The 58,514-nt window shown below is 49.7% G+C and overlaps 1 protein-coding gene and 1 long non-coding RNA gene across 2 annotated transcripts; one reads left to right on the forward strand and one right to left on the reverse strand.

The window, feature by feature from the left end:
* Nucleotides 1–16,032: 16,032 nt before the first annotated feature.
* Nucleotides 16,033–57,570, reverse strand: FAM167A (family with sequence similarity 167 member A). Its single transcript, XM_001497918.5, has 4 exons — nt 57,004–57,570; nt 50,628–50,727; nt 37,410–38,177; nt 16,033–19,210 (listed from the first exon to the last, which is right to left on the reverse strand). The coding sequence occupies exons 3-4, from the start codon at nt 37,755–37,757 to the stop codon at nt 18,947–18,949; spliced, it is 612 nt and encodes a 203-aa protein (XP_001497968.1). The 5' UTR covers nt 37,758–38,177; nt 50,628–50,727; nt 57,004–57,570; the 3' UTR covers nt 16,033–18,946.
* Nucleotides 29,188–36,752, forward strand: LOC138923270 (uncharacterized). Its single transcript, XR_011436668.1, has 4 exons — nt 29,188–29,981; nt 31,025–31,311; nt 32,756–32,803; nt 33,254–36,752. It is a non-coding gene; the product is annotated as an uncharacterized lncRNA (long non-coding RNA).
* Nucleotides 57,571–58,514: the final 944 nt, after the last annotated feature.

The following is a 58,514-nucleotide window of genomic DNA, read 5'->3' on the forward strand; positions in this document are numbered from 1 at the left end:
TACATTCAAACTTTGAATCCATTTTGAATTAATTTTTGTGTATGGTGAAAGATAATGGTCTACTTTCATTCTTTTGCATGTGGCTGTCCAGTTTTCCCAACACGATTTATTGAAGAGACTTTTCTTTCTCCATTGTATGTTCTTGGCTCCCATGTTGAATATTAGCTGTCCATAAATGTGTGGGTTTATTTCTGGGCTCTCGATTCTGTTCCCTTGCTCTGTGTGTCTATTTTTGTGCCAGTACCATGCTGTTTTGGTTACTATGGCTTTGCAGCATGTTTTGAAAACAGGGGTGTGATACCTCCAGCTTTGTTCTTTTTTCTCAGGATTGCTGTGGCTATTTGGGGTCTTTTTTTGTTCCATATAAATTTTAGGATTCTTTGTTGTATTTCTGTGAAAAATGTGCTTGGGACTTTGATAGGGATTGCATTGAATCTATAGGTTTCTTTAGGAAGTATGGACATTTTAATTATGTTAATTATTCCAATCTAAGAGCATGGAATATTTTTCCATTTCTTTTGTCCACTTCGATTTCTTTCAACAATGCTTTATAGTTTTCAGTGTATAGGTCTTTCACCTCTTTGGTTAAATTTATTCCTAGGTATTTTATTCTTTTTGTTGTAATTGTCAATGGGATTGTATTTTTTTTGAGATTTTTTTAAAATTGAGGTTATTATAGTTTACAACATTGTGAAATTTCAGTCATACATTACTATTTGTCAGTCATCTTATAGGTGCACCCCTTCACCTTTTGTGCCCACCTCCTGCCCCTCGCCCCCCTGGTAACCGCTAAATAGTTCTCTTTGTCCCTTTGTTTGCTTATCTTCTGCATATGAGTGGATTTTAGGATTTTTTGTTCTATTTCTGTGAAGAATGTCATTGGGATTCTGATTGGGATTGCATTGAGTCTGTAGATTGCTTTAGGTACTATGGACATTTTAACTATGTTTATTCTTTCAATCCACGTGCATGGAATGTCTTTCCATTTCTTTATGCCGTCATCAATTTCTTTCAGAAAAATCTTGTAGTTTTCGTTTTATAGGTCTTTCACTTCCTTGATTAAATTTATTCCAAGATATTTTATTCTTTCTGATGCAATTATGAATGGGATTGTGTTCTTGAGTTCTCTTTCTGTTACTTCGTTATTAGAGTATGGGAATGCAATTGATTTATGTAAGTTGATTTTGTACCCTGAAACTTTGCTGTAATTGTTGATTATTTCTAGTAGCTTTTCAATGGATTTTTTAAGGATTTTCTATATATAAAATCATGTCATCTGCAAACAGAGAGAGTTTCACTTCTTCGTTGCTTATTTGGATTCCTTTTATTTCTTTTTCTTGCCTAGTTGCTCTGGCTAAGACCTCTAGTACTATGTTGAATAAAAGTGGTGAGAGTGGGCATCCTTGTCTTGTTCCTGTTTTCAGAAGGATGGCTTTCAGTGTATCCCCTTTGAGTATGATGTTGGCTGTGGGGTTGTCATATACGGTCTTTATTATGTGGAGGTAGTTTCCTTCTATATCCATTTTATTGAGCATTTTTATCTTAAATGGATGTTGGATCTTGTTGAAGGCTTTCTCTGCATCTATTGAGATGATGAGGTGGTTTTCGTTCTTCATTTTGTTAATGTGGTGTATCACATTGATTGACTTGTGGATGTTGAACCTTCCCTGTGTTGCTGGTATAAATCCCACTTCATCATGGTGTATGATCTTTTTAGTGTATTGCTGTGTTCGGTTAGCCAATATTTTGTTGAGGATTTTTGCATCTATGTTCATCAGCGACATTGGCCTGTAATTTTCCTTCTTTGTGTTGTCCTTGTCTGGCTTGGGATCAGGGTGATGTTGGCCTCATAGAATGAGTTAAGAAGTGTTCCATCTTCCTCAATTTTCTGGAATAGTTTGAGAAGGATAGGTATTAAATCTTCTTTGAATGTTTGGTAGAATTCTCCAGAGAATATGTCTGGGCCTGGAATTTTATTTTTGGGCAGGTTTTTGATTACTCTTTCAATCTCTTTACTTGTGATCTATTCAGATTCTTTATTTCTTCTTAAGTTTTGGAGGGTTGTAAAAGTCTAAGAATTTATCCATTTCTTCTAGGTTGTCCAGTTTGTTGGCATATAGTTTTTCATAGTATTCTCTAATAATCTTTTGTATTTCTGTGGTATCTGTTGTAATTTATCCTCTTTCATTTCTAATTTTATTTGAATCTTCTGTCTTTTTTTGTTAGTGAGCCTGGCTAAGGGTTTGTCAATTTTATTTATTTTCTCAAAGAACCGGCTCTTTGTTTTATTGATCCATTCCACTGTCTTTTTTCTTTCAATTTCATTTATTTCTGCTCTAATTTTTATTATTTCTCTCCTTCTACTGACTTTGGGCTTTGTTTGTTCTTTTTCTAATTCTTTTAGGTGTAGTTTGAGATTGCTTATGTGGGATTTTTCTTATTTGTTGAGGTAAGCCTGTATTGTAATGAATTTCCTTCTTAGGACTGCTTTTGCTGTATTCCAAATGAGTTTGTTTGGTGTGTGTTCATTTTTATTTGTCTCCAGATAATATTTGATTTCTCCTTTGATTTCTTCAATGATCAATTGGTCATTCAGTAGCATGTTGTTTAATCTCCACATCTTTGCCCCTTTCCCAGCTTTTTTCTTCTAATTGATTTCTAGTTTCATAGCATTATGGTCAGAAAAGATGCTTGATATTATTTAAATCCTCTTAAATTTATTGAGACTTGCTTCGTTTCCCAACATATGGTCTATCCTTGAGACTGTTCCATGCGCACTTGAGAAGAATGTGTAACCTGCTGTTTTTGGATGGAGTGTTATGTATATATCTGTTAAGTCCATCTGGTCTAGTTTTTCATTTAATTCTACAATTTCCCTGTTGACTTTCTGTCTGGATGATCTATCCATTGGTGTAAGTGTGGTGTTGAGGTCCCTACTATTATCGTATTGTTGTTGATATCTCCTTTTAGGTTTGTTAATCGTTGCTTCATGTACTTTGGTGCTCCTGTGTGGGGTGCATATATGTTTATAAGTGTTATGTCTTCTTGGTGGAGTGTCCCTTTTATCATTATATAATGCCCCCCTTTGTCTCTCTTTACCTGTTTTGTCTTGAAGTCTACTTTGTCTGATACAAGGATGGCGACATCTGCTTTCTTTTGTTTTTCTTTTCTTCTTTTCTATGCCATTAGCTTGGAGTATCGTCTGCCATCCCTTCACTCTGCATCTGTCTTTGGGTCTGTCTGAGTCTTTGTCTTTGGGGCTGAGATGTGTTTCCTGGAGGTAGCATATTGTTGGGTCTTATTTTTCAATCCATCCAGCCACTCTGTCTTTTGATTGGAGAATTCAATCCATTTACTTTTAGAGTGATTATTGATATGTGAGGGCCTAATGCTGCCATTTTATCCCTTGTTTTCCAGTTCTCCTGCATTTTCTTTGTTTCTCGTCCCATGTATTTCAGACTACCAATTCAGTCAGGTAGTTTTCTATGCTGGTTTTCTTAGTTTTCTCCTTATTTATAATTTTTGTCTCTGTTCTAATTATTTGTTTAGTGGTTACCTGTGGTTTGTATTAAAAAATCTCATAGGTAAGATAACTCATTTTCTGATAGCCTCTTATTTCCTTAGACTAAGCCAGTTCCATCCCTTTCCTCTTCCCCTTCTACATTGTTATTGTCACATCTTATTTCATCTTGTGTTGTGAGTTTGTGATTAAAATGACAAGATTATGTTTATTTTTGGTGTTTCCTTCCCTTTATCTTTAATGTTATAATTAAGCATTTGCTAACCTGTTCTGATTGAGAGCTGCAATTTTCTGATTTTGTCTATCTACTTATCTCCTTGCTCAGAGTTTTGTAACCCCTTTCCTTTCTTTTTTTTCTCAGGTATGAAGGCCTTCCTGAGGATTTCTTGTTGGGGAGGGGGGAATCTTGTGGTGATGAACTCCCTTAACTTTTGTTTATCTGGGAAAGTTTGTATTTCTCCATCATACCTGAAGGATATTTTCACTGGATAGCGTATGCTTGGCTGAAAGTTTTTCTTTCAGGATTTTGAATATATCATTCCACTCTCTCCTAGCCTGTAAGGTTTCTGCTGAGAAATCTGTTGACAGCCTGATAGGAGTTCCTTTGTAGGTTATTTTCTTCTGCCCTGCTGCCCTTAATATTTTTCTTTGTCGTTTACTTTTGCCAGTTTTACTACTATATGCCTTGGAGTTGGTCTTTTTACATTGATAAAGTTTGGAGATCTATTGGCTTCTGTCACATGGATTTCCAGCTCTGTCCCCAGGTTTGGGAAGTTCTCAGCTATTATTTCTTTGAACAAGCTTTCTGCTCCATTCTCCTTCTCTTCTCTCTCTTGGATACCTATAATCCTTATGTTGCATTTCCTAATTGAGTCAGATATTTCTTGGAGAGTTTCTTCATTTCTTTTTAGTCTTAGTTCTCTCTCCTCCTCTCTCTGAATCATTTCTATATTCCTGTCCTCCAGACTGCTGATTCTCTCCTCCATGATATCAGCCCTACTGTTTGGGAGTCCAGAATTTTCTTTATCTCATCCATAGTGTTTTTCATCTCCAACATTTCTGATTGGCCCTTCTTTATTGTTTCAAGCTCTTTTGTGACGTAGCTCCTGAGCTCGTTGAGTTGTCTACCTGTATTCTCTTTTAACTCGTTGAGTTTTTTAATGATAGCTATTTTGAATTCTTTGTCATTTAGGTTATAGATTTCTGTGTCTTCAGGATCGATTTCTGGGTACTTGTCATTTTCCTTCTGTTCTGGAGATTTAATATATTTTTTCATATTGCTTGATGGCATGGATTTGTTCCTCCACATAGAGATAGGATTTGGTTACAGCTTCCACTTGCTGCCACTGAGGGGAGGGGGCAGGAGCTGTGTAATCTGTGCCCAGCAGGAGCCCCATCAGCTGTTCCTGACCAAGCCTGGGCCACTCCTTGGGATCGTAGTGGCCCTGTGGGGTCTCCCGCCAACTGTGGGAACAATCACATGGGGGCTCTGAGTTACTGCCACTTGCTCCCACTGACTCACCTATTTGCCTTGCTCCCAAACTGAGGATGAAAGGTGTTCAGTATTTTGCCATTAAACTTGATGTTAGTTCTAGGTTTTTCATAGATCTCTTTATCAAGGTGGAGAAGTCTTGTCTTCTATTCTTATTTTGCCAAGAGTTTTTAAAATCAATGAGGATAGAATCTTTTCAAATATTTTTTTCTACATCTATGGAGATAATCTTTTTTTTCCATTTATTCTGTTATGGTGACCTACATTAATTGATTTTTTAATTTTAACCAACCTTGAATAGCTGGGATAAATCTTACTTTCTATGTATTGCTAAGTAGAATTTGCTAGTATTTTTTCCCTGAGAGATATTAATCTGTACTTTTATTTCTTTTTTATAATGTCTTTATCAGGTTTTGGTATGATAGGAATGAAGACTTCATAAAATGAGAGGGAAAGTGCCCCCTCCTTTATTTTTTTATTATTATTATTATTTTTTTTGAGGAAGCTTAGCCCTGAGCTAACATCTGCTGCCAATCCTCCTTTTTTTGCTGAGGAAGACTGGCCCTGAACTAACATCCATGCCCATATTCCTTCACTTTATATGTGGGATGACTGCGACAGTATGGCTTGCCAAAGTCCACATCTGGGATCCAAACTGGTGAACCCCAGGCTGCCAAAGTGGATCATGCAAACTTAACTGCTGTGCCACCAGGCCAGCCCCATGTATGTCCCCTCCTTTATTTTCTGAAAGAGTTTGCATTGGATTGGTATTCTTTTTCTCCCTAAATATTTCATAGAACTCAACAGTGAGACCAGTTGGGCCTGCAGCTTTGTTTGTGGGATGGCTTTTAATTAAGAATTCAATTTCTATAGTAGTTATGGAGTTACTTAGATTTTCTATTTTTACTGTAGTCAGTTTTGATGATCTGTGTGTTTCAGGGAGTTTTTTCGCTTCATCTGCATTGTCAAATTTAGGTATAAAATTTTTCATAACATTCCTTTATCATTGTTTCTATAGGATCTGTGTGCTGTTCCTCTTCACTCCTGCTATTGGTAATATGTGTGTATTCTCTTCTCTCTCTTTACTTTTTCAGGCCATCTAGAGGTTTATCAATTTTGTTGATTGATGCAATTAACCTAGTTTCAGTGTCGTTGGTATTCTCTATTGTTTTCCTGTTTCTATTTAATCGATTTTTGTGCTAATATTTATTGTTTTCTTCCCTCTGCTACTTCAGGTTTAATTTGCACTTTTTTCTAAGTTCTTAAGGTAGAAGGATTATAAAATTTCATTTAAACTTTTCTTTCATTCTAATATAGATATTCAAAGTAAATTTCCCTCTAAGCATTGCATTAACTGGAATATCATAAATCTGATATTCTGATCACGTATCCATTTCAATTGGCTTAAAACATTTTCTAATTTCCTTTCTTATTTCTTCTTTGGCTCATGGGTTATTCAGCAGTATGTTGCTTAATTTCCAATTGTTTGGGGATTTTTCAGGGACTCAGTCTAGAGAAGGGAGCCTCTCATGCCTCTGGCTCCCCTCTAGGACTTGGGGTGCTCAGGACTTTTCCTTTCCTCTGCTATCACTTATGTTTTCTAAGCCTGAGTTTTTTCTGAGATCCAGGTGTGATGTCTTCGTACCAAGGACACTTTGGGGTTGGCCATGCCCAGAAGGGCCCAGTCTTGATTTGCAGGTGACTTGCCTGATTCATGGACAATTGGAAGGAGCACCAGCAAAGGGCGCCACCTACTCAGGCCGTGGAAAGTGGCTGTCCAACCCCAGAATGCCCACGGCCGGCTCAGCTTAATTGCAACTGTGGAACAGTGCTGTTCTTCCGCGGGATGCAAGGAGTCACTTTCTGTAAACACTTGAGGTAGATGAGACTCTTAAAATAATTATGGAGCTACTCATTTTCCTCATATTTATTGAGGACCCTGACTGTTCTGGTTATTGAGTTAGGTCCTAGCAGTTTAAAGATGAAATTCACAAGCTAATTGTGGAGCTGGGACAAACGCAGGAAAAGAGGACCAGATGCTCAAAAGGGCAGAGACAAAATTATATATATAAATGTATACATATACACACAGCCACACATATATATACACATTTTTAAAAATCATTGACCTAAACAGTAGGTCAGAAATATTCTGATGTTATGGGTTATTGTATAGTTTGGATGCTTAATATGTTCACACTTAACAATTTAAATTTTGGTGACAAACTTCAAGTTGGAATTTGGGCTGGTCCAGAAATAGAGAATCACACATCCAACTCCTGGGGTGATAGAGGTTGTTGGGATGGTTTTGGTTGTTCATTCTTTCCTTTCAATCATTTTTCCATTCAGGTTTTAAGAAAAAATTACAGGTATAAATTGCATTGTTTCTTGAACTCAAGCTAAGATTAAGCTCAAGAAAGCCCTCCCACCTTTTTTTCTTCTTTTCCCCACAAACTCTATTAGTAATAATCTCATGTGCTTTGCTGCCGTGCTAATTGACATCTGAATATGCTGCCAGGAAAAGTTAAGGCCAAGATATACTGGTTGTTGGAAAGGTGGGTGGCCCTCTGGAGAGAGGGGAGCAGCTCAGAGAGGCATCTTCTCGGGGCTAGCCCCGTGGCCGAGTGGTTAAGTTCGCGCGCTCCGCTGCAGGTGGCCCAGTGTTTCGTTGGTTCGAATCCTCGGTGCAGTCATGGCACTGCTCATCAAACCACGCTGAGGCAGCGTCCCACATGCCACAACTAGAAGGACCCACAACGAAGACTATACAGCTATGTACCAGGGGGCTTTGGGGAGAAAAAAAATAAAAAAAGAGAGGCATCTTCTCTTAAAGGTAAAAAAAAAAAAAAAAAATGCAAGCAAGACCATAAGAACAAAATGAATTGAAACACATCCAGTTGAGGACAATTAGTCATGAGGACGCTTATATTACAAGGAACAGGAAGCATTTTGTAAATATCATCCTTTTGTTTCTGACTCATGGGAGGAAATTCAGAGACAGAGATGGACAGCGAGACTTTGAAGAGGTAAATTGAATTACCTGAGTCACTGTCCTAGAAAGTTGTCCCTCTGGAAGAGAAAGCGAGATTTTAGCTGAAAGCTGAGAAAGATCGCTAGAGCTCTGAAGCTGAGTGAAGCCACGAGGGGTACATCTGGAGCAGTCCAGACGTTCTGACACAAGAGAGCAAGTGATAGAAAGATGGAAGTTTCTCGATTTGCAGTTGTAATGAGAAAATAGTGACATTAATTAGGAATTGTAGCTTTTCAAAATGTAAAGGAAAGCACCAGATTAAACAATAAAATTAAAAACTTAGCACACTATTTTCAGGATAATGGTCATTTTATTTTCTTTATAAAAGATTGCTTTCCAGAACTGAGATAAAACATGCATTTGTTTAGTTGGCATGAATGAAACCAAAGTGTTGTGTATCTTCAGTTTTTAGTCATCTTGCTTTCCTAGAGATGGCACAGTGCTTGGCACATACTAAATATTAAAAAGCATTTGTAGGTCGTAACTACATTGTGACAGAATAGTCCAACTAGAGATTTTCAGTTTTGAGTGGTGGAAGTAGCATCTGAACTTTCAATTTTCCAGCAAACATGGAAAGTGATGACAATCACAAACTCCAGGAAATCCAGCAAATATCAAGGTGTAAATTATTGGTGTTGCTGAACTTTTTGACAGAAACCCATATGTGAAGAGATTCCCCTGTTTCTCCAGCAAGGGGCGCTTTAGGATTTCCCTTACACACTGGGTCTGAATTATAAATCTGACAAAACCATTTGTTTACCCTCCCAGGGGAAGAACTTCACGGATTCCTGTTCTCAGACCTCCTCCTCTGTGTGATTCCGGCGAGGAGAAGGCGCAGGTGGAAGGGCTGCAGTGAAGACAGGGTGTTGGGAAGAGCTGGCACGAAGAGTTAAGAGACCCGGGGCATACCCAGCTCTGCACCAACTGGGCAGTGACCCTGGCCAGCCACTCCAGCTCCTGGACCTGCTGCTTTGTCTGTTTTAGGAAAAAATCGTGCTCCAATTGGTAAAGCCCTCTGACTGACAGCATATGATATGTCCCACATGGGCAGCTCCTTTAATATTTTATGTGATGTAATTCTGAGCCCCATTTCATCGTGGCAAGTCTATTCCTCTCCTCTCCCTTCTTCCGTGAGACTCATCACTCCCCAGGGCTGCTCCTTGCGCTCTGCTTTGCCCCTTGAAGTGGAGGCTGTCACCTCCTCTGGGGTCTGGGCTCCCAGGGTCACAGTCCCTGTAATGAAATTCACGCATGTCTCGATTGCAGTCTGTGATCGCATGTCTCTGCACAGTCTGTGATCGCATCCAGCCTCCCCCTGAAGGAGTCAGGCGGCCAGCACCACGAGTGCTTCAGAGATGCTGCAATAGCTTTGAATCTGTGAAGGAGTCCAGATCCCGTCCTTCTGCAAGCCTTCTTGGCCCTGACGCAATTTGTCCACCCCTCCTTAGCAATTGGGCCATGTAGGGGGCAAGGCGATGACAGTCTGCCGAGGCCAACAGTCCTGGCTCACTCTCTCCCAGAGGATCGGTTGCTGACTTGACCTTCATCTCCTTCCCTGAAAGGGACCACTCAGGCGGTTTTTCTCAGGGACACTCACTGTCTCCGCTGCTAGAAATAGAAGTGGCTGGAAACTTTGAACAGGAACTTGCTTTCAGAAAATCCAGTTCCTCCTCCCCTGCAACATTTTTCTGATGTTCCATTCAGCCTTGTCTTTCCTTAAAGATAGCAGAGCTTGGAGGCAACTTCAGGCTGGGGGGGAACAGGAGCAGGGGACAGGAGATGACGTTTTGTGTCCCTTTGTCTCCTGCAAGAAGCAGGCAATGGGGACCTCCTCCCTCCCTGCATCCAGCCTCCAGACTCTCCGGGGTTTCCATGTGCCCCTCCCTCTGTGGGCTGAGCTCTGGTCATTTGGCAGGCCCCCCTGAGGTGGCCTGCCACAGGCGGGTGGAAGGGATGGGTGGGCACAAGATCAGCAGGCTTTCCTCAAGCTAGGGTGTGGGCTCAGATGGGCTGTGGGGTGACCAGCAGGTCTCCTGCCTCCTGGGCCTTGGACCCGTTCCTGCTCTCTGAGTCTCGGACTCAGAAACTATGATTTCTGGGCCCTGTTTTAAGGATCGACCAGGGCATTATAAAAAAAGTGGGGGCTGCAGCGCAGGAAGGCGAGTCTATTTCATGTTCTCCAACTTGGTGCAAACTCACACTTGAACACTCCTCCCCCCTTTTGCTTTTTCTTGTGTCGTCTTTCTTTCTTAGGCTCCTCCCCTTTTCTTTCTCCCTTCCTCCCTCTCCCTCTCCTACCTTCTGTTTTCTGCTCCATGGTCGAGGGGAGCAGAGCCCAGGGCAGACTGGCCGGAATGTTGTGCCTTTAACCGAAAGACTAAAGTGCAGCGACCGACCTCTGGTGGCCACAGAGGGGCAGGAGGACATTTGACACAGGACGTGCCTGTGTGACCTCTCGGGAGAAAGAAGCACCCATCTCGCGGTCCGTCTGGCCCCTCCTGGGGTCTGGCAGCAGGGGTCCCTTCCATGTCTCTGCAGGCAAAGGCCAGGTCTCCCACTTGTTCGATGTTGCACTCCATCTGTAAAAAGGTTTACACGTGACTCCCACACACAGATTTATACTTCATGTAATCTATTACTGAACGAATACATTATGCACATTTAAAGTGTATTAAAAGTAGAGGAGACAAGATTAGAGATAAATGGAAGTTCTCATCTTTTCTTCTCAGGCCCTACTGCGTCAACGTGGGCACTCCCAGGTGCCTGGACCACACCTGGAGTCTGCTGGCCCAGGTATCCGTGGGGCTACAGGCCGATGGGGTTTTGCAGGCCCCCCTAGTGAGGAGGGGAAGAGTGGTGGGTGGTCATTAGTATCTCCTCTGCTCGTGGGTACAGGGTAAGCCCTCACGCCTGGAGATTCAGTTTGGCCATGTAAGAAATGAGAGCAGAAGAGACGTGAGCACTGCTAGTGGATGCTCCAAGAGGCAGGGTGGAAGAAGAGGGGGACAAAGAGGAAAAGCAAGTGTCTCAGTTGGCCTGGGCTGCCATATAAAGTCCCACGGACTGAGTGGCTTAAACAGGCATTATATTCTCACAGCTCTGGAGGCTGGAGGTCTGAGATCAACGTGGCAGTGGGGTGATTTCTGGGCCCCTCTCCTTGTCTTGCAAATGGCCGTCTTCTCCCTGTGTCTTCAGGTGGTCTCTGTGTGTGTGTGTGTCCTAATATCTGCCTATAAGGACACCAGTCAGATTGATTAGGGTCCACCCCAATGACCTCATTTTACCTTAATCACCTCTTCAAGGCCTTATCTCCAAATATAGTCACATTCTGAGGTACGGAGGGCTGGGCTTCAATATTTGAATGTTGAGGGGACACAATTCAGTCCGTGACAGCATGTGAAGCTGTTATCTCCAGGCAGCAGTGGCAGGCAGAGGTGCAGACGGAAGACCTCTTGAGAATTGCCCACTTAGGTGCTGCCGGCAGCCCCAGAGGGTGCCTGCTGAGCTTGCTGAAATCCAGCGCAGTTTCAGGATGAGCTCTGTGAATCTCTCTTCTAGCAGCCACTTCCCTGGCTCCTCCAATGGTTGTATAGGCCCCTAATTCCCTGTATCCGCTCTTTCCCCTCTTGGAATGCAGAGAACTGCTTCCGCTTTCCCACCAAACCCTGCCTGGTGCAGCTGCGACAGGGGAGGGAGCATCTGTCCTCCCCCAGCCTTGTGCTACCCCAAATGCAGCACCCTTCCAGGTGAGGCCGACAGTGCAGGGGGTAGGAGCCCCCGCTTCCGTGGCTGGGCCGGCCACCTGGGGAGCTGAGTCTCCTGGAGGGAGACAGGAGGTTGGCTTGTGGTTTCTAACTCAGATTTCCCGTGGGACTCTAGACGTTCTTTGGCAAGTCGTCCTTTCTTAGTCCCTCGGTCGTCCCTCCGTGGAGAAGGGGGCAGGAAGAAGAGCGATCAAGTTTAACAAACTGGTTTAGGAAATACAGTACGGTCCTGCAAATCGGAACCAGCCTCACCAGGTTCTTTTCCAGGGAGTTTCCACGCGCTCCTGGCCCGCCCCTGCCGGTCGGGGAAATGTCTCCAGTGAGCTTATCTCCCGGCAGTGAGTGGTGGATGACTGCTTTCCAGAGCCCTCCAACGTCTGAGGCTTCTCTTCCTGAATCGATTTCCTTTGGAGACCGCCTCGCTGTCTCCATCACTGTTTGCTTTGAGCCTGTGAACAGGGTATTTAAAAATAGCCAAGTCTGAGCGGTTCCCATCAGATAGGGTTCGCGGTTATGCTAGGACTGTTTGTGCCGGCCGGGCCGCCTTCGGCCGCACTGTCATCTTTCTCCTCCGCTCCCCCCACCACAGCCTTCTTCCCCCACCATCGAGACCGCAGACTTTGGGGAGCTGACAGAACGAATCAGGAAGGGGGAGATGCTTCTGCTCTTGCTGAGAAGCCAAAGGGAATCTAGTCAACTGAGTTCAAACCCCTTTCTAAATAAGATAGATAAGATCTGCGGGAGGCCCTGGAGACCACAGTTGTGACTGACGTCACCAGTCCATGAGGCACACACTTGGCTGGGGCCACTAGGCAGTGAATGTAGCATCAGGCTGTGTCTCTGAACAAAGAACCTGCACTGACTTCAAAATGTCACTTCCACTCCCCCCAAACTCTGATCATCGCCTTCTACTTACTCTCTCTTCCTCTGGACTCTCACCCAGCAGTTCCCAGATGGCACTAACTCTAGCCACAGACCCCCCCCCCCCACTCTAACACTGCTGTCACCCCCAACCCCATTTCCCTATGTCCTCTCTTCCCTCGTTACTCCACTTGGATTCCTTGGTCCAACACTATGATTGCTCCTTTGCAAAACACTTTGACTTTTGCCTTCCCCATCCTCCAGCGACCCTGCCTGGCACATGCCCTCTCCACTCTCTGCCTGGCCTGTGTCTGCACTGGGACAGCCAACCATTGCTGGGGAAAAAAGACACTCAATCGCATTCACCAGATTCGCTTCACATGTATGCCCACAAGCTTCAAATGGGCAACCGACACCGTCAGAAGATTCGACTACCCTTTGCTAATAAATTAACATGCCCATTCTCTGAGATAATTATTTCAAAACTTCTTTCTTCTCAAACCTCCAATATTCCACCCCCACCAAGTCACTCTCCTATTTCATAGAAAAAACAGGAAGCATCCACTTGGACTCTCCTCCTCTTCCCACCAGAGATTGCCCTAACTCACGCATCTTCAGCCAAACCCCTGCCTTCCCTCTTGCTTCGGTGGAAGAAGGGTCCTTGCTCCTTGCCCAGCCCAACCTCTCCACTTACAGTTTGGCTCCGGTGCCCTCTCTCCTTCTCCAGAACTTCACTGGAATCACGCTCTTCTCTCTCCTGCACTGTCAAATTCTCCCTCTCTAACAGATCACTCCCATTGGCATATCTTAGATGCCAATACCTTTATTGTATATTTTTATTATTAACATTATTACTATAAATGCTACTTTATTATACATTTATTTTATTACATGTTGTTTCAAGAAAACAAAAAATCATTTTCTCGACTTTGTGTCTTTGTCCAGCTCCTATTTCTCTGCTCCCTTTATGGCAAGCTGACCTGAAAGAGTGGTCTCTCTTTGCCACCTGCATTTCTTCACCTTCCATTTTCCTCTTGACCCACACAACTGGCCTTCTGTCCTCACCTCTGGACTGAAATGGCTATTACAGTGAAAGGAATGACCGAATGAGCTCCACCGTGCTGAAGCCCATTATCTCCCTGTCTGTTTCCTCCTCGATTTCTCAGCAGCATTTGATACTGACGACTCTCTTTTCTTAAGACTCCCCGACACTCCTCATCTGGTTTCCCTTCTGCTTTCCTAGCTGTTCTTTCTCAGTCTCCTCTAACGGTTCCTCCTTCTCTATCAAACCTCCAGATGTTGGAGCATCCTTCTCTTCTATGTCTACACCCTACTCCGAGAGGAGTTTATCCAAGTACTGTGCTTTTAATATCATCCAAACACCCAAATATATGTCTCCAACATCGGCCCTTCCCTGGAGTCCAGGTCCTTTTATCCAAGCACCTACTCACCCCTACTTGGATGTCTAATAGACGTTTAAATGTAACATGGCTAAGACAGAACTGCTCATGCTGCCCCTCTGCCCCTAATCATGCTCCCCTCAAACTCTCTCCATCTCAGTAAATGGTCCCCTCTCCATCCTGCTGCTGGCCAGAAGCCCATCCTTAATTCTTCCATTTCCTTCCCACCCTACATCCAACCTATCAGTGTGTCCTGTTGGCTTGACCTCCAAAGTACATCCCAAAGTAAATCCCAAATCAGACTATTTGTTGCCCCCTCCACAGTTGCTATCCACATCCACATCACTCCCATGTCCACTGTAATGGCCTCCTAATTCCTCTTGTGGACTCCACCCACTCTCGCCCCACTCCCCTGTACTTTCTACATAGGTCTTGCTAACATTTAAATCAGATCCTATATCATTCCCCTGGTCAAAAAGCTCAAGACACTTTGTGCACAACCTAAATAAAACCCAGACTCCCTACTCTGACCCACGAGGCTGACATGATTGGCCCGTCTCTGCAGCTCCCCTCCCACCGCATCCCTGCCCTCCTGCTGCCCTGCAGATCATGCTCCTTCCTGCCTCAGAATCTGGGGCCTCGGTTATCTATCCGGAACACACTTTCTCCTGATTGCATGGCTGCAGTTTCAGCTGAAATAGCACCTTCTCAGAGGAGCCTTCCCTGACCGGGGGTAAAAGCAGCCCCTCCCACACACGAGGCTGTTGTCACATTTTATATTCTCTGTGGCACTTAAAATTATTTGTTTGGAGGCCAAATTAGAGCAGTTTCCCTTTGGGCTAAAAAAGTGTCTGTGTGGTCCCATCTGCAGGGGTGGGAAGGCCCCGTGCTTCCTCAGTCCCTCTGAACCACACGGCCTATGGCGATGGCGGGTTTCCACGTGCCCACTTCACCTCTCACCTCATAACACAGACTCCATGTGGCCAGTTTACACCATGGGCTCTTCGCAGGAAACAGATCCTCGTCACTCATCCTCTGGGCGTAGGCAGGTGATATAACCTCAAGGGACTGCCAGAGAGCCCCTCTTCATCCGTTCTTCCACAAGATGGGATTTCTAACATGTGTTTTGATCCTCCGAATGGGCCTCTCCTGATAACACTGATAGAAGTGCTCAAAACAATGCCTTCCCTTGCCCGCTTTGTCCTCTTGAAGATTTCTGGAAGTGTCTGGAACCACCGTGTCAGTCTCCCGGGGTAGATTCCTGGGCCCCATGTCACAGCTACACACCCAGTCCCTGAGGTGGAGCCCAGGGGTTTTCCTGGGCACATGCACTTGCAATGGGCGCCCAGGTGATTCTCACGCAGACTGGATGCTGAGGCTGAAAAAGTTTAAGGCACTAGCTCTGCTCAGAGCGTGGTAGTGCTAAGCGCCATCCTTCCACGAGGGAATTGTGACGTGACAGACATGTCCTGTGGGTCCACTGTCCAGGCGTTGCTTGAGGTGGGCCCAGATATCCTGAATCCAGTCAGAGCCACCTTTGGAAGGGGCTGTTGTAGGAGAGAATGGATTTACAGGAATAATGGCTGTGTCTCTTCACTCCGCATCTTGACCTCACTTAGCCCACGCTGGGAAGCTCCTGATGGCAGCCACCACCAAGCAGCCCTCCTTGGAGGAAGCCTCGATAAAGGAGGAAGCGTGACTAGAGTGAGTCCATGCCTTCCTCCCACACCTCCATTCGAGGGTTGATTGCTCAAGTCTTTCTTTCCTTTTCTTTCTGTCTTTCTCCCTCCCTCCCTTCCTCCTTTCCTTCCATCCTCTTCTCTCTTCCTCTCCTCCCACCCTCCTCCCCTCCTCCCACCCTCCTCCCCTCCTTCCCTCTCTCTTTCTTTCCATTAAGTGCTTGGCCCTGTGTGAGCTGTCACAAGAACAAGGTAAAAGGAAATAAACTTCTCTTTATATAGATATCTTCTTTTGAAACATTTTTATTTCACTTTTTCTAACAGCAATATAGAAACAAATAATCATAAAAAATAAAATTATAAACTGTTTATCGATTATGTAATAGCACTTGGTATTGCTACAGGGAGGAGGCGAGGGGTTGGTCAGGCCGTGTGAAGCCTGCCCAGCTCTCCGGGCCTCTGTGATCACTGCCGAGCCCACGAAGGCATCAGACGTTACGCGGCAGCAGTGTCAATGGAGACTTCACGCTTTACACCCAGGGAACCTTGGGGATGGCAGAGAGAGGGGTAGATAATGAGCAAAACTGGAAACAGTATTGTATACATGTGGTAAGCCAGAAGGTTGCCCTGGGGAGCTGGCAAGGAGGGTTAGGTTGCAGCCAACTCACAGACATCTCTTGACCCACACAAAGCAGGGACTTCACAAAGCTGAATCGACTTGGTTAGTTGTTTGTGTTCACTGTGGAGACAAGGGAGCTAACAGACACTAGACGACGAGTAAGAAAACACAGCTCTCTCTCCCCTCCTATGCTCTTCTTGGATCCCCTCCTCTTTCTCCTCCTTCCTTATCCCCAAATAAAATTCTCTTAGGATGGACTAAGCAAAATAGCTGAGACATCTAACCTGCCCAAAAAGGTGTGTCTTGACCTCACTTTCCTTTCAGAACACAGAGAAAGGAAGGAAGCATTAGGTTAACTGAACAACTAAATCGCCCAGTTGACTCCAATTCAATTGGGTTGACGAAATTCAACTAAATCATTCAGCTTTAGGTGAATCCAACTTTTTCAGTTACTGTAATAATTTCTAGAAAAGAAAAAAATCAGTTTGGCATCTCTGTCAGAATATGGAGTGAGCTTTCCTGTGAGGGTTTGAGTATGTGTACGCATGTGTCTCTATAGAGTGAGTGGTGAGCGTGCGTAGTAGGGCAGCCTGATATCCCACAGCCTCGAGGACTCGTCTGGAAGGAGCCTCAGCAGGACTTGGCGGCGCTGTACCTAATCCCTGAGGAGGGACGTCACCGGGTAGAGAAAAGCTCCCTCCTTTCCTGCCTGTGGGGGAACAGGCCTGAGGGGCCTGGCCTTCCATGGAGCTCTTCTCTGTGGAAGAGTCCTGTGGGCCTCAGACTTCTGTCACTGGTCAGAGTCGGGCTGAAAACAAATCTTGGCTATGTGGTTATACTTCCTTTGAAGGAAGCATAAACCCCTGGCTCTTTGAAATCACAAGGGAGAGACCAGTTCTTTTCTGTCTGACGAGGGACCATTCATTTGCATCCTCCCACTTCCGGCCCACAAAAGAAAAGCAACGTTTCCCAAGGTGGGTCATGGTGTGAATGTGAGTGTGCGTGGGCCCCACTGAGGTTACACAGGAAGATGAACCATGAAAGGCAGAGCAGCAGGATGCCTTCCTTGCCCCACAGGCTTGTGATTGGCAATACACATGCTGTGGGCCCGCTGGCCAGGCATTGCTCTGAGTTTGGCCCCAATATTCTGAATTGCAAAGTGGGAGGTGTGCACAAGGGCTGAATGAAGTGGAGAGAAGAGGGGTTGGCAGTTTGTGGATTTGGCAAAAGAGTAGGACCATCTTTGGGGTTCAAGTTCACTGATACATGATCTGTCTAGGTATTATTAGTAATGATTCCACACATCAATCTTCTACAGCTACTAAAGAGCTGTGTAACCTGAGGGAAGTCATTCTCCTTCCCTGGCTTCACTTTACTCCTTTATGAATGGGAGGCTTGAGTAGATGACGTCAAAGGTCAAACTCCCCAGCTGGCGGGGGATCCTCCTCCACATAGCCTTCTACCAGTTTAACCTCCCTAAGCTGTGGAGGCCTCAGTCCTCACCTTGCTGATGTCACACTTGTCATTAGGAAGAAACTTTTAAAACCAAATCCTGAACCTTTGTACTTGACCTACCCAACTGGTTCACCATTCGGACAAAAATCAAAGTTATTAACAAGTTAGCAACAGGTTAGTAACAGTCTGACTCAATTAAAATTAGTCTTTGAAGTCAGGCACAGAATCTCAGAGGAGGCTCAGGGCCAGCATCTTGGCTCCCTGGAGTCTTTCTGGGGAGGGCAAGAAGTTGATGTAGGTGACACAGTTGGAGTCCACCAGGAGGCCTCTGCTGGCCCCCTGGGGGCATTCTGTCATGGGAAACTCACTGACGACCTGCCTCGTTCAGTCGCCCATGGTCTCCTAGGCACTCCCCGGGGTTTTGGGGTGGCGGCAGAGGGGCTCTTTGGAGACTGGACTGGTGCATGTGGCCAGGGCAGGCAACAGAGCGCATCTGTGCTTGCTCCACCCACGCTACACTGGTGTGTCCTGGCACATGCCAGAAACCATTTACACAGCACCTGTAGTGCCAAGGTAAAGACTGATGGCAGCCCGGACCTCCCACTCAGCGGGGCACTGCCTGCCGGCTGTGGGGCCTGTATCCCTAAGCTGCACTTTGTTATTCCTTTTCTGGTGGGTCCCTGTCAGACATATCTAATCACCTCCTCCTGGGGGCTCAGTGCCCTTAAGGAAGCCTTCTGCAAAAATCACAGCTTTTGGGGGGGCCCCGTGGGATCCCAGTTCATAGCACCAGTGACTCCGGGAAACAGGAATGTGGATCACTGAGGGGAGGACCGATGTGTTGTGCTGGGAACACAGGCCTCACCGAACATCTGGGTGGAGTGGCCCTTCTGCAGAACGCTTTGGGGATTAAGCAAGAGCCAGTCATGGGGGCGTCGAGCTCCACAGCTGGGGCCCCTGAGAGAGCACCTGCTGACGGGTCCTGGGGGCCCACGGTTCACATTGCAGGGAAGCCCTGCCTCTGGGGAGACCCACTTGGGATAACTTGGCCTCAACACCCTTCCCATGCCCCCTCCCCGCCTCCCAAACCCTCTGTTCTGGCTCCTCTGCCCCTTCTAGGGCTTCTCAGCAGAGAGAGAACCTCCGGGAGTTGATGTTCATCTTGGTGACTCCAATGAGCTTGAGTGGCGTGGAGAGACTGAAGGAGGAGGCAAGTGGGGAGTCGCAGAAGAGGTCAGATAGCTCGTCCCGCTCCTCCAGCTCGTAGGTGGCGTCATTGAGCATCCTCCTGTGGAGGTCGCACGTCTGCTCGATCTTCAGCTTGTTGATGTCACTGCGCAGGCGCATGAGCTGTCTGGCCAGCTGCTGGTCCTGCAGCCGCATCTCCGTCTGGAAGGGAGGAGGAGGAGGCATCAGCACCAAGCTGGGTGAGGGGGGCTGCAGCTCCATACTCCCTGATAAGCACAGACCTGTTAATAGGAGACCTAACTAATGGCTTGCCTCATCGATTGACCCACCTGGAGATATTAGCAGGTTCCCAGCTCAAAGAGGTGAAAAGAAACACAGTGAGGTGACAAATGAGGACGTACTTGCCAAACTATACTTTGTGCTAGGCTGGACACCGTCTAAATCCTCTGGAAGAGGTGCAGTCAGTCCTGGCTCTCAGGTATTTCCAGCTCAGTCTCATTGTGCACAGATGGAGTAAGAGTATAAAGAATGCATGGGAATGACAAATACCAAACTCAGATACCAAATACCAAACAAATACCAAACCTCTGTGCAGGAAGGAAGAAATGTGATTGGGGAAGGGGTTTGGGTTGCCACACAAAATACCGCAGACAAGGTGGCTTAAATAAGGGATATTTTTCACAGTTCTGGAGGTTAGGAAGTCCAAGATCAAGGCCGATTCAGTTCCCTCTTTCTGACTTGCAGACAGCCACCTTTTCACTGTGTCCTCATAGGATAGAGAGAGAAAGCTCTGGTCTCTCTCTCTTTTTAAAAGGACACTAATCGCATCATGGGTGCCCAACCCTCATGACCTCAAAATCTAATCCCCTCCCAAAGACCCCACTTCCAAATACCATCATATTGGGGGTTAGGGTTTCACAAACATTCAGTCCATATTAACACGCAACAGTCAATCTCTGCTACAACTCTGTGAAGTAACATTACCATCATCCACAATTTATAGATGAAGAGATGGAGACACAGCAAAGCAAGTCACTGTGTCAAGTCACAAAGCTAATGCATGGCAGAGCCGGGATTAGGAACCCAGAAAATGAGACTCCAGAACCCAAACTATTGACAACTAAGTTCTTCTTCCTCTTTGGGTAGAGTTGGAATGTGGGGTATGGAGCTAGTTCTGTGCTCAGGGACCTACTAGAAGGTTCATGATACTTTTAGTGCCTCAATGTTTCCTGTTGAAGAAGGGATGTGGTAATAATGCCTCACCTGGTCTAACATTTACAGTTTCCAAAATCCATCTGCATGTTAACCTTGTCAGACCTGCACAGCTCGCCCTGAGTTACCAGCAGGGCAGTTTGGTTGAATGTTTTACAAGCTGGAAGAGTTTCAACGAGTTGCTGTGGCAGACATGGGCTTCAGAGCTCACGGAATCTCTTCAGGCTCCTAATGCAGAGCATTTTCCAATAACAATGCTTCGTCACTAAGACAGGACACCAGCTGGCCCTACCAGACAGGAGATCCAACTTCTCCTTGCCATTTACTCTGCCGATGCTTGCAAGTGGTCATTGTTTTAGTATTTTTGTGTCTTCATGCTCAGCTGTGTCATTCACCTGGTGCTTGGAGCCAAACTGATTTAGAAAAAGTCAACCATGAGATCCCAGAGGGCCCCTCCATGTGGTTATGAAAATTAATGCAAATGTTCTCACTGCCCGCTCCCCTCCCCCCATTCAGGTATGGAATGGAGTGCATTGCAGGGTGGAGAAATAAGCAACTTCACTAGGAAGCATTTCGTTGTTCTTTTTTTCCTCTCTTATTTTTTATGTGCTTCTACAGATGTCTTTTATCCCAATTTTACAAATGAGAAAAATCATGATAGAAAGTCTTGCTTGGGGATGAGCAAAGTATTTAAGGGAAAAATTGGGATGAAAATTCACAGCCTCGAGTTCATTAGTTTGCTTCTCAACTCTTGGACATAATGTTACTTTATTGACAATCAGAAATTCTATTGATTGAGAATAGCACCAAATTAATGATGGCAGGCTAGCCACAGGGCAGTTAGTCATTCATTCATTTATTTGGAGCCCCTGGTCATGCCTGGAACTGAGCTGGGTGCTGCCAAAGCCATTTTAAAGGAGATAAGGGTCAAATTTGTCTGAAAGGCAATGCAGCTCACACCCACGGCTTTATTTAATATGGTTTTCTGGGAGTTTTGCTCAAACTACCTCCCTTTGGAGTATTCTGTAATTTGAAGATAGATCTCTTTGAAAGCTAGTCACCCTATGGTTTAGATTTGAACTTTGGCCTCAGGAATTGGATCTCAGGTCTCAAGAAAGTCCTTTAAAGTTGGCGAATTGCAGGTTTGAGAAGATGTCTGGGAGTATCTGTGAGATGCAGCCTACAGTGGGTACTTGGTGTGGAGAGGGGGCTATTTTTCTATGGCCAATAGACCCACTCAAATGTCAGAGAACAATTTAGGCTTTGATGGCCGTCAGAGCCAGCTGGAAGGGGTGAGAGTGAGGCCCATGTCCAGTTTCCTTTGACTGGACACAGGCTACCTCGGTGGAGCCACCTCTCACACTGCTTGTTGGATGCATTCAACTCTGCAAAAGAAGTAAAACCACATTTTCCATAGGGATGGCGATGCTGGTCATTCTACTTGTTCCTGCCCCAAAGGAACATGAGCAGGGGGCTGGGACCCCGCTGCTTCCTCAGAAGGCCTTGGCTCTGAGGGCATCTCATAGTGTGAGCATCCTGCCTTAGGACTCCCTAGGAATATATATTTTGTTCCGAGCCCTGAATCAACTACTTCATCTGACGCTCAAAGAAAACAGTGTTTGTTACAGTGCTACAAGGAAAACCAGCGGTGTTGGCTCTATTCGCACCTACTCTGTGGGCCACACAGGGATTTCCAAGGGTGACTTTACACCTTAAACCTTAATTTGAGTCCTTGCTTAATAGGTAACTCTGCTATAATTAAGTCAAATCCATATAGGAACGAGTTCTCACAGCCTCCAAAGAAACCTGAGCAAAATGCGCAGGGCTAAGAGGCTTTTTTTTCACAGATTTTTTTTTCAGTTGTGGTAAAACACATTTAACCTAAAATTTGCCATCTTAACCATTTGGAAGTGCACAGTTGAATGGCATTAAACGCAATCACACTGTTGCGCAACCGTCACCACCATCCATCCCCCGAACTTAGGCATCTTCCCAAACTGAAATGCTGTCCCCATTGAACACCAGCTCCCTGTTCCCTCCTCCCCGAGCCCCCGGCCACCTCCAGTCTACTCCACCTCTATGACTCTGACTACTCTAGATACCTCATCGAAGTGGAATCATACAATATTTGTCTTTTTGTGCCTGGTTTATGTCACTTTGCACAATGTCCTCAAGGTTCATACAGCTAAGAGGCTTTTTATAAGTGGAACATTTTCGGGAAGTTTGAATGAAGGTCTGTCTTTGCTGAGCGTGTTTAGAGTAAGTCAGAAAAACACGGTTCCCGCAGAGGGCTGTGATGCGGTTAGGAGAGGAGAGTCCCGCTTGGACAGGGAGTTCCTCCTTCCTTCTTCTCTTTTTTCTGCCACGAGGACACTGGGGCAGAGACGATAACACACTCCTGTCATCTGGCACACCCTTCAGATGCACTTTACATGCAATGTTTCACTGCATCTTCCACAACTCTAGATGATATGTATCTTGATCTGTTTTATGGATGAGGAAACTGACCCAGAGAAGTTAAAGAACTACCCAGGATCAGCCAGCTTGTGCTGGGGGCACTTGGGTCACACCTGGGGTCTGACAGCCCAGAGCTGGTGGCTTCTCCATGGCTCCTATCTACCCGGAAGTGGGGTGGGTCCCCGAGGCAGCAGAAGTGGGAAAGCCACTGCTTTGGAGTTAGAATGTGAGTTCAAGCCGAACGCCACTCCTTGCTAGGCGTGCAGCTTTGGGCAAGTCACTCACACTCCTAGAACTGCTGTCTCTTCTTCCACAGAAAAGGCCTATTCTAAGGACTGTGAGAAGCAAATTAGATAATAAGTAATATGCCATACAAGCTGAACAATGCTGGTCAAATAAAGGGAAGAAGTTCACCATTTACGTTCTTTCTCTTCAAGCCAGGGTTCTGAGTGGGGAAACTGGCCAGGTCCTCCCACTTTTAAGCTTCTATTAAAGAGACAGGGACGCTGGCCCTAAAACCTGGCCCAGGGACTCAGCTATCAACAGGAGTTTAATGCTCCCCCTGGCAAAGGCTCAAATGTAGGACGTGCGGATTCCCAATCCTCCCTCCCAGGGTGGCCTGTTGCCCTTGTGGGATAAAAGCGTTTGCAGGTTCTCAGAGGTGCGGCCTGTAATTCCGGCAATCCTGTAATTAGGGCAGAGTGTTTGGTGAAGGGGGAGACTCAGCATTGTAGGGAAGGGCGTGTTCCCACGGGGTGAGGAGCACACGAAGGGGGTAGCAGACATCAGGGCCTCATTGCAGTAGCTGTGCTTGTGGTCTGTGCTTGGCTGTAGTTTGTTTCTTTGAGTTTGGTTGAATCAGACAAGAACGCCTCTTAGGAGAGTCCGGTTGTTTCTTAAGGTAGAAGGTGAATCCCCAAGGGCGGGATTAAGTAATTCAAGGAAGTAATTAAACTGCTCTGCAGGAGGAGGAGGTTTCCTCAGCTTTGCTTGGCAAGATGGGGGGTGGTGAGGACCCTGGGGGAGAGGACACAGGAGGCTCCGGGGGGAAGGGCAAGGGAGGAAACCCGGGAGGATGGAGAGCCGAGGAAATTCAGAGGACAGAAACAGTTACTATGACTGTGTCAGGGGTTTGCTGTGGGGTCTCTTTAGCCGGCTCTCCTGGGGCACTAGAGATCTCCTGGGGAGCCGGAAAAGGGGCTGACTCCTCCCTCTGGGCAGAGTGGAATAAAAACAAGGCTGCAGTAAAATGATGTGGAGGACAGTATGGTGGTTCCTCAAAAAATTAAACACAGAATTACGATATGATCTAGCAATCCCATTTGTGGGCCTATATCCACAAGAATTGTAGTCAGGGACCTGAACAGATACTTGCACACCCCTGTTCATAGCAGCCGTATTCACAACAGCCAAAAGGTGGAAGCAACCCCAGCGTCCGCTGATGGATGAATAAACAATGTGGTATATCCACACAATGCAATATTATTATAGCCTTAAAAAGGAAGGAAATTCTGACACATCCTACAACATGGATGAACCTTGAGTGCATTATGCTAAGTGAAATAAGCCAGTCTCAAAAGGACAAATACTGTATGATTCCATGTATTTGAGGCTCCTGGAGGGGTCGACTCATAGAGACAGAAAGTAGAATGGTGGTTGCCAGGGGCAGGGGGAGGGGGAGAGGGGAGTGAGTGTGGGGACAGAGTTTCAGTTTGGGAAGATGAGAAAGTTCTGGAGATGGATGGCAGTGATGGTTGCACAATAACGTGAATGTACTTAATGAATTATACACTTCAAAATGGCTAAAATGGTAAATTTTATCATATGTGTATTTTACCACAATTTAAAAACAACAACAAAAGCTGCAAATTTGGGGTGATCACCCAAACCTGGTTTGCCCAGGACCTTCCTGGTTTTACCCCTCAAAGTCCCACATCCTGGAAAGCTCTTCAGTCCCAGGCAAACAGGGATGGTTGGTCACCCTACTGCAGCAAGTGTGGCTGCAGGCATTGGCGACTGGGGACCCATCCTAGACCATCAGGGATCTGTGTGATACGTTCTTTACTTGAGTAGCACTGGGAACTGACTAGATCCTGAAGGAGGCGGAGTGGTCTGGGAGGCTGAAGGCATCTCCAAGGAGGGTTAGAGGAACAGCGGCCACAGAAGGAGGGGCTCAGACCGACTGCCAAGGAGAGCGAGCACTGTGTCCTTTGCCACAACCCCTGCAGCATTTGGGAGAAGCAGCATTCCTGTGGAAACCTGGAGAACTTGATTTCCTTCCTCAGCATCCTTTGTCCTCATGCTCTGTGTTCACCTGCTCCGTCCGAGATACCGAATGATCTCTTGGCTTTCCAGGGCGGCAAATGCCTTTCTTCCTAGCTGCCAATGGGATCTGCTGGAATACTTTCTGGAGTCTGATATCTACGGGTCAAAAATGTCCTGAAGATTTTAGGAGTTAAAAAAAAATGAAGGACATATAAATATGAGACCATCAGGAGCACAAGGAGCAGCTCTTCCACAGGTGCCACCTCTACCCGCTGCAGCCTCTGCCTCCGAGGCTGAGCGCAGACGCATGGGCTGTCACACAGACCCTTCTCTTCCCACCAAAGTCTTCCCCAGAGCCCAATTCCTGATCTGCTTTGCTTCTATTCTCTAGCTCTTCGTTCTCTGGAGAATTCTGCCTGTGAAAGTGTTCATTCTCTTAGTTGGGAGAAACAAGACAGTGACAGTGGCTTGAGACATGACCCTGTGAAAATCTGAAAGCATACGTGCCGCAGAGATTTCCGAATGTGTCTTTAAAGCTTGCCGAAGAGAAATCCCAGTGCCCAGGGACCAACCAGAGGGGAACGAAGGAGCAGAATTGGAGAGTGTCCTCATCAGCACAGATCAGGGCAGACAGAAAAAATCCCAAGGTGATCAAGGACATTTTGTCTCGTCTCTATTTCTGAGGCTCGTCTCGAAGCTAGCCCAGCCCAACAACTACAATTACCTCTGACTGACGTTGGAGAGAGACCGGGTACCCAATCCAGGCCATTTTCTCAGCCGTGCGTGAAGGGACAGAAGACGGTCCGTTCTCTGTGAGACTTAATCCTTGGACCTTGGAAATAGTTTTTGTAACATGTCACATGATTTATTCAACTGAACTGAAAGGTCCAGCTTATTGTTTTAATCAGTGTCGTATAGGAACATAACACTGATTAGAAGCCTGGATAAAATACTATTCATTATTTGATCTTGGGTTTGGCCTCTGAGAGAGAGCCAGAAAAATGCTGATAGGAAAGAAAGCGAGCGGTGTCATTGAAATGTGCTGCTGGATGGTAACTTTAGATTCTGGGAAAAATATTTTTAAAAAATCTTTTCAAACACCCCTAAAACCAAACTGTGTTTGTGAATTGATTTCCAGGAAAAGCTGTCGACTCAGATGAGGCTGGAACATGTTTCTTGGAGGTCTCTACTGTGGAGGCAGCAGGTCAGTGTGTCTGGAAAGCAGAGGCCACATTCATGGCTGTCATGTGCTCTGCAGCCTCTAGCCTTGGGCCAGTGCAGGTGCCAGGCTGGTTCAGGGTTCTCTTGGATGCCCCCAGCCCGGCGTGTGGGTGGGTGAGAGGGCACCATGGCTTCCATCCCCTGGGCAGGAGATGATTTGTCTGTCTGGCTGGGCTCCTCCAAGGGGCTCTTATGGTCTCCTTGGAGCCCCCATCTGCTGGGAGGGAAAATCAGAGTAGAGCCCCAGAGCTAGGGCAGAGAGGAGGAGGCACTTCAGGCCCCACCAGGGACCATCCGTCTTCTACAGCAAGCGTCAAGTTCTACATATATGAAACAGTCTTTGATTTTCAAACTTGGAAGGTCCTAGGCCCAACTGCCATCTTCACTGGGAAGGCTGGCCTTTGGGAAGGACCAGCTGGTGCATTCTGAAGGGCCCCCAGATCTGTCCTCAGAGGCTCTGGGTTCTAACCTGCTGGGGTCTGAATGTTTGTGTCCCCCTGCAAATTCATATTTTGAAATCCTAACCCCTAATATGATGGTATTAGGAAGTGGGCCTTCCGGAGGTGATTAGGTCATGAGGGAGGAGCCCTTGTGATGGGATTTGTGCTCTTATAAGAGAGACCCCAGAGAGCTCCTTTGTCCCTTCCACCATGTGAGGACATAGTGAGAAATCTGTGACCTGGAAGAGGGCCCTCTCCTGGCCATGCCCGTACCAAGTCTTCTAGCCTCCAGACTGTAAGAATTAAATGTCTATAGTTTAGGCCACCTAGGCTGTGGTACTTTGTTGTCGTAGCCTGGACAGACTAAGATGCAGTTCCAGTTCAGCCCCTGAAGAGATGAGTGCCTCTGGGCACTTTGTGGAAGGGGAGGCTGATCACCCCCCACACCTCATAAACTGCATCCCAGATGTGAGTGGGGCTTGGAAACTGTACACTCAGGAAAGGGAGAAAGGAATTCTGTGCCCGAAACCAAGAGCAGAAGAGACAGGCCTGGAAAGACAGGCCTGGATTAGCATGCCCAAAGTCACCTCTCACCCCACAGCTTGGCCTCCTGGCCAGCCTCCTCCCTGTCTCCCTTCCCACTCTACACCTGGTCCCACATGCAAGAGGCCGATGGGCAGGTCTCTCCCCTTCTTCAAACCTTTCAAAGGCACAACAGGAAACTCTTGGCTCCTGCTCTCCCCACCCTTGCTCTCCCATTCTGAGCCTCTCGCCCCCATGGCAGCCACATTGGGTCTTTGTCCCCTCCCCTAGAACCACTCTTCCCACCCCATCATTCTTCAGGCTCAGCTTAGCCTTTGCCCCCGATCCCTGCAGGTTGGGTGACACCCCCACCAAGAGTGTCTCCTTGCACAGCACCTACACACGGCGTTGTGCTTGTTTCATCATCTGTCTCCCCACCACTGTGGAGAGGCAGCGAGTAGAATGAGCAAAGCATCAGGTAGTGGGTTCAAAGTCCCTCTCTACCCCCCACTGGTGGGGTGACTGGGCAAGTTGCTCAAGCTGTCTGAGCCTCAATTTCCTCATTTGTGAAATGGGCATAGTAATAATACCTGGTCTGGGAACTAAATAAATAAAACATATCTAAGACACTTGGTACCATACATGGGGTTCCATATATTTTAGTTCTACTTTTTCCTTCTTTATAATCAGAACCACAGAGCTAAGCATTCAATTTTTGTTATTACTTCCCATGTGACATTCCCATCTCTTCTAGATTATATGAGTTCTTCCGTGCGGAGGCCCTGATTCTTCCTGACTCCCCAACAGTGCCCGGAGTAGAGCTAGTCACCAACCCAAGCTTTGCAAACACTTCCTGGATGCTTACTGACACCTGACACCTGTGTCGCTCTTCACTCTTTACCAAGCACTGCCAGTGGGGTTGGTAGAGCAGTGTTAGCATCTCCATCATCAAGTGTCTGGTCCAGCATCACAGAGCTAGTAACGCCAAAGCACCTGAGGATTTGAAATGGAGGCAGGGGACCCTCCCAAGCATAGATGTCTTTAGCTTGGACATGATGAGGTCCAGGCCCACCAGGGTGGGGCCAGGGCCTTCCCTAACTTCCCTGCCACTGCCCTGGACAGAAAGTGGGGGCCTTGTTGGGCCAACAGCCAGTCCTGGGACTGTGCCGCTCATGCCAGGCTACTGGAGTGGGGCCCATCGCATGGCTATTACCACTGGGCCCCCAGCAAGATGGCAAGGAAGTCTGGCTCCTTCACCTCTCCACCCTGCTGGGTGTCTCTGGGCAAAAGAGACCATCTGCCTGCTCTGCTGTGAGCTCCTTGCATTGCCTTCTGAACTTCCACGTGCAGGAAGTACTGACCATCCCAGGCTTCACTGTACTTCCTTAAGTGATTGCCTTGAGATCAGTTGGCCAGGGCAGTTGTTAAATGTGAACAAAAGGTGCTGAGGTGCCCTGGCATCCTTAGAGAGCCCTCAGAAGACCCCTGGAGCACCAATGTTGGGAATTCTAGACTTTTCTTGGGTTCTGGGCTTCCCAGCCCAGAAACTGATGGAGTGGGAGTTTCACATCTGATGCTGAGGGAGCCCAGAACAAGCCAGTAACATTAGCTGACCAAGAGTGAGGAAGAGCTGCTGGTGGGATGAGTCCTCCGCGGACGTGGGTCTTGCATGAGTAATTAAGGCTCCTGTGCACCTGTAGTTTCTATATATAGATTCCCACCTGTGCTTCCAAAAGGAGGTGAAGCAAATCTATTCTCTGCCCCACCTTCCAGGATTGATTGAGGCCGTTTTGCTCTCTAAAGTCATTTCACACTCCATTACCCTGGAACCTGCCTCCTCAGGAAGAACAGATGGTTTGGGCTTCAGCTACAGGAGGGGCCTCACAGCAGCCTACAGTCCTGTGGTGAACTAAGAACCCTTCTCAGCGGAGTATTTGTTGTGCCTGTGGAGTGTCTGTGACTCCGGTCCCCGCTCACATTCCAGAGTTAGGGGATGAGTCAGAGATAGGCTCTCTCCCCACACACACACCCTGGGTGCTCAAGAAGCTCTCTGGAACTGTTGAGTACCGTGAAATGTGGCCAGCACAGACCGTGGGGCTGCTGACATGGGTGTGAGATGAGAAAGGGTGTGGGATGGAGAGGGCTGGGCTGGAGCCTGTGAATAGCAGTCTGATGGACACTCGTGGAATCTCTCCACACATCTCCTTCTCTCACTGAAAAGTAATGGTTGATCATTGCTTTGGTTCCTTCCTGCTCTAGCATTTGATGATTTCATTCAAAATTCTAACTAGCACTATTAGAATTAGCAGCATTAGAAAGAGGAGCTTTTGTCCTCCTCAGTCACAGTCCCTGCCCTGGGTGGGAGCTGTGTGGGAAGCAGAGAAGTCAGGCTTCTTCACCCACCTGCGACCATCCTTCTCCCCTGCCTCTTGAGCTGCCTGTGGGCTCCAACCTGGCCTGGTGGTTGAGAACCATGGCTCCCGAGTGCCAGGCCCTTGGTGCAGACCATCCCCACATGGCCAACAGCTTAACCACCTTGAATGAGCTTCTCTCTGACCTTTCCCTGGCTTTTGGCTACTCATTGGCTGTGTCTGGCTAAGGCCTGCGCCGAGGGACACGACCAACAGCCAGTGGGCAGTACCTGGATTTTCAGCCCCTGGCAGCAGCCTGGGGACAGGGGGTGGGTCCAGGAGCTTATAAAATAACACATCCCCCAGAAAGGCATTGTCTAGCACAGAGGCGCGCCTGGGGCTTGAACAGTCCCTTCTGAACCTATGTGCCACCACACCTGGCCTTTGTATTAGAATAATGAGCATCCTTCTCAGAGACAGGGGAGTTCTTGGAAAGAGTGCAAGGTGAGTAAATTATTCTTTGGAGAATAACACACCAAAGTTCCAGGAAGTGAGAGAGTGTGTTGAATGAGCATAAAACTTCATGAACTACAAAGTGCATTCATGCTCATCAGATAGCGAGAGCAACTGGCTGTCAGCAGCCGTTCAAAGCAAGGGTTCTACAGTTGGGGAGATCTTGGTTCAAATCCCAGTTCTGCTGGTTCCTCTTGGGCAGGTTACTTGACCTCCATTTTCTCATCTGTAAAATGGGGATGGTAATAGTGCCGAGCCTAAAAGAACACTGAGAGTATGAAATGAAGTGATGCATGCAATCATGCATAATCTAGTACCTGATTGTTCCAGGGACTCAGCAAGTGCTCCCTGCCTTCTGCTCCTGCCCTCCTCATCCTCCCTTTATGACATCCTGCCAGAAAGGTATTTATTATCCCCACTTTAGAGCTACAAAAACCAGGACTATGGTTAATTGGTTTTCCTAAAGTCACGCAGTTAGGATGAGGTAGAACTTGATTGGAAGTCTAGTCTAGTTACGCATCTTATGCTTTTCCCACTCCAGCTGTGACCAAAGTTAATGGGCCCATTGCGTTAGAATCATTGGCAGGCACTTGTCAAATTCCTGACACCACCCCAGATTTAAGGAATCTGAATTTCCACAGAGGGCCCAGGAGGGATCTGTATTTTTAACAAATGCCCTAGGCGCCTCGTTCAATAGTCACTACACACGAGAGCGTGGAGTGTAGCTCTTATAACTGGGAGGTACCCATCAGAGGAATTGGGTTTTAACTATTACAGGAGAAATGTGAAAGGGAAGTAAGGAGAAGCCTACTGTTAATCCCGCTTAAAGATAGGGATTTGGTTGCTGAGGAAGTGAGGAATTTGTGTTTCTTCTCTGGTTAATTTCATTGTCTACCGTGCCTGGCACATGCGACCACTCACCATGGCACATCGGACCTCAGCTCCCCAAAGCATTTTGGAACTATATTTATTGTACCTCTGGTATAGCTCTCCTCATGCCATGTCACTGTGTTTACGTCTGTTTCCTCTACAAGGGACTCTCCATAAAGACAAGAACACTGCCCCATTCACCTTGGCTGAACGCTGGTTGTATTGAATGAACAGAGGGTTGGATCAAAGGACCCCGGCCTGTCTCCCACAGCCCCAGGTCTGCCTGGTGCTGTTACTCTGGTCAAGTATGGCTGTCAGGCCTCATCTCCTTCCCTCTCCTTCTCCTTTGCACTGCAAGACAGCCAAGAAAAGAAAGGGTCAAGAACGCCTGATCTGGAGTTGGCTTCGTCTCCTTGGTCAACAGGCTCCACCTCATCAGCCCTCACTCCAGGTGGGGAATTTCTGGGGATGTCAGGCTTCATTTTTCTTATCTTATTCTAGAAGATTCCAAGCCTTTTTTTTTTGTTGTTAAATCTGCGGACCATTAGGTGAGGAACGTGTAGCAATTACATTGGCAAGACAGAGAGGAGCTTGGTTCTTTTCTTTCTTTTGTCTTGCATAATCTGTTTTCTTCCTAATCACATATATTCCTATTTTAGAAATTTCAGAAACTACCGAAAAGTCCAAAGAGTAATATTAGCACCCAGAAATAAAGATCACTGACACTTTGGAGTATTTCCTTTGCTGGTACCTTTGCTTATAAATTCTTCAGCAACCACTAAAGGGCCAGTATCTGACCAGATTAATAGAAGAGAGTCTGCCCCCTGCAGGTGGCTGGTGGGGACAGGCTGAAGGCCCCCAGGTACACGGAGATGACAGCTCGGGCAAAGGGACACCTGGACTAGAAACTCTTGCGATTCAAACTCCAGCTCAGCCAGCACCAACCGGGGCACTCTGAGCAAGTTACCATCCTCATCATGGAACAGGCATGGCTGTCCCAGTCACTGCTAAAGAGTTGTTACGAGGCATGGCCGAAAACTCTCTGTAACTCTTCACACATGTCCGTTCTGAAATCAGGGTTTTAAACTCAAGCTTTCCGACAACTCATGGCCCCGCTGACTTGAACATTTTAGGTGAGTATGCATACGTAGTACAAAGGCTAGAGATCTGGATCCAGAGTCAGGAGATGCGGGTCAATGTCTTGGTTTAGCCACATCCTTGCATGTGAACTTGGGCAAGTCACTCAACCTCTCTGACCCTCAGGCTCATTATCTTTCTGAGCCTCTATCTTCTCATCTGTAAAATGAGAACAGCAAATACCTCCAAGCCTTCTCATAGGCTCCTGTATTTAAAAGTGCTTTGGGGACCATAAACTGCTCCCTAGATGGGAGGTAGTGACATGGCGATCGCCTTCACATTTCTCACCTCCATCCCCATCAGAAGATGCTCAGTGATTTGCACTATCATTCAGCCATACCATTCAGCAGAAATAGATAACATTGGCCTCAGAGGGCTGTGCCTGGACACACTAGTTATGTGCTTGCCAAGCAGGCAGCCCAGGGCAGGAGGGTTAACCGGGAGAGGCTGAAGTCAAGCTGCTGGCCACAGAGGGGCCAGCTGGGTCCAGGTCCTCAGGCCTCCTGCCGCGGAAGGCCCTAGCATTATTAAAACTTGTCAGGTTTCTTTTCTCTTTTTCTAACAACCATAAACACTTTTAGAGGGCTCTGTCTGCAGGGATCAAACACCCGTGTGAGGCTAAAAGAAAATTACCTGTTGACGCCAAAGGATTCTCGCCACAAAGACAACCCTCAGGAAGCTGGAATGTTTCGTTTTGTTTCTAGTTTTGGCACCACACAGGCCAAGTAAAAGATTTCTCCCTTTCCTTTATCTTTCAGGTTGGCAAGGGGAACACTCCAGCAGGACTGAATGGAGAAGACAGAAGGGTGCATCCTTCTTCCCTTGTGCTGTGAGCTCTGGGACCTAGCGTGGTCACAGCGCTTGCAAAATGTTCTGAATTCCAGACTCAGCTAGACGGCTGAGTCCCACAGCTTCAGGGTCGTGCTTCTGCTAGCTCACCCCTTCCTGAAGCAACGCCCCCACCCACCCCAGGCCACTCGGCCACCTAATGAGGCCGCCCCAAAGGTGGAAAGCTGGAGGCTGTGACCTCCTGGCCACATGAGCAGCCTGGAGCAAGCAGAGAGGCACAAGGGCCACTAACCCGGCTCTGAGTCGGTCCTGAGAACAGCCAGGCTGGACCTCTGCCTGGAGGAGTCAGGTGGCCAGAAGCTGCCTAGCACAGAGGCAGCAGTCCTGCCTGCCACAGCCAGATGGCGACACAGAGTAAGGCCAACAGGGTTAGAGGATCTCCGCCTTTTCTGTATTTCCCAACGCAGGTGTAAGACGGAGAACCCAGTCTCCTGGGAAGCCCCTGGAGGTGACAGGAGGGATCGTCATCTTTCCTGCAGTGAAAGCTGAGAGGCAGAGAGGAGGCCTGCTGGAGCTGTTAGGACCCTTTCTTGCCTTGGATTCAGGGGGTCACTCTCGGCCTTCAAGCTTGCCTCCTAGGAGGCAGGTGGTGGACTAGTCATCCTTCCAGACCCCACATCGCCTGCCTCTCAAAGGGCCAACATTGGCAGCAAATGCCTTGCTGGTGGCATGAACGGCTCCTGAGACAGTCTTGCGATGGTCAGGGAACGGCTCAGGGCCTGCCCTCTGCTGGGCACAAACCCACGACTGAGCCCAAACTTCTACCAAATGGGAGACTTTGGCATTGTATAGGGAACATGGCCACAGGACTGACTGAATTGCAGATTGTTAATGTTTCCTTGGCCACATCAAGAGAAAAGACGAATTTGCCCATGAGCCTGACAAATCAGCAGAGAGAGCCTGCCCAGGTATAGAGAAATCTTGATTCGGGGCTTAAAATAAAACAAAGGTTACCTAAAACCTCTTTCATTGGGTTAAAAAAATAGGTTAATTTTTAATGACTCCTTCAATGAGTTCACAGATTATGAATCAGAAAAACCATGACATGAAGTTTAATTCTTTGATTGACACTTAAAAATGTGAGAATGGGTTTGTTCAAATGTTGAAGTCTCCGTTTCCATTCAAGCAAAAGATTTTCCAAGTCACCTTTGTTTAATCTCCGAAGCGGGCAGAACTGCACGTTCAAGTTGGCCTGCCTGCCAGCCTGTATTTGGGCTGCTTTTGACCTCAGACATACACTCTTCGGAAGGAATCTGCTTCTTGGACAACTCAGTGCAGGATGCTCTGACTTCATTCTCAGAGGCGTATTCACTGGCTGAGCCCCGAGCTCAGGGACAGGGCTTGGGGCACAGGCTTGGGTATGCCTGGGGTTTCCCTCCAAGGCCCCTTCTTGGTCTCCTGGTCCCACACTTGCCTGCCTTTCAGTCTGTGATTTTTTTTTTTTGAGGAAGATTAGCCCTGAGCTAACATCTGTTGCCAATACTCTTTCTGCTGAGGAAGATTGGCCCTGAGCTAACATCCGTGCCCATCTTCCTCTACTTTATATGTGGGGCGCCTACCACAGCACGGCATGCCAATTGGTGCCATGTCTGCACCTGGAATCCGAACTGGCGAACCCCAGGCCACCTAAGCAGAACATGCGCACTTAACCACTGCGCCACCGGGCCGGCCCCCAGTCTGTGATTCTTAAAGTGTGGTCCACAGACCAGCATAGAGCATTGCTTTGGGGCTTATGGGAAATTTGGAGTTGTGGACCCCCATCCTAGACCTGTAGGATCAGAACTGTCGTTGTAACGGGAGAGCTGGGAGATGTGCGTGCACATTAGAGTGAGAGTCACCGTTCTGAGAGATTCTTGCCCTGCACGGAGTAGGCATGTCCGACCGGGCCTCCCCTGCCTTGTCTCCTGCCTCTCTCCCCAAAGCTTGCTGTAATCCCAGGGGAAGGCTGAATTCAAGCTCTGGCTCTGTCACTTACTAGTCAAATAATCCTAGGCAGGTTGTCTGACTACTATGAGCCTTGGTTTACTCATCTGTAAAATGGAGATTAGCAATTGCACAGGTCCCTTGTAAGAATCAAAGAGATAGTCAGGTGAGGGCTGGGACTCCCTCATTCAGCCTTATTTCTCCCGCTGCCCCCAACCTCATGCATCCTGTTGACTGATGACATCTTTGTGAATTTACACTTTTAGGATTCACATGGCAAAATCAACTGCCTCCAGAAGATACCACGTAGTATGGTGGCTAAGAAGAGCATGGGCGATGCAACCAGATAGGCCACTAGTCAAATTTCTACTCTCTCACTTATTGCCATGTTCCTCTCTGAGCCTCAGTTTTCTCATCTGTAAAGTGAGGGTAACAGGAAGGTGATGTAACAATCAGAGGAGGTAAGCAATGCATGCGAAGTAGCCGGCACACAGTAAAAACTCAATTAGTGACAAATCCCAGTATTATTATTATTACATACCCCTAGAAGCACAGGGAAGTGGTGAGGAGGGTAGCAAATACACAAATATAAAGCATTATTAATAATGTTGATAGTCCCTATACTTACTTAAGACAGCCTTTGGCAGCCAAGTTAGTCCTGACAGTTACCGCTCCTCTCTCTGCCCACAGAGTATTACTCTATACATCACCCAGTGCTGTCCCTGATCTGACCCACCTTCCTCCTCTCAGCCACCATACTCTGGCCAGGGCATCTCCCTTGCTTGGCTGGCAGTGGCTTGGCAAGAAAAACAAGCAGAGTCTGCAGATCTATGGCAATGGCTTTTAACCTAGGCTGCCCATTGGAAGCCCCTGGGGAGCTTTAAAAAACTACTGAAGCCTGGGCCCAAGCACAGGCGTTCATTAGATTGGTCTGCATTGTGGTCCAGGATTTGGGAGGGATCAAGGCTTCCAGGTGATTCTAATCTGCAGCCGGGGTTGGGAGGTACCTTTCTCATCTCGAGGGTGAGGAGGACAAGCTCCAGAGATCTCCCACTGTTTGCATGCAGGAATCCCTTCTCTGATCCCCACCCCACAGGGGGCCAATGGGCAAGGCTAACTTATTCAGAAAGTAAAAGCCTCCAGAAGCAATAAAACCTCACGTGAGCCCAAGTCAACAAATCGAATCCTGGATTAATGGGAATATTTTTTGTCCCTCTTTATGAAAACAAATCAAAGCAGTTCGGCCTCAGGAATTTAAGGCAGCTTCCAGGGTCCACCCTGGCCCCCTTGTGTCCATCTTTCCTCACCTCTTACACCCCCACGAATACCCAGTAGCCACGGAGCAGTGGAGACACCCCAGGAATCCACAGGTGCCCTGTCTTCCACGCAAGCCAACTTACACGCCAGTTACTCAAGACACATATAACGGAACAGTGTGTTTTGAGAAGCAGTCTTAACACCAAAGATTAAAACCAAAAAAGATTTCCAGTTAATCAGATGCCTGAGCCCACCACCCCAGCCCCAATTATTTATTTCAACTCAAGAGGAATTTCAGGCCCTGGTGCAGTTATTTTTCAGGACTCTGCAGAACAAACCAAGCCGACCTCTGCCTACCCTGTTGACCCAGGAGTTACTAGTTACTCCGGAAGGCAGTTGGCCCTTGATTGCTGGCTCATCTGTGGCCAGAGTGGCCTGACGGGGCAGGTGTGACCACAGGTGATGGGGCAGGGCAAGAGTCGAGAGCACAGGGAGGGTTAGCATCATGCCTGGCTCTGCTGAGAGGCCACCATGCCTGGGACCAGTGATTCTCCCTGGGCAACAAGCTCACAGCTCTGCACACCCACCCCCTTTCTTATGGCTGATAGATGCCATGGACAGAAGAAAGTTCAAGCTGCTAGCCCCAGCTCCCAAATGCATGCCAGTTGCTCACATTCATTCCACCTGGATGCCCCCCAGGCCTGACTTCAGGCCGGATTGTTACTGTTTCCGGAGGTCCAGCCCAAAGCCTTCACCCTAGGCCTGGTCAGCCACGCCTCCCTCTGGGGAGCGCTTTGCACATCGCTCAATATTAGTAGAGCACGGCAGGGCTGAGCCTCAGCTTCGTACAGCAGTCCCTGCACAGCTCTGTCCCCACACAACTCCGTCCCCAGCTCGCCCCACACAGCCCTGCTGAACAGCACAGCGCCAGGAGGAGAGTGGCCACTCACGCTTGCTGAACAAGTGGTCACAGGAGCCGGCTGGCAGCTTGGGTGGATGACGGAGAGAAGGAGGGGTAGGCACACTCCAGGAGCCCCCTAAGCAGTCCTCAGGAATGAAAGCGTGAGACTTTGATGCCGGGAGCAACCACTGGGGAAGTGTGGGGACACCTTCAGAACATGGGCTCCGGTTCTCATGGGCAACACTTCCTTCCTCCATAAGTACCTGTGATTAGCTGCTGATTGGCAGGTGGATCTCAGGTAACTATGTAGTCATGAGGTCTACCCTTGATTTAATAGGAAGACAACAGATGTGCAGTTGGGAGAGGGAGGGGTAGGGGAGAGGAAGATAGAGACATGGAGGCGAGACACGTAGGGCCAGAGAGAGACACACAGAAGGAGAATGGAATCGTCTCTGGGGATCCTTGGAGGGGCTGCCACTTACCAGTTCCTTCCTGAGCCAGGCTATGGCTTCATCAACGCTCTCGAAGCCCTCCAGCTTGCCAGTGGCCCCAGGGCCAGGGTCCCTGCTGGTCCTCCTGTTAGGTGGGGGATGCTGCCTGGGCTCTTCCTCCTCACGCTCTCCCTGCTCAGCAGCCGGCCTCGGGAAGGGCCATGTCTGCTCCTCCAGTCTGGCCTGCCATTCCAGGTAGGATGGCCTGCGGGTCTCCAGCCTCAGTTTCTCGGTGAGGGCCTTCAGGCTCCGGAGGTGGTCATCGGGGGGTGGGGCTGCTCCTGCCAGCCCATCTTCCTCACCCACCACTTCTTCTACTTGGATCTGGGGCACGGACATTCTAGAGTCTGCCGGGGCAGCCAGGCATGGGAGGTGGTGGGGGCGGTGTGGGAGTCTCGGCGGTGGCAAGGTTGTGTCCCGCTCTGGAATGGTCTCACCCAGCTGGGGCTAAGGCTCCCGAGGGCATCGCTAGGATGAGAGCAGCTCCTGGAGCCGAGTGGGACGGTGAATGAGCCACACAGAGCGCCCTCTGGAGCAGCTGCGGAGGCTCAGGTTTAAGATTCTTCCCAGAGTCCTGTGGGTGCCATGCTTCGCAAGAGGCAGGAACAGACAAGTGTTAGCAGGAATCTTTGGGGGCAGCTTTGCCAAGAAGATCTATCAGTCTTGGAGGAGGTGCAGGCGGATCAGAGGCTGGCGGGGAAGCGGGGCGAGCTCTCTCCTGTTGGCAGGTGGTGAGAAGCCGCTGGCTGGTGTGAGGCCCTGCAGGAAGGATGCAAATGACTTCAGAACTAATCCCTCCTCTTGCCCACGAGGGAAAACTGAGGCTCAGAGAGGCTCAGTGACGGGGCTGCTAACTGCTAGTTCAGGACTAGAAGCGAGGCAATTTTAACACCTTAACTCCATGCAGAGAAGTTAACAATAAATCAATACTTTGTACAGTGTTTCACCATTTATGAAATGATTCCACCTCTATTATCTCATTTAATGCTCACTGCAAGTCTGTAGGTGCTTGTTTCTGTCCCCATTTTACACTTGAGGAAGCTGAGTCTCGGAGAGGTTAAATGACTCACCCAGGAGCTCTCAGTGGTTAGCAAGGACAAGGCCCAGTGGCCTGGTTCTGAGGGCACAGGTCTCTCCTCTGAGCGCAGCTGCCCACGGGTCGCCATGCAGACCCCGCCCCGCCTCAGGCACTGGCCCTTCAAGGCAAGTCTTACTGCACACTCTCAGCTTCCTCCTCCCCAAGAACAACGCCTCACCTCCCCCCTCAGAGGAGGAAGTGCATGCACCTACGGCAGCGGAGGAAGAGCTGGCTGCACTCAAGGTGGATGGTCAACCCGCACAAAGCTTGTGACTCACCGTTCTAGAAAGACGGTTCTCACATTCACCTAAAATGCCCACACAGCAGGGCCTCCGGGGTGAGGGCTGCAGCTCTCTGATCAGATTTGGCTTTCCCACCTCTGGAGAGAGGGGTCAGTCCAGGCTCCCACACCATGATGTTGGAGTGCAGGGAAGAGAAGTAACTCTTAGAATCAGGCCTCCATGTCCCTGTGCCCACAGGGTCCAGGCAAGTGGAGACGGTACGTCAGGGTAGGAGACGTTTGACTTGGACTGGGGAGAGAAGCCCTCGATTTTCAGGGTGTTTTAAAAATCTGTGCTGAGGGCATGCAGCTGTGAAAACGAATGAATTGCTATGGAATGATGTCCAAGATAAAGCTTATATGAAAAAAACGAGACATTTGCAGCCTGGAGAGGACACCACACTTGATGCAGAAAAGGAGGGGACGGAAGAGAGGTTTTTATTGACTTGTATGTGCCTAAAAACACCTCTACAAGGAGAGAAACTGAAACTAAGAGTGGTGATTGCTTGTCTGGGGTGATGAGAACTGAGCATGGGGTGATGATGGGCAGGTACAAGAAGGGGCAGAGAATGGAGGCGGGAGAAAAAACCCCACAGGCTGGACCGTCCGTCCTATCCAACCCGAGTGGGGAGAGGTCCAAGAAGAGCAGAGCTTTCTGTCTGCTCCGGATGGTTACTACAATCCCGCCTGCAATGGGATGTGACCAGAGAACTCCAGCTGCCCTCTGCACCCTCCCCACCTTTCCCACGCTCTGAGCCCGACCCCTGCTTTGGGGCATCCCTGAGAAATGAGGAGGAATATTCCACCCCAAGTGATGGCAGAGAAACCTAGTTCTCACCTTGAGTCCTCACCTCGAGCAGAGCTATGCAGGTGAGAATCCCCAAGGAACCTTGACAAACATGGATTCCCAGGCCCCACTGCCAGGTGGTCCTGAATAGACTGATCTGGGGTGAGACTCAGGCATCAGCATATTTTTAATGCTCCCCAGGTGATCCCAGTGAGCGGCCAGGGTTGAGAACCCCTGTCTTGAGACGGAAAGGTTAGACTTGGGGTCAGATAGCCTAGCTGTAGGTTTTGTCAGACTTGCCCAGCCTCAGTTTCCTTGTCTGTAAAATGGGGTTGATAATACCAACCTCCTAGGCTTTGGGGATTGGCAGAACTAAGGTTTGTAGGCACTCTCTGTAGCTTTAGCATGCTCTGCAAATGTGGGGGTGTTCTCCTGGGGGCCTTTCTGTGCAGTCTCACCATCACACAGGCTCCTTAAGCATCTCTCCAAATCTAAAGACCCATTAGCCACCTTCTGAGGCCCCTCCCAGGCGCCGTCTGCCTCTCTGCTGAGGTGCCAGAATCTGTTTTGAGAGTGCCTTGAGGCGGCTTTATCTTAGGGCTTCTTCCCACCGACAGGGGAGCTCTGATCATTTCCAGCGAAGCTTTTTGGAGAGGATCTAATTGCAGAAAAACCATGAGCAGCACCCTCTCGACCATAGTTCTGTAAGCAGATGAATCGGATAGGAAGTCTCCTCTCCCCTCCTCTCCCACCGCTGTGCACTCACTGCAGAGGGCAGGGCCACCGACGGCTGGAGGGAGAACCTGAGACGGAAGGGTCTTCTTCCCATTGGGGTGGGAAACAGCCACGACTTGATGACTTTGTGTGGCTGCCTCCCTGGGTAGGGGGAGTTTATTTTAATTAGCAGTGTCTAAATCAATTCAGAGAGGCCTGCGAAAACATCAGGTGTCAGGACGACTTGGAGGCATTAACAAGAGCATCAGCGCGCTGTGAGTCAGCTCATGATGATCCTTTGATCTGCTGAGCTTTAGGGAGGGTATAAAAGCACCTGTGTGCACAGTGTCCCGGGTGAGCCTCACAGGAGCCCTGAGGAGCATGCAGGATCACCTTGCTTCACAAATGATAAAATTGAGGCTAAGAGGGGTGACGTGACTCACTCCTGGCCACGGGCAGGTGCGGGCAGTGGGACTTGGACCCAGAGTCCTCTGACCTGGAGTCAGCCTCTTTCTTCTCCAGAGGGCATGGGCCTTGTGGTGAGACCCCCCCCCCACCCAAGCACCCAGTTCTGCCATCTTGGGTATGTCGCTTCATGACCACTCTGTGCTTCTGTGTCCTCTTCTGAGAAGTGGGGATGACCAGGACCGCTCACATAATTTGCTGGGCTCAGTGCAAAATGAAAATGCACAGCTCCTTGTTAAAAAGTACTAAGGGATTTCAAGACGGGGGACAGCAGTGCATTAACCAAGTGCAGGACCCTGTGGGACTGCCTGGCTTCCTCGCTCATGAAGCCGGCCCTGGGGATAATAATATCGACTTCACAGGTCATCGCGAAGACTAGATAGTCATAAATGCTGAGCCTGTACCCTGGTGTCTGGCGTACGGGAAGTCCTAGACAAAGTTACACTTCAAAAACCATTGTTCCTGAGATGCCGAGACCTGTCAGGGCTACGTCAATCATGTCACCAGATGGACCCCTGTGGGCTGTGCTGGGCAGTCATCATATTGGTCCCTCACCTGCTGGGTGGCCTGTGCCAATCTCCGTACCCTTCTGTCCTTCCCTGGAAGCCAAGTGAGATGAAGTCAGTTGACCCCACTCCCCGCTAAACTTTCAGATCTCAATTGTATTTTCACCGTGGTGGGACCAGCAGGTCTGCCACAGGAAGGAGAAAAAGGCTCAGTTTACAAAAACACCACTGTACACCCCAATCTCTTCTCTCCCTGCTCACATTTTAACACCCCTTCCCACAGCTCAGGGCCCCCGTGGTGACCCAGGTTTGACACTGTAACACCCATATGGTGAGATCAAGGGCCAGGGGTTGAATATCTCGGTTATGGTCCCAGATCTGCTACCCACAAGCATCTTGGCCTCAGTTTCCTAATCTGTGCAATGGTGCTCCCCACCCCCATCTGCCTCATAAGGATGCTGCGAGGACCAGCTGGAGTCTCGTACGTGAAAGCCCTCTGCAAACTGTAAAAAGCTGTGCCCACCTGAGGATGATTATTATCATCAAGGCATGTGTGGGACATGGAGAGTCCTGAGTCAGGGACTCACCACTTTAAGGTGCACAGTCACAAGTGACAGGCAGGACCGAGCCCCAGACTGCCTCCTGGTGCCCCCAGCACACTCGGGTGGCGAGGATTTGCTGAAACAGGATCTGTTCTGGTTATCACACGTGTCCCAGAGAGCACTGGATGCCTCTGTGCCCGAGAGGCCCCATGGGGTTCTTCCCTTCCCTCCAGCTGGGCCGGGGAGCTGAGCCAGAATGCTACCCAGGGATGGGGGCACTTAGTGGGCACAGAGCCGGACCCAGACTGAGGTGGTGGAGAGGTGCTGGCTGGGTGCAGGGGAGCAGAGGCCAGCACTGGACAGCTTCCTGGGCTGGAAGGGCAGGAGGGACTTCCCCTTCCTCTGAACAAACAAGGGACTTCAGGGCACAGGCCGTGGGAGGAAGAGCCCTGCAACACCTGGGCCAACAGGCTTTCTTCACATCTGACCCACATCCTTTCTGCTGCGGAGCATCACTTATTCTCTCCCCCTGGGCTTTGTAAATGTGGAGAGCCCAACGAGGAAAACCAAGGACCCTGCCACACCTGGGAGGACGAGGAGCCTCAGGAAAAACAAGATCAGCCTGTAGTCCCACTAGGTTCAGGGGTGTCCCACCAGGCAGGCCCCTGGGCTGCAGGGGAAACCCGAAATTCCCGCAGCAGAGGACAAGCCCCAGAGCCTGTCAGCCTTTTTGCAGCAGTCACCTGACAGAGCCTGGGGACCTACGCTGCGCAGAGGGACGGCTGTTCAAACATGCTGCCTGGCCCGCTCCGGCCCACGGTGGCTGCCACAGCAGAGCCTGTGCCAGCCATGAGCTAATTCCTCTGCTGCCTGGGGAGCCAGGTGGGTGCAGCTCAGTCATTCAGCCAACAACTCGTCTCATTAGGACCTAATCTGTTCACTTGGACAACTTTCAAACCCACCTTCTGGATTGGCTCCTAAGTCAGGGAAGGAGGCAGGGAGCAGGAGACTCATTCTCTCTGTCTCTCTCAAGGGGGAAGGAGGTGGGAGGCCATGCCCGGCAGCGCTGCCTCCCTCCCTATTGCCCTACGTTCTCCTGAGATACTCGAAAGCTACCTCTCTCTGTTTGGACCCACAGGCTCGTGCCTGCTCCTTCCAGTCTGGGGTTCCTCCCTGGAACCCTTTCCTTTCTTCTTCATAATACACAGTCTCTCCAACCAACCCATCCCACTGAATTCCACATTCTTCACACCCCCTGTGACTTTGCACAAGCTGTTCCCTCAGCCTGGAACACCCTTCCCTCCCTTCTACACCTCAGTTCTCAGGGGTTTTCCCCTTCAGGAAGTTTTCCTTGACTCGTCCAAGCTGTGTGTGCCTGGGATGCAACGAGAGCACACGGGACAAACAATTATGTCATCACAACAATACGAGCTAAGGCTTACTCAGAGCGCACCGAGCCAGGCATTGTTGTAAGAGCTGTACATGTACGAACGCATTGAATCCTCAGACCAAGCCCACGAGACAAGCGTTATCATTGTCTCCATTGCACAGATGAGGAAACTGAAGCACAGACTGTCAGGGAGCTTGCCCGAGGTCACAGGAAGAATAAGGGGGGAGGCTGGGACCTGAAGCCCTTGGCTCCAGCCCGGCCCATAACCACTGGGCTTACTAGCCCTTTCAAGCCATAGCACTTCTATTGGGGACTTTCATTATGGTCTCCTCTGCCCAGACTCCGAGCTTCGTGAAGGTGAGAACCGGACTTTGTACCCTGGAAACTCCAGCACTTAGCGGCGTGCTGCTCACCCTAAATGGTCATGGAATGAATGAGTAAACGGAACAGATTCCCCCCACCCCGCCCCACTCACTGCGGCCTATACCTGCTCAAGTCTGAGCCGGTCTGGACAGACTCAGAGAAGCAGAGGAGACCAGGGGTTCCTGTGATGACTCCCTCACCACCTGTCCTCATGGGACCTGTGCCGACCTTAGAGTCCTGGACACAGGCTAGCAGGCCCTGGGAAGACAGGAATAGCCTTGCCCTGCACTGGGTACCAGGACTGGGAGAGGGCAACCAGCACCACAGGTCCAGCTCAAGCACCTCCTCTGGGTCCAGCATCGTGAGGCAATTTCCACCCAGAATCCCCTCCCTCCTCCGGAAAGAGCGTTTATCTTTCTTGTGGGGAGCCCCTCTGTGTGCTTCCTGTGGGACTGACGTTCCCTCTCTCGACTCAGGGTGGTCACATGACGCAAGCTGAGCCAACAAGAAACCTCCTGGGTTTCTGTGCCAGAACCATCCGGAAGCCCTCTGTGTTCCATGCCAGCCGGGGCTGCTGGGGGCCATCTTGCTCACCAGAGGGAGAGGGTGTGCCTGAGGAAAGAAACCCAGCAGATGAGATCGTCTGAGGCCCTCAGTTCGGCCCTACTGGAAGCCACGTCACCTGACCTTGATTATATCGCCTATGGTCTCCTCTCGCTTACACTTGGAACTGGGTTTCTGCCGTTTGTAACCAACATAAGCAGGCGTTGGACAAAGAATATAAAATAACATGGCAGATATCTGTTGATATTTGTCTTTTGTCTGTTCTCCATATCCTGTTTGTAGGCAGCTCCTCATTTTGTGCGGACAGCGGACAGGCTGGGCACCCCTCTTCTCTGAAACCAGAGGATCATGACCCCCTCCTCCCTGGCTGTGTAGTGCTCTGGCCACCAGGTGCGAGCTTGTGACTCGAGTTTAGCCAATCAGATGCCCAGGGCCAGGCCCCTCAATCTGGTAGGCGTAGGGCCAGGAAGGAGGGCCGGTCAGGGTTCATTGCGGCCATGGCGAGCCTCGGAGGCAGATGTGAAGTGCAGGGGAGGTAGCAGCATCTTAGCCAAATCCTGTCGCTAAGGACTGTTGGAGGGTACGGTATTGCGATATAACAGGAAATATGTATTTGGTCTCTGTCCCCAGTTCTCAACACAGAGCTCCTAAAACCCTTGTAATTTCCTAACTGATGAGAGGGATAGGAGTGTTTCTTATTATACTGTTTTTCTCCCCCAGTCCTTGAAACAGCTCCAGAGCAACAAAGGTGAAAGAGGCATCTTTTGTTATTCATAACAAGCCCCTTTCGACCCCACTGAGTTTATGTTAATGAGGTGACTTTTGGAAAGCCCCTAAGGTGGGGGCTGGTTGCCAGGGGAACCAGCCCCGTGATCAGAGGGTTGGAAGTTTCAGCCCCATCTCCGACCTCTGGGGAGGGGAGAGGGCCTGGAAGTTGAGATCAATTGCCAGTGGCCAATGATTTAATTAATCTTGCCCACATAATGAAACCTCCATAAAAACGCTAACCGAAGGAGTCCAGAGAGCTTCCAGGTTGGTGAACAGGTGGAGGTGCTGGGAGGGTGGGGCCTGGAGAGGGCATGGAGGGTCTGCACCCGGTCCCCATACCTTGCCATAGACACCTCTTCCCTCTGGCCAGTAAATGTAAGTCAGTGTTTCCCTGAGTTTTGTGAGCCATGCTAGCAAATTACTAAATCTGAGGAGGGGGTTATGGGCAAGTCCCAATTTATAGCCAGTAGGTCAGAAATACAGATGACAACCTGGGATTAGCAATTGGCATCTCAGGTGTGGGGCAGTCTGTGGGACTGAGCCCTTAACTTGTGAGATCCGACACTAAATTAAGGTAGATAGTGTCAAAATTACCTTAAATTGTAGGACACCCAGTTGGTGTCTGCAGAGAACTGAAGAATCGTTTCGTGTGGAAAACTCACACCTTTGGTGTCAGAAGTGTTCTGAGAGTGTCGTGTGAGTAAAAACCTAGCACTCCACTGAGCTGGTCTCAGAGCATTTAATTTACTCGGCCTTCCACCTCTCTGTTTTTTGGAGGTGCCCCGGGTTCTGCCTGTCTTCTCCCTTGGGTCTTTACCTCCTCCCACTTCTGTGAACACCGTACAATATGGTCATTTTGTGTTGCTTACAACCAAGAACCCTCACCGAACTGAGGGTGGACGTACAATTCATTTGGAAAGACAAAATACGTAACTGAGGGCTAAGTAGTGTCATAAGATAGTATGACAACGAAAAAAGGCTCCCCTCCCCATGTTTTCATGTGTCCCTTGTCACCCCCAGTTGAGAACCACAGGGTGATGACCACTGTCCTCTTAAAGAAGTTTTACTGACAGTCCATCTGCCTTCATAGTTGATATGTTTCCTAATTTACCATCTATTATGGGCAACACCTGATGAGGACGTAGTGACAATTTTCCATATGTGTAAATTTACACTTACACTGCTCCTTCTAGCAGAAGTGCCACCCACGGGTCCTTGTGCATAAATTGGCATGCTCTGGCTTTAGGCTTGGTGACACATGCAGCACACTCAACAGAGCCGCTCTCTTTCAGGGAGTGACCCCCTGGCCTGCCTCAGGAGCGTGACGGCCACCGGAGGGAGGAGGTGAATGAGCAGAGAGGTGGCAGAAGACACAGTGAGGGACACAGAGCGACTGGCAGTGGGCGCCACTGCTGTGCTCTGTCTCCTGCGGGGACATTTCTGCAATGAAGAATTGGCTACACCGTGGCTTAGGCCCCAACAGGATCTGAGTTTCCTCAGCAAGGCAGGTCTTGGGGGACAGGACGTCTTAAGGGTCCATTCCTGCCTTCACACCACCACCCACCCCTGCAACTGTCTGTTACTCACTGCTCTGCTGCTGGAGGCCAGGGCCAGCCTGGACAGTGGGCAGGGCCTCAGACAGTGTGCACAGCAGTGACTGGAAGCCAAGTCAGGTCCACCTCCCACCTCTCAGCAGAGCCACACAGCCCCACCTTCTACCCAAGGCGAAAGCAAGGCCCAGGGGGCCCCAGCTCCCCGGGCTGTGGGTCTGCACTCTGAGGCCGGAGCCCAACTCCCACGGGAGCTGTGAGACTTGAAGAGTCACCTCGCCCCACCTGCCTGGGTCTCGGGCCCCTGTTTTGAAAATGGGCTCATTCCAGCCTCCATTTGTTCCACTCTGCAAAGCCGTAGCAAGGGTGAAACGAGAGTGAGGGGAAAGGGCTTGGCAGACTATAATGCTTTTTATAAACTTAAAAAAAATTCAGCGTGGCTCAGGCCAGAACTCACACCTGAATCTTTTTCTTTCCTTTTCTAAAGCAGCTAATCCCTTTTTTTCCAGGTGGGTGAGGGGTCAGTAGGTCTGGGGCGCAGAGGCAGAGCTGTGACAAGGCAGGCTCTTTCGTCCGGGTTTAATCATAAAACCGCGATGCTTATCTTAACCGGAGAGCCCAGGGGGGGACTCAGGACTGACCTTCGGTGGCCGATGGAAGCTGTGGAATCCCTTCTGTGCTCAGCAAACTTTTGGGAGCACTAATGACTGGGACTGAGAGGCTGGGGGACACAGCTCTGTGCCCCACAGAGCAGCTGCTCACAGGAGCCAGGGAGCTGGGAGGAGCTGCCAGAGAGCGTGTTTTCCCTCCTGTCAGACGTTGCCATGGTGACTGAAGCAGGAGGGGACACCCGCTGGTTGGCCCTACACAGATAGACAGATCATCTTTCCAGGCTCATCTTTATTCGAGGTCTGGGTCTTGGTTGGAGCCGGTGTTGGAAGTGCCTGAGACGGGGGAATGACATCATGCAGGGACCGGACCCTTGACACCAATTGTGTGTGCATGGTGGGGGCGAATTGTGTTGGGACATTATATATATGTGTGTATGTGTGTGGGGGTGTAGGGGTGGGTTATATTGTTGCATGTGTGCTCTGCGTGTGTGGTGGGGGACGCTAGTAAGGGAAGCGGGGAGGTATCAGGGTTGTGCGTGACAGTGGCGTCTTCCTCAAATGCACCCATGATCTACACCCCAGGGCAGAGTGCACCGCAGGAGAATCCCCATTTTCCAATTCCTGGAAGCCATCCCTTTGCTACGTGGATTACTCTGCCAAGCAGCAAACCATTGTGAAGAATCCAGCCATTTCTTCTAAGAGTCTGAGGCTGTGCTCCTTGCCTTCGAGCCTCGGCTCCATCAACTGACTTCCCCCTGCTCTCATGCACCCATGTCACTCAAGTCTGCTCAGGTGTCACCTCCACACAGAGACCAGCTCAGACCATCCTATCAAGATGTCCCCGCTTCATTTTTCTTCATAGCTCTTATCACTCTTAGCTATGATGTTATACAGAGATTTGTTTACTTGTTTGTCATGTGTCTCACCCCTGAGGGCAGTGACTTTCTCTTCTTCACAACCGTGACTCTAGCACTCAGAGCAGTGCCCGACACACAGTAAGTGTTGAGTCAACTCATTGAATGAATGAGGGAAGGACTTCCTGGATAGTCTGTTTTATCCCTTTGTCCATCACTGGCCCACCTGGGAACTTGCTCCTCCTCACTGAGTCTACAGCTCTGGCTCAGAGCTCAGCTGAGGGCTGCCTGCCCCCAAAGCTCTCAAGGACACCCCACCTTCCAGGCCATTCCTCTCTGAATGTTCTCGCCAGCACTGGCTTCCATCACGCCCACTGCACAGTGTACAACCTGGAGCCGTGGGAGTGTCCTCTCTCCCTGACCAGATGTCTAGCTCCTCCATGGGGAGGGGATTACTTCCTCTGTGTGTCCTGAGCACAAGGCTCTGCAAATGCTCAATAAATGCTGAGGATGGTGATGCTGTGAATCAGTGAACAGATTCCAGCCAGAGTTTTCCCACCTCTAGATGGTCTCCTGTCTACAGGAGACCTCCTGAGGGGCCATGGGTAAGGCTTTCAAGGTCAGAATGTTTCTAGTGAGTCTGAATCGGGGGGCAGGGGTGGTTTGGGAGGCTGATCTCAACTTTACGTTTTATCCTTTCCCCATAACCACATAGTTGCCTTTGACTAAGTCTTCCACCCTAGTTCAAACACCAGCTCATTCTCCAGTCTTCTATGCTCTTTCTGAATGGAACTGAGCACTTCCTCTCCAAATATATTTTTTAGCACTTTTCTGCACCAGTCTGATGGACTGACCATTTATCTCCTTGAATCCTATCATCTAGTTACATCTCTGATGAACCTGTTAGGTGGACAGATATGTCTTAGTTGAGCCCCCCCTTCTGTGGGGACCACCCCTGCATCATTCCAGGTGGTTCTGAAGGGACTGTGAGTCAGTCTCTGCCCATCGCCCCCACCCCTAGGAATGCTCACATGATCCAGGCTTAGACATCAGTTAGCCCTTTCCCTGGCAATGGTGACTGGTCCAATGGATATGCACAAGGCCAATCTGAATACTGTCATGGGATTTAAATATAGACACTTGGAGAAATAGGGTATCTTTTCAGCTGCAACAGCTCAGCTGGGAGGATAGAAACCTGGAGTTTCCAGGGTCCATTTTTCTCAGCCTCATGGAGAAAGCCCATTTGCAGGAAGAAGGAATAAGCCTTCGGGAAGAAGAAAGAGAGAGAGACCTGACAACATCTTTTGATCCATTGGACCCAGCCGTGCCCAAAGACCTAAACTTCCCAATTCTATGCACTAACACCTTCACTCCTTCACTTGAGCTGATTTAAGCTGGGCTTCTGTCCTTTGCCATCAAAAAGGCCTGTGTAACCCAGCTTCACTGGATTGTGAGGTCCTGGAGGCAGTCTGTCTCCAGTTCTTCCCCATACTTCTCATAGCTATTTGCTTGGTATAACCAGCTCAACTTTAATGTATATTTTCTATATAAATAAAAGAAATATATAAATGGCCATTTTCTCTCTATCTGAAGATGGAGATAAATGAAAATTCTTAGAATCAAGAGGAAGAGGGGACGAGAACCAGTGGCTACTGTGTGCCAGGCACTGTGCAAATGTCTAGTTGAGCCCTTGAAATGACCCTGAGATAGGACTAGAATTATCCTGACTTTACAGGTCACACGAAGGCAAGTGAAGGAATCATCATTTTGGCCCCAGTCTTCTCAACTCCACCATTGTGACCATGTCCCCAAATGGCTTCATAAGTAGAAAAGTGACAGGAACAAGTCCTTTCAGTGTTTCGATATCTTAAAGCCCAGCATTCTTACAACTCCCAGGGGCAAATAATAACATTTAAATATTCTTATGTCAATGCTTTGTTTTCCTGTAAAATTGATCTGGGCAGGTGAGGAGAATGGGACTCAAGCACCTAGACTGGAGTCCCTCTCTGCTGACACTGGCGAGCGAAGCCACTGCAGCGTGAGGATTTCTCTCCGAGGCAGGAGCCTTTCTCTCAGGGCAGGAGCGGACTGCAGGAAGACCTGAGCCTAAGGAAGGTTCCCCCATTCACAACGCGAACCCCCTCCTCATAAAAGTCATGTGATTTCTTGGAACTAGAGCGGCGTGCTTGGCATGGGACAGACCTCATTTGATCTGTCCATGGTGTTTCTGTTGGGTGGGGGGCTCCCAAGCCAGTCCCAGGGGCAGCTTCATGCCTAGACCTGAGGCTGCCAGTGTGGAGGATGGGCAGATGGGTGTGAGGCCCAGTGCAGGACCCCAGAAGGGGCAGGGAGCCTCGATGGGCTACGATCCTCTCTCCCCTTCACTTTCCTGCTCCAGGCAGCCTCAGGCCACTCCCCAAGGGAGGTCCCAGCACTGCTGCTGGGGATGGGTATGAGGCAACCATTTTGTACAGACCCGGCCCTGGTGGGAGAGAAAAGAGCCCCTGGCCTGGGAGTCAGCTCAGGGCCCATCCCACCCTGAGTGACTGCGGCCCCTCACTTCCCTCTCAGGGCTTCTGCTTCTCCCCTGAGAAATGCACAGTTTGAGTGCAATGGCCTCCACACTTCCTTCTACCCTGACAAACACGCACAGAGTCTAGACCACAGCAGCCAGGGGGGTTGTCGCCACGTCCCGGAGCTGCACCCACGGGGGTGGGGGGCAGAGAGACCCACTTACCTGCGTTCTTCCAGGTGTGTTTCCCAGCGAAGCTCAGTTTGCAACGTGCTCTGCTAATGATTGCACCTCAACTTATCATTCAAGGCTTCTGTTTCCACCCCTGGAAGAGCAAGAGCGATCACAAACATTTTGAAATCACACTGCGGTTTACAAATGTTTTTCGCACACACGATGGACCGGGCTGGAGAGGCCTTTCCGAGAGTTATACCACAGAGAAACCACAAACCAGAGAAGTCACAAGACTTGCCCAGGGTCACACAGCACTGTTTGGGGGACTGGCTGGGCTTGGACCAACATCTTCTGATTCCAAGTTGAGCTTCCGTTGTTTAGAATATGAGGAAACCTTGCTTTGCCTCCCTGGGATATTGTGAGGCAAGAATCTATAAAAATTCTCGTTAAGACCTTTGCACATTCAAAGTGCTCAGTCCATGCTGAATAATTGATGGGCTCTGCTCCTGGCTGCTGAGATCAGACACACAGGCCTCCTGCTGTAAGGCTGGGAATGGGGAAACCTTTATCATTTTGCCCGGTGAAAGAAGTTGCCGAGAAAATCGCCAAGAAAGAGTTGTGCTTGCCTGTCGGTGGGGGGAGAGGCCCTAGCTCCTGGGAGCCATCCATCTAATTTATTGCCTCACCGAAAGAGAGGTGAAAACTCGGGACTGCTGCTGGGCCACCCAGAGTTGCCACCACTGTGTCCCTTCCAGAGCTGCGAGGCCCTGGGAAAGGGCTGCTGTGCTGTGACAGGCAGGGAGAAAGGTGCCTGAGAATCCAGCAGTGCAGTGGGGGAGGAAGCAGGGCAGAATTAGCCATGGGAAACGCAGAGTCTGAAGCAGAGGCTCCTTCCACGAAAACGCCTGACCAGGCAGAGATGTCCAGGAGGGAGCTGAGGCAGCCTGCCGACCGCTGCATGTGACCACAGGATTTTTCTGGCCAAAGGCCATGGCAGCAGGGATTAGGCAGCAGAAAGCAGACACAGAATGGCCTTTAAAGCAATTTGCAGAGATCAAAGCAGAACGCAGTTCAACTGGGTTTTCCAGCTACAAGAACAGGCAACATTTCACAGCTGACTGAAACTCCGGGTACCGTTTCACAGCTAAGGACACTGGGGAGGTACCTCCTCCCCCCGTAGGGTGTGGCCCACCAAAGGATGCCCCAACTGGCATTTGTTTCAGTGCCCAGACAAAGCAGATTTAAGGCTATCCAAATCCACAGGATAATTGGCTCCAACTTCAAATAAATAGAATCAACCAAGTCCCACTCGAATGGGATTTGTTCTGAAGCTTTGCTTTCTATTTCACTCTGCTTTGCAAGTCCCAAAGCCCATTGGTTTTGCAAGGACTTCCTAAGAAGTTTCATGGTGTGCTCCGTGTTTATGCAAGCCCCTCCACCTTCAGATTCCGGCTGGGCGTGCTGACCTCTCAGGGTGGAAGGGTCTTAGCGTTTCCCTGTGTTTGTGGGGGGAGCTTCCCAAGGACTCGGGTGGAGGAGGTGGTTCCCAGCATGTCCAGCTCTGCCTGCAGCTAACCCAAGGTGCAGCACAGCACCCACAGTGGGGCTTGGAGGGGACATTTGTCTCAGGCACCGCATAGGCAGAACAGAAAGTGGGATGTGTGACCCTGCTCCCCACTTGTGTCAGCTTGACTGTTAGCTTGGCTGGGCTGCTGAGCTGCCTGAGTTCCTAACTCACAGAGGGAAGGAATTGGGAGCAGGAGAAAGAGAGAGAGACGGGTTGGTAGTTTCAGGGCTGGGTGTTGGTGGACGCGGGTGGATAGCCCAGTCCTGACGTTAATTCTGTGAACTTGGGTAATCAGTTTAACTCCCTAGGCCTCAGGTGCCTCATCCATGAAATGGGGATCATAACGGAACCCACCTCAAAGCCTTGGAAGGATCCAGCGAGTGTATGTGAATTCTCAGTTATGCCTCTAACAGGACTGTCACCTCCACCCATGACAGTGCTCGGCTGGACCTCTCCTTGGCCTATCGAAAGGGGGGATGGCTGTCAAACCATTAAAGATAGGTCTTGTGTATCTGTGTGCTCCAGAATGTGCAGAAGATCATTTTACTGTCAGCCCAGGATCTGGGCTGCACAGATCGTCTTCTCTCGTCTGCAATCCTAACCAGATCCACACTCCTTGAGGGCAGGACCCTTGTCTTATGCCTCCTTGGTAGGATGTCTATTACTGACCTTAAAACCCTTCACAGAGATGGTGAGATGTTCTCTGTGCTATCTTCCGGCTAGTTGCAACCAGCTGCATTCAACAAGGGTGCATTCTAATCGGGACTCCCCACTCCCAGGCTGGCCCCCTCGTGCAGGGGGTCCGCAGTCCAGAGGGGCTATGGCAAGTGCTTTGGCTGTCTTTCTCTCTGCTCAACACCAGGCATTTGATAACTAGTAGAGTAAATATTAGAAATGCATTCTCCTTGGTGAAAACAGAGGTATTCAAGATATATAGGTCGGCCAGGCAAACTTTGAGGCATTCTTTTTTTTTTCCCCAAAGATTTTATTTTTCCTTTTTCGCCCTAACACCCCCCAGTACATAGTTGCATATTTTCAGTTGTGGGTCCTTCTAGTTGTGGCATGTGGGACGCCTCCTCAGCATGGCTTGATGAACGGTGCCACGTCTGCGCCCAGGATCTGAACTGGCAAAACCCTGGGCTGCCGAAGCGAAGCGCGCAAACTTAACTACTCGGTTACGTGGGTGGCCCCCGAACCACTCTTGACTCTTGAAAGAGCAAGGTGAAGGGATCTAGTGAGATCTCGGGGGAGGTGTGGTCAGGGCGCCTAAAGAGACAGATGGTCGTGACTTCAACCAGCCCCAGAACAGGTGGTATGGACTCTGGTGGACCTGTTTGCTAATAAATAGTTGTTCATAAAATCTCTACACATGCGGCAGAATTTGGTGTAAGGCTTGCTTTCATTCTACCTGACAATGAGGTTTGCCTTCACCTTCCTCAAAGTTTTATTTCAGTGGCTGCCGTCAGACAATATACAAAAGAACACAACACAACAAAACCGGGGAGTCATGCCCAAACCAGTTTAGGTCAGTTCAGAGTACCACAGCGTCCCCGGTGCCTCACACCTGTAAATGCACCCGCAGAGGCTCTGCTGGCTTCCTGGAATGAGGAAATGCTGCTCAGCCCTCAATAAGCTTTGGTCATGGCCAAGGTCACTGTCCGGGCCATTACATACCTGGAAAACCAGCTGTACTTTCCCTTCGAGGTCCCAAGGGACAAGCCCTATGAGGAAGTCTTTGGGGACCCATTACCAGCTCCTACATTTGGATCAGGACACCGAGGGGAATTTCTGGCTGTACTAAAGAGATCACCTTGAAGAAAGGGGGCCTCTGTGCCCTGGAGAAGCTGAACCCCCCACCTCTTCCTGGGGCTCTGCAAAGGCTGCTGGGCAGGGGAGCTGGTGTGAAGGCCCTTGGTGCTGGGGCGCTCACTACGCTCTCCCACGAAAGACAAGAGCCCACCCGCGGGGAAACGGGCTGCTGCTCTCTGCATTCCCTTCTCTGAGGAGTTTGTCATGGGCGAGCACTGTGGGGTGGCGGTGGGTACCGGGGTAGTGTTTAAGAGGAAAGGGTGTGGGCCAGCACAAGCCTCTAACTTCTCCTCTTGCTCATCTTCTCTTTTTTATTTTTTTTTTTTAAAGATTTTATTTTTCTCCTTTTTCTCCCCAAAGCCCCCTGGTACATAGTTGTATATTTCGTTGTGGGTCCTTCTAGTTGTGGCATGTGGGACGCTGCCTCAGCGTGGTCCGATGAGCGGTGCCATGTCCGCGCCCAGGATTCGAACCAACGAAACACTGGGCCGCCTGCAGCGGAGCGCGCGAACCCAACCACTCGGCCACGGGGCCAGCCCCTCATCTTCTCTCTCTTTATCTTTCCTTCCTCTCCCACACCTCTCCAGAGAGAATGGCGGGGAGGGTCAGAGTGGGGAAGCGCTGGGCTTTCACGCACCAGGGTGACTGTCCTGACGGCAGACAAGCTGACATTTGCAGCCTTCCAAACTCGTGTTGGCAACTTGACCCTCCGTGGCAGCTCAAACTCTACAGGATGATTGCAGAGTTCCTTCTAAACACTTTCTCACCTCCAGTCTCTCCTCCTGCTCCCACAGCCCACTGCTCTCTATTTAGCCCACCCTCAGACCTTCAAGGTCTGCGTGAGAATTTGCCTTTCCTTCCTTTCTCCTCACCCCAATCCAAACCCAGGGTACCTTTGCTCATTAAGAGCCATGCTGGTTAATCCTAAAGGATTTCCAGTTAGTGAATGAGAACTTCCCCACCCCTAGTCTGTAAACCAGGCAGTAAACTGCTCAGATTATCATTCATCTTCCACCTTTGCAAGTAGCTCAACACCCCAATCAAGCAGAGAGCCATTGCCAGAGAGAACACAGCTCCCAGAGGGTTCTGGGAATTCCAGACGCTCTTGCAGGGCCAAGGGAGATTTCCACTAGCAAAATTTACCTAGAGAAAACCGCCCGAGCGTGTGAGGAGCCTGCCAAGCAGTTCTCCCTTGTTGGCCTGGGGCTCTGTGGATCTCTCTCAGCAAATAGTTAGGCACTGCCTTAATTTACTTGCCTGCCAGAGTCCCTCTTGGAGGGAGGCCAAGCTGGTAGATATGGAAGTGAGACTGTTAATTTAGTGGAAATCCATGCATGTAATTGGGAGGACAATACGGGAACAAGTGCATGAGAAGTTGGGGGTCTTTGGGCAAGGAGGAAAAGAGAGGCAAGGGAGGACCCTTCTCTCTGCTTCCAGGGAGCAGGGTTGAAGCAAGCCATCCCCCACTGCAGAGCCGTTGAGGCTCCTGATGCAAGAAATGGCTTTCTTGGCTCCACTGGGTCCCTTGAGATGGCAAGGGACCTTCCCAGGTCACAGGACGACCCCGACACACAGCTCTCATTTCATCTGGGTGTGACTGCTTCTTCCCCCTCTCTGGGCCCCTCTCCTCGGATCTCCTAAAGCAGCCTTCCTTTGAGAGCACTGTCTTAGGAGTCAGGCACGTGAGGCTGACTCGCTCTTTCACCAGCCACGTGAGCTGCACCAAGTTACTGAATTTCTTGGAGTTGTGTTGGCAACATGGGGATGTAATGTCCCCTCAAAGGGCAATTGTGAGGATAAAATGATCAGTGGATGCGAAGGCTTCTCGCACAGTGCCTGATGGGTAAATGTGCTCAGGGAAGAGCTGTCATCTTCATCCACTATACAGTTTGTGGCTGCTTTGCCAAGCCCCTTAAACACACGCTGGCAGAAGCTCCCATCCTGTGGATGCAGTCCAGCTAGACACGCCTCGGCCACCTCTGCTCTCTCAGCACTTTGCCCAGCACTTTCTACACTCCATCCCCTGCCTGGTGGGCGGCAGGACTGTCTCCAGGGCATCAGAGGGGCAGCTGGTTTAGAGCCTTGTCTCCCTTGGGCACTTTAGGGATCACCCTGTTGACGAGGACCTGGGCTCCCCTCATCCGGCGCTCACCAGGAACGGCTGGGAGTTGGTGGAAACAATTTGGGACAACCTGCCTGTGGATTTAAGACAGCAGCCGTGGACCACCAACTTAGGACAATCCCACCTTCCAGACCTCTCAGGAGGAACCACACACCATGGAGAATGAAAACCAGACACAGGCAGTAAGAGATTTTTTAAAAAGCAGAACATCCAACCTAAGTTGATGGAAAGAGATTTTTTAAAAAGCAGAACACATCCAACCTGACTTGGTGGAAAGAGACACCCGCCCTGTTGCCTGGAACCACAGACCTTCCTGCTGTCTCCCAGTGACCAGGGGTGCCCAGCCTCACGCTGCCCTGCTCATTCCTGGAGGGCCCTTGGGCTGGGCAGTTCCCTCTGCCCACACTGGCTTCAGCCCTTCAGAGCACCCTTGGGCCCAAGTGCCCTGGGTCACTTCTCCTGAGTTGGGGATTGCATGCTGGGGCCAGGAACTTCCATGTCACCCAGCCTGAAGTAGACAGAGGGGATACGGCGGGCTTGAAGATGACCAGCGGTTTGGGAGCAGACCTGGAGAGACTGAGTGGGGCTCCTCCCTCTCAGACCGCGAACCCCAAATCTCCACCTAGATATTAAGGCTGGAAGAGGCCAGGAGGGAGATGGGAGATGGAATCCAGCCACCACTGTCCCACTCCCCCTGCAGGAAGTGAGCCCTCAGGAGCGGGTGAGGCAGGACCCCGCTCTCCCGCGGGCAGGCGCGGGGTGCCCCCTCCAGGGCGCTTTGGAATCGATACTCCCCCTGCCCCGGGCAGGGCTGCTCCCCGCCACTGTCTGCCCTGGGGACCTGCGGCGCTCTGAGTCCCTTCCCCAGCCACATCACCCCCAGCCCGGCCCCCAGCCCTGGGAACGTCCCCGCCCCTCCGCGAACCCACCTTCGCCGGCGCTCCGCGGCCCCTTCCAGGGGTGTCAGCAGGGTCCCCGCCTCCTCCTCCCGACGCGGGCTCCCGGCTCCGCAGCCTCTGGCCCCGGCCTCGGGGGCTGAGCCGGCTTCTGCCGCCCTTTCTCTCGTGCTCCAGTGAATTCTCAGCACTATTCTTTTTTTAAGGGACTTTTTTTTTTTTTTTTGCGTTGCGTCAGGGCGGTTGCCTGGCGACGGCAGAGCTATTCCACCGCGAGCCCTTTGAGTCCCATCCCCTCCAGCATCTCATTCATGCCGCTCCGCCCGAGGCTGGGGACCTGGGACGCGCAGGGTCCGGGAGCCGCGCAGCCGGGTCCTAAAGCCCTTCTAGTTGCGCGTTCCCGGCCAGGACCTGAACCCAAGCAGCCGCCCCGACGCAAACAGAAGCGAACTACACGCTTTTGCCAAACCCTAGACGAAACCAAACCCAAATACCCATTTTTTTTTTTTTATTAAACCCGAAACCCAGGCAGTTTTCCCCCAAGCATGGCAACGTGGCTTTGCCACTGTCAGCAGTTTGCCTGCGTGGAGGGGGCAGGAGAACCCCCTTCCAGCGTCGGCAAGCCCAGAGCCTGCACTCCACCCACAAGCAGGCTGAGTTCAAACGACCAGCAGCAACTCCCGTCACCCAGCGCCTAACATGTGCCAACAGCGACTCAGCAAGGCAGACGTGGGTATCTCCTCTTTCAGATGAGGAAACTGAGGCTCAGAGAGGCCAGGTAGAAACCAGAGGTTAACTAGAAACAGGTGTTCTTCCAGGTCTGTCTCCCAGACCAGCTGGGAGGAGTCGAGGTGGACCTGCCCCTGCGCAGGTGTTTCCCCGCTAACCACAAGGTGCCTCCTGGGCTATAATACTCTGTGCTGTGTCAACCGCTCACTAGAGATAGTTCTGATCTAAGATCCAGTCCCTGCTCCACCAGAGCCTAGAGCTCCAGGCACCTAAGGCATTACACAGGACAGCAGCCAAGGCTGCCCCATTCTGGCCTTTAGGACCAACCCTCACTGCAGACAGGGGGCTCCAGTCCAGATCCTGGGGCTCCACCTCCTCCTGGGACCCCTGACCCCAGAGCTGATTCCTAAACGTTGACCTCATTCTCAGGGCAGCCTGAGACATGGCCAAGTTCCCCTCCTAGACATTTTGGGTTGGCAGGGTCCTTCGAACTTATCTCATCTACCATCCTCACAACTGCACTGGGGGGGCTGGGCAGGTGTTGTTATCTCCATGAACAGATGTACACACTGAGGCCACGGGGCTGCAAAGTAACCTGCCACAAGTTCCATTCCGGGCAAGTAGCTGGCCTTGTTTTCAATGGCTGCTCAGCCCCACAGATGCCCAAGACCTTTGTGCTGCCCCCTGCTGGCCATGTCCTTCACCGAAAGTCCCTCTCTGGGCCCTGTCCCACTTCCTTCCTTGCCCCTCTCTCTAGGATGCCCTTAAGGGACTTTGTCTAAGAAGAAATCCTGCTCCTGGGAGCACCCCATCAT

Source organism: Equus caballus, chromosome 2, assembly GCF_041296265.1.
Source record: "Equus caballus isolate H_3958 breed thoroughbred chromosome 2, TB-T2T, whole genome shotgun sequence".
Taxonomy (NCBI): domain Eukaryota; kingdom Metazoa; phylum Chordata; class Mammalia; order Perissodactyla; family Equidae; genus Equus; species Equus caballus.

What these genes read in the sequence shown, in the direction of transcription:
- FAM167A (XM_001497918.5), bottom strand. Translation starts at nt 37,757, where the DNA reads ATGTCCGTGCCCCAGATCCAAGTAGAAGAAGTGGTGGGTGAGGAAGAT. An exon ending in CCTGGCTCAGGAAGGAACTG is followed by an intron (nt 19,211 to 37,409) that starts GTAAGTGGCAGC and finishes CCTCCCTTCCAG; the next exon opens with ACGGAGATGCGGCTGCAGGA.